This window comes from Ranitomeya variabilis, chromosome 2, assembly GCF_051348905.1.
Source record: "Ranitomeya variabilis isolate aRanVar5 chromosome 2, aRanVar5.hap1, whole genome shotgun sequence".
Classification (NCBI taxonomy): Eukaryota; Metazoa; Chordata; class Amphibia; order Anura; family Dendrobatidae; genus Ranitomeya; species Ranitomeya variabilis.
Window position 1 is genome coordinate 1,004,385,157 of NC_135233.1, and position 60,948 is coordinate 1,004,446,104.

The 60,948-nt window shown below is 43.2% G+C and overlaps 1 protein-coding gene across 1 annotated transcript; it reads left to right on the plus strand.

Moving 5' to 3' along the window:
- The first annotated feature begins 11,783 nt into the window (after positions 1–11,783).
- LOC143808494 (galactose-3-O-sulfotransferase 2-like) lies at positions 11,784–53,566 on the plus strand. The gene is made up of 4 exons (XM_077291221.1): positions 11,784–11,925; positions 14,177–14,284; positions 38,904–39,414; positions 51,827–53,566. The coding sequence occupies exons 1-4, from the start codon at positions 11,897–11,899 to the stop codon at positions 52,664–52,666; spliced, it is 1,488 nt and encodes a 495-aa protein (XP_077147336.1). The 5' UTR covers positions 11,784–11,896; the 3' UTR covers positions 52,667–53,566.
- The last annotated feature ends 7,382 nt before the right edge of the window (positions 53,567–60,948 follow it).

A 60,948-nucleotide genomic window follows, 5' to 3' on the forward strand; every position in this document is an offset into this window, starting at 1 on the left:
ACACATCAATCCTGAGCTTTAAATCCTCAGCTTATATAACCACAGTTCAGCTGAATACTAACATATGTGCCCCGACCATAGTCATTTAATGATATGTACCTGTAGACATGATGAAAGGAGTGTGTGCTCAGCTGCCTCACAAGAACACCTCGACGCCCGTTCCACCGCCTCTGCAGCTTTTCAACTATTCAACCTTTTCCCACATATCATGCTTCAAACATAAAGATATCAAATGTAAATTTTTGGTGAAGAATCAACAACAAGTGGAACACAATTGTGAAGCTGAACGAAATGTACTGGTTATTTTTGTAAATTTTTGTGGAAATTCAAAAACTGAAAAGTGGGGAATGCAATATTATTCGGCCCCTTTAACTTTGTTGCGCTACCTTTTGCTGCGATTACAGCTGCAAGTCGTTTGGGGTTTGTCTCTATCAGTTTTGTACATCGAGAGACTGAAATTCTTGCCCATTTTTCCTTAGCAAACAGCTCGAGCTCAGTGAGGTTTGATGGAGATTGTTTGTGAACAGCAGTTTTCTGCTCTTTCCACAGATTCTCGATTGGATTGAAGTCTGGACTTTGACTTGGCCATTCTAACACCTGGATACGTTTATTTGTGAACCATTCCATTGTACATTTTGCTTTATGTTTGGTACATTGTCTTGTTGGAAGACAAATCTCCATCCCAATCTCAGGTCTTTTGCAGACTCCAACAGGTTTTCTTCAAGAATGGTCCTGTATTTGGCTCCATCCATCTTCCCATCAATTTTAACCATCTGCCCTGTCCCTGCTGAAGAAAAGCAGGCCCAAACCATGATGCTGCCACCACCATGTTTGACAGTGGGGATGGTGTGTTCAGGGTGATGAGCTGTGTTGCATTTACGCCAAACATATTGTTTGGCATTGTTGCCAAAAAGTTCGATTTTGGTTTCATCTGACCAGAGCGCCTTCTTCCACATGTTTGGTGTGTCTCCCAGGTGGCTTGTTGCAAACTTTAAATTACACCTTTTATGGATATCTTTGAGAAATGGCTTTCTTCTTGCCACTCTTCCATAAAGGCCAGATTTGTGCAGTGTACGACTGATTGTTGTCCTATGGATAGACTGTCCCACCTCAACTGTAGATCTCTGCAGTTCATCCAGAGTGATCATGGGCCTCTTGGCTGCATCTCTGATCAGTCTTCTCCTTGTTTGAGATGAAAGTTTAGAGGGACGGCCGGGTCTTGGTAGATTTGCAGTGGTATGATACTCCTTCCATTTCAATATGATCGCTTGCACAGTGCTCCTTGGGATGTTTAAAGTTTTGGAAATCATTTTGTGTCCAAATCCGACTTTAAACTTCTCCACAACAGTATCACGGACCTGCCTGTTGTGTCCCTTGGTCTTCATGATGCTCTCTGTGCTTCAAACAACACCCTGAGACTATCACAGAGCAGGTGCATTTATACGGAGACTTGATTACATACAGGTGGATTATATTTATCATCATTAGGCATTTAGGGCAACATTGGATCATTCAGAGATTCACAATGAACTTCTGGAGTGAGTTTGCTGCACTGAAAGTAAAGGGGCCGAATAATATTGCACGCCCCACTTTTCAGTTTTTGAATTTCCACAAAAATTTAAAATAACCAATAAATTTTGTTCAACTTCACAATTGTGTTCCACTTGTTGTTGATTCTTCACTGAAAATTTACATTTGGTATCTTTATTTTTGAAGAATGATATGTGGGAAAAGGTTGAAAAGTTCCAGGGGGCCGAATACTTTCGTAAGGCACTGTATTTTGACTACATGAATTCATAAAGGATTGCACAAACATTTCCATTGATACTTTAGAAAGAAATTATAATCATATTTGCAAAGTGACTCCTCCTTTTTGTTGGTCAAATCACTGAACAAGCGAACAATCTCTATTAACACAGTTTTTGAGAATTCTTTTGCTTATCTAAATGATTTCATGCCTGATGAATGAGCGTTTTTGGACACATCTTTTAATTGCCCTTCACCCCAAAGCCTATTTTCACCATCCTGACCCATTCCAATTTTTTCAATTCAAACCAGTGATTCTTAGTGATTCTTGGACTCTTTTCTTGAGACATATTGTAATTCATAATATTGGTAAAATGTGTTCAGTAAGACTTATTTGTGAAAATATTAAACATTTTGCAAAATGTTGCAATTTTCAAATTTTTCATATTAATGCCCTCAAACCACAGACTAATGTGACACAAAATAGTTAATGAATAACATTTCCCACATGTCTACTTTATATTAGCACAATTTTTGGAAAATCTATTTTTTTTGTTGGAAGTTAGAAGGGTTAAACATTGATCCACAATTTCTCATTTTTCCAACAAAATTAACAAAACCATTTTTATAAGGACCATATCACATTTGAAGTGACTTCGGGAGGCCTATATGACAGAAAATACACAAAAGTGACACCAATATAAAAACTACATAACTCAAAGTTCTCAAAACCACATTCAAGAAGTTTATTAACCCTTCAGGAGCTTCACTGAAATTATTGCAATGTGAAAGAAAAAATGAACATTTTACTTTTTTTCACAAAAATGTTACTTTAGCCCCAATTTTTTTATTTTTGCAATGTTAACAGGGCAAAATGGACCCCAAACTTTGTTTTGCAATTTATCCTGAGTACATCAATATCTCATATGTGGGGAAAGCAATTGTTTAGGCACAAGGCAGGGCTCGGAAGGGCAGGAGCACCATTTGACTTTTGAACTCAAAATTGGCTGGAATTGAGAGTAGACATCATGTCATGTTTGCAGAGCCGCTGATGTGCGTAAATACTGGAAATCCCTCACAAGTGACCCCATTTTGGAAACTAGACCCTCAAGGAAATTATTTAGATGTGCATGATGATGTGTGATTTGGGGTCAAAAAGTGATGAGCATGCAAATTTGTCTCAGCCACCATAAGATGTATTATTTCCTTGCTGAAAAATATTTTGAAAAAAGTCAATTTTTGTGAGGCCTGTTGTGTTAAATGGATTTCTGAGCTGCCAATGAAATCTGGAATAACAGGTTAAAATTTTTTTTGGGGTGGAGTCCCTATGGGATCTATTGCTGCAGGGGTTGCCTTGGGCCTAGGGCGCCTTGTTGGGGGTCCCTCCTCAATAGATGAGGAGGATAAAGAGAAATAGAGGAAAGTAGGCACTTTCTCACTGCCTGAATCCATGTCGCAGTCTAGGAAAATGTATGCTTCCTCTGGTGAATAGCGTCTTCTTGACGAATGGACCATTTTTATTTTATTCTTCAAAACAATGGGGATTTGTGTGCAAGTGGTGCATTTACATGTGTATTGTGTGGGCAGTGGCGTATCCGGTGGGGCAGCGGGGGCATGTGCCCCGGTTGCAGCCGACAGGGGGGCGCCAGCGGACCGCCTGATGATGCGGCGGTCCAAGGAGGCTCCTCGTCCTGTACTGATCGGTCACATGGTACCGCTCATTACAGTAATGAATATGCGGCTCCACCTCCCATATGGTGGAGCCGCATATTCATTACTGTAACGAGCGGTAACGGTGACCGCTCAGTACAGGAAGAAGCTGCCGGCACCGGGGAAGCAGGGACTGCACAGCGCCAGGAGCAGGTGAGTATAACGGGAAGGGGAGCGCTGCAAGATATTCACCTGCTCCTCATTCCAGCGCCGCTCCGTCTTCAGCAGTGACGCTGAGGTCAGAGGGCGCGGTGACGTAGTTAGTGCGGGCCCTCTGCCTGAACGTCAGTGCTGAAGATGGAGCCGCCGCTGGAACAAGGAGCAGGTGAATATTGAAAGTGCCAGGGGCCTGAGCGACGGAGAGGGGAGTATGTGATTTTTTTTATCACAGCAAAGCATATGGGGCAAGTGTCTGTATGGGGCATCTTATGGGGCCATAACATTTGTGCAGCACTATAATGGGGCAAGTGTCTGTATAGAGCATCTTATGGGGCCATAACATTTGTGCAGCACTATAATGGGGCAAGTGTCTGTATAGAGCTTCTTATGGGGCCATAACGTTTGTGCAGCACTATAATGGGGCAAGTGTCTGTATGGAGCATCTTATGGGGCCATAACATTTGTGCAGCACTATAATGGGGCAAGTGTCTGTATGGAGCATCGAGCATCTTATGGGGCCATAACATTTGTGCAGCACTATAATGGGGCAAGTGTCTGTATGGAGCATCTTATGGGGCCATAACGTTTGTGCAGCACTATAATGGGGCAAGTGTCTGTATGGAGCATCTTATGGGGCCATAACATTTGTGCAGCACTATAATGGGGCAAGTGTCTGTATGGAGCATCTTATGGGGCCATAACGTTTGTGCAGCACTATAATGGGGCAAGAGTCTGTATAGAGCATCTTATGGGGCCATAACGTTTGTGCAGCACTATATGGGGCAAATATCTTTATTGAGCATCTTATGAGGCCATAATCAACGTTTCTGCAGCACTATACGGGGCAAATGTCTCTATGGAGCATCTTATGGGGCCATAATCAACGTTTCTGCAGCACTATATGGCGCAAGTATCTTCATGGAGCATCTTATGGGGCCATAATCAACGTTTCTGCAGCACTCTATTGGGCAAATGTGTCTATGGAGCATCTTATGGGGCCATTATTAACCTTTATGCAGGATTATATGGGGCTCCTAATTCAATATGGATATTCAAAAACACTTAACCTACTGATGTCTCAATTAATTTTACTTTTATTGGTATCTATTTTTACATTATGGGGATTCAGGAATGTACCTTGGCTTGGTCATACAGTTTCAATAGAGTTAAGGTTCAAATGGGGGAGGTTTGGGGGGGGGGCGCCAAACTGATCCTTTCCCAGGGTGCAGCAAAGGCTAGATACACCTCTGTGTGTGGGGCTTGTGTAAAGGGTAATATTTATTCTAAAAAGTAGAGAGAAAAAAAGTAGAGGAAAAAACAGTAGAGAAATAAAGTAAAAAAGAAAAATTTAGAAGAAACACTTAGAAGAAAAAAAATGAAAAGAAGGGACTTTTAATTTTTTCGATATAGGTCTTGTGAAGTGTAGTCGCTGTGTGACATGATATTTTTTTTTTAGAAAAAAAAATTATAGTACTTAGTACAGTGTAGTTTTATAGGTAGGAAGGTAGCCCAATAGGGGAGCGGATGTCTCAAGTAAGTGACGACTGATTTTCTTTTAGAAAAAAAAATAATAGTACAGAGTAGCTTTGTAGGCAGGGAGGTAGCACATTAGGGTATCGTACATCGAATGTGGTGAAGGGGATAATATTGGACTCTGATGGATTATCAACCAGTGTAAATGTAGATTTAAAGAGTCAACTATGATAGAGATTGGCAACATCTCTTAAAGTTAAATTCCCAAAGCACGACCAGCAGAGGAGGAGGAAAGAAGAGACTGGTAAGAAATCTCACCTGCCGCTGGTTGTGTCCATCTTGTAGTTACTCATGTTTGAGTTGCTCTATCAGGGAAATAAGGTTGCTAGATGTGCTACTTTTACCATGTGTTACCAGTTGATGTGGAAATTTGCTCTGCTAGCAAAGATCTGGCATTCACAGAAAAAAAATAAACTGAAAGGAATTTTTTTTACAATAAACAGTACAAGAAAAGGTGATAGAAAAAGCTAATACATAAAAGAAATATGTGCTTGCAGACTCCGTGCAGAGAGCCATGGAATCTCTGTACGTGATCAAGCTAAAATAATACTACATATTAGGCCTCTTTCACACATCCAGATAATTCCGGTACCGGAGAAATCGGTACCGGAGTTATCCGTGTCCGTGTGTCCGTGTGCTCACGTGGCACATCAGTGTGGCACACGTGCGGCATCCGTGTGCCGCCCGTGTGCCGCCTGAGGACCACACGGACCGTGCAGGAGAGACAGCGCTACACTAAGCGCTGTCCCCCCTGTGTGGTGCTGAAGCCGCCATTCATCTCTTCTCCCCTGCAGGAGAGAAGAGATGAAAGATCAAGTTTTTGTTATTTTTTGTGAAAAATAAAGTTTGCATGTGACCCCCGCCTCCCATCCCCAGTGCGCCGCCCGGCCCCTTGCATAGAAATACTCACCCAGCTCCGGCGATGTCTCCTCTCTCCTCTCAGCGCTGGCCCCTTCTCCTGTGTGAGTGGTCACATGGGACTGCTCATTACAGTGAGGAATATGCGCATATTCATCACTGTAATGAGCGGTCCCACGTGACCGCTCACACAGGACAAGGGGCCAGCGCTGAGAGGAGGGAGGAGACATCGCGGGAGCTGGGTGAGTATTTCTATGCAAGGGGCCGGGCAGCGCACTGGGGATGGGAGGCGGGGGTCACATGCAAACTTTATTTTTCACAAAAAAGAGCAAAAAATTGATCATTCATCTCTTCTCTCCTGCGGGGGAGAAGAGATGAATGTAGCCTTCAGCACCACACAGGTGGGACAGCGCTTACTGTAGTGCTGTTTCTCCTGCGGCAGTACGTGCACACGGAGGAGAGTGCACACTGTTCTCCGTATGCACATGTGCAGGATGTATTGCTGTACGTGCTGCCGGAGAAACACGGACATGTCTCCATGTTTTCAACACGGACACACGGTCTGTGAAAACACGGAGACATGTGCATAGACCCATTCATTTGAATGGGTCTACGTGTGTCAGTGTCTCCGGTACGTGAGAAAACTGCCACTACACGTACCGGAGACACTGATGTGTGAAAGAGGCCTTATGAAGAGCCAGTTTTGCATAAATAATTTCCAAGATTTCAAGGATCAATTTCATGCCATAAATGCCAACATGTTGCTCGACATTATTTGTCCTTCAATTACCGACTAGATGTCACTGTGCTAAATGATTGTTTTTCAAAACATCTTTGCAGCTCAACAGAGAAATGTGCAATTCTTTAAACATACAGTATATACCAATTAGGAAGATAATTATTAATTAGGCTAAGCAAAATTGGCAACAGATAATAGCTTTGTTGATTATTTCTTTATCACTATGAGCAAACACTATGAGCCTTCTTCTCTCTGTAAACTGCAATAAATGTAACTGTCGGAGAATCAGCTCTAACAGCTGCTGTGGTGTCCTCTAGCCACAGCAATTGTCTCAAAAGGAACCTGTCACCAGGTTTTCCCCATATAAAGTACAGCCACCACCATAAAGGTCTCCTCTAGAATGCTGTAATAAAATAGTCCCCAATCCCCTCTGCAGATCTCAAAATATGGCTTTAATTATACTAACAGATGGTGCGGTCTGATCCGATGGGTGTCTCTAGTCTTGATCTGGCGCTTCCTCTCTTCTTGTGATCACCATCCTCCTTCCCTGCTTCATATGAATGACGTGTCCTACTTCATACACACAGTGCCCCCCAATCACAGACCTGCACAGGCACACTTCTCTCTGCTCCTATGAAGGAGCACAACACTGTAGTGCGCATGCGCTGGGAAAGGCGCTAATGGCTCATAGGTAAAGCTGCCGCACGCACACTGCAGTAGTTTGCTCTGCCTCAGGGAAGGCAGAGAGAAGTGCGCCTGTGCTGGAGCGTGATTGGGGGACACTCTTTTAGATGACGTAGAAAGTGTCATCCACGTGATGCAGATAAGGAACACCGCTATCCTAGGAAGAGAGGAGACAAGGTCAAGAGCAGAGACACCCATCGTGACTATAAGTAAAGCTCTTTTTTTGGGATCAGTAGAGAGGATTGGGAACTTTTTTACAGCGTTCCGGTATGCTGTAACAGATCCCTTAATGGTGGTGGCTAGGGTTGAGCGACCTTTAGTTTTTTAGGGTCGAGTCGGGTTTTGTGAAACCCGACTGTCTTAAAAGTCGAGTCGAGTGAAATCGGCCAACCACCGTGAAAAGTCGGGTTTCGGCCGAAACACGAAACCCAATGAAGGAAATCCTCCTCCTCCTCCTCCTCCTCCTCCCGTATTGCACATTCCAAATCCCTACTGCGCACAAGCGATAACATGACGATAGGCGTTCACTCCCCTAAGACCTATGTCATCACTCTGCCCACACTCATTCATTGGCTGAAAAAATGGCGCTAAACGTGTCATACGAAACGCGACTTTGGCGCCAAGATCGCGTACCGCATGGCCGACCCCGCACAGGGATCGGGTCGGGTTTCATGAGACGCCGACTTTGCCAAAAGTCGGCGACTTATGAAAATGAACGACCCGTTTCGCTCAACCCTAGTGGTGGCTGTACTTTATAAGGTTCCCTTTAAACTACATAAGGCTTGGTTTGTTTTTTAATTAATTCCACAGCCCCAAAGTTTGTCTAGTAACTTCACCCTACACCTCTTAATAAAAATAACTATTGTGTATTAATAATTCTATTATTTTTGTGATAGATATTAATATGAGACATTTAAGATCAATTGACCTTTATGACTCGTTTGTTTTCAACACTTGTAAGACTAAAAACTAAGCTATTGTAATTAGTAAAATGACATTGGAGATTTTCAGGTACTGAATGTTGCTGTACACAAACCAGGATCCAGCTTACAGGCAGAGGCAGAGGCTTTTGTTGCAAAGCCCCTGCTCTTTTGAACTCCTTACCTGGATCAATCATACCTGTACAAATTTAAACTAAGACTCGAGATGCACACATTTATTATTACCCTTGTGAGCTGTTAAGATACAGAATGGCCCACCTACCCTTTCCCGTTTCAGGTTTAGGGATGTTTTGTAGGTTAAACACTTTATTTGACATTTTTTTCTGTTCTTAAATTGTCAAGCTCCTATAGGATTGTGAATCTTAGGATTTGTCACAGCAGGAGAATGGGAGAACCTTGCAGGAGAAACTTCAACATCATCAAGTGAGGGACCAAAACTATGACATGCCAACTGTGACATGCTGGTGACAGCATTCTGGTGATCTCTTATTGCCAGGCAAGTTTCTCTTCTCCCTCCCTATAGTCATTAAAAATAACAATTGACTTCTAACTTAAGGTAGATCTCTGGCCATCTGCATCAGCAGCTGAACACAGATTTTAGCAGAAAGAAGTACTACTTAGGCTCCTTTGTGGTATCCAAAGGAGACATGCTGATCGTCTCGTGACTCTCAGGACTTTGTTCACTTAGCCAGCTGCTATGTCACATAATATGATTCATGTATCAAAAGGAAGAATTATTAATAGTGATGAGCGAGTATACTCTGTTGCTCGGGTTTTCCCAAGCACGCTCGGGTGGTCTCCGAGTATTTGTTAGTGCTCGGAGATTTAGTTTTTGTTGATGCAGCTGCATGATTTACAGCTACTAGCCAGCCTGAGTACATGTGGGGGTTGCCTGGTTGATAGGGAATTCCCACATGTAATCAAGCTGTCTAGTAGCTGCAAATCATTCAGCTGCAGCAACGAAAACTAAATCTCCGAGCACTCACAAATACTCGGAGACCACCCGAGCAACGAGTATACTCGCTCATCACTAGTTATTAACCCATTCATTCCGTGATCATTTTCAATTTTTGTTTTTTCCTCCCCTTCGTTCAAGAGCCATAATTTTTTATTTTTCCGTTAATATAGTCTTATGAGGGTTTGGTCTTTTTTGCGTGATGAGTTGTAATTTTGAAAATTTCAAATGCTTTGAGATTGAGAAAAAAATGCAATTCCACATTGTTTTTAATGGTTTTTATTTACTATTTGGACTATATGGTAAAACTGACCTGGTTATATTATTCTCCATGTCAGTACGTGTGCACAGATACCAAACATACATTTTATTTCTTTATTTAAATGTTGAAAAACTATTCGGAAATTCGTAAAGCAAAAAAAACTTTTCTTGTGTCGCCATTTTCTGAGGCCCATAACACTTTCAATTTTCAGGAAATGGGGCTGTGTGAGGGCTTATTTTTTGCACCTTGAGTTGACATTTTTACAGATACAATTTTGGGGTAGCTATGATGTTTATATCGCCTCTTATTGCATTTTAATGCAATGTTGCAGCAGCCAAAAGAGCGTAATTCTGGAGTTTCGATTTTTTTTCTCAATAAGCCGTTTACTGATCGGATTAATTTATTTGATATTTTCATAGATCGGACTTTTACAAATGCAGTGATACCAAATATATGTATTTTTATTGTTTTACTGTTTTATGTTTAATGGGGGAAAAAAGAGGGTGATTTGACCTCTAGTGTTTTTTAAAATTTTCTTCCTATTTTAAAAGCATTTTGTTTTTACTTTTCACTGTATTTAAATAGTTCCCTTAGGGGACTTGAAGCTGCAATCGTCTGATCGATTGGGCTATACATCAGCACTGCTATGGATAGTGAAAATCACGATCTCCTATATAAATGCCAGCTAAACGACGGCTTTCAAAGGAGGATCGTAATGACAGTCACGGGGGTCTTCAACAAACCCCCACCTGTGTGACTACAGACTTATGAATCCCCCCAGTGCAAGCATTGTGCACTGTGTGGATTTTCTGGTTCCTGACTAGTGACTGGAGGGTATATATGAGTTATACATACTCCCGGACAGTGGGCGCGACCTCGCTTTCATACACCCACTGCATGGCCTCGTCACTGGACAGAGCACGGCTTTGCTCAATACAAGTATTTGGAAGCAAGGCAGCACCCACTGGCCTCGAATATGTATAGCTCATACATACCTGACTCAGTACATACGCTGGGGGGATTCATAAGTCTGCAGTCACACATAGTGACTGCAGACTTATAGATTTGGACCGGACAATCCCTTTAACGAAGGCTGCTCTCAGTAGCACCAGCATCATGTGGTCTGGCATTGTCATGTTGAAAACGGATCACTGTACTGTCTATAAGTGATAAACCAAAAGGGGGGCATATAATAAACAAGCTCCACCATATGAGACTTAAAGAAAACCGAAGGAAAATGGACAACTGTTCTAGGTAAAAAAAATAATAATTTTTATTCACAAAGTATTATATAAATAAGCAAATGGAATCAAGGCAGAAACAATTAAAAACAGGAGACGACACCACAGTGCCACTTCCGTGCAGGAAATAGATAGCAATTAGTTGAAAAACAGTCTATCTATAAAACTACGCAACTCAATCAGAATAAATATAAATAGTAGTATTTCTATACAGGCAATGTAAGAGATATTGGAGATAATATTTCATGAAAAGTTTTATATATACAGTATATAGTCTCAGTGACATAATGCTAGTCAATATACAACTGCAACCAATAAAACAAATGTAGGAACCTTGATAGTAAGAATTAGCTCAAAAATGCCACTATGTCAAGAATTTAGGATGAAGTGCCTAATGCCATAGTACAAAAAGTAATAATGTATCATAAATGTGGGTGTCCAATAGGCAAATACAGAGTTCAATCATATATAAGCCACACATACAAACATTGCTGCACCAAGACAAAGCAAACACATAGATGTCCAACAGTATAGATCAGAATGGTGAAGTAGATAGACCGACCTGCTGAGGACGTGGGAGAGAGGTACCCCAACGCACGTTTCGCACTCTGCTTCTTTCCTGCACGGACGTGGCACTATGGTGTCACCTCCTGTTTTTACCTGTCTATAAGTGGTTGCTGCTCACTGTTGGCAGGCGTACAATGCCAGGCCTTCATAGTATGGCAGCTACGAATTCATATATATTTATATAATAAGAATTTATGAGCTTCTGTTTATTGACAATTCATCAACAGTGAAATATTCAGTATAGGTGTATATTACATTTCAACTGCTGGTCCATGTAGAGAAGTTACTCATTAATTTTAATATTGACGTCTTGGTTGGTCAGTGATAATGGCATTATGACAAGGTGTAATCTTCTATCTGACAGTAAAAGGGTGGAGTGATCCAAAGGAAGGTACATGGAGATATAAGAATAAAGTTCAAAAGATAATATAAAGGTCACTCAATTTTTCTGAGAGACAACAACAAGCATAAGAGGAACTGAAATTTTCTAAGGATACTGTTATGGCACATAACTGGAAAACAAGACTCAGGTAAATGTATTAAATCCTTATCATCATATGATCACACAGCAGAATCGTTATATGGGTAGCTACAGCATTAATCTGAATGACATTTTCAGAGATCCATGCACTTACTGCAGAAATAACACAACATTTATGGAAAAGCTATACATGAATCTTTAGGATTCACTTCTGGGAAAAATTCTGGGGCTTAAATAGATATCCATATACATGTCTTGGTCATAGAGCCCGCTGTACTGACAAACATCAATAAAACACATAAAACACGTCTTTACCAAGGCAGTTCTCATGATTATAGCTTGGGAGTCAAAGTTTTAAACAAAGTGTGCTAGAAATTTGCTTCAGTTTTTAAAAATGCCCATGGAATAGAATGAGTGAAGAGCTCTGCAGACTGTGCCCACTTGTAGTTCCCCAAAGTCAGTTGGGTGGTTGGAGAGTTGTGACGCGGGGGAAACAAGGGTATTTGGGGTGCCAGCTCTGAGGACTGTACTGTGTGTGATGTTAAGGTGGTGGAGGAAGAGGAGAGGCCACTTGATACAGCCTTCATCTACAAGGCGTACCGCTGTGCGGCTGCCAAAGAAAGGGAGTTGAGTAGCCAGTCCAGTAACAGATGTTGCCAGTGGTCTTTGTATAGGACGAGACGCTGTTTGTTCAGTAGAGCCTTCAGTAACATTACTACCCAACTCACATACACGTTGAACACCAAACCTATTCCCACTTCCACCATGACCTCGCTTTTCCCACTTACATTGGATGTACCCTTCCCCTCTTTTAACCAGCTGTTTCACAACCCTAGGCCCAGACCTGTCAGTCACCTGTCACTAAATTAATAATCAGTATGTATTAGCTGAGGTAGTGTGTCTGGACCTCACTATTAATAGAAAGGATTTAGAATCTGAAATGTGACCACACTATTAGCACAAAAGATTTGGATCCTATCTATCTGAACTAGTATCTGACTACTTGCAGGAGCAGCCTCTGTGCGCTGTTACACTGACAAAATAGTGCAAAAATAACATATCCGTTTTTAACATGGAGAGGGACATATGACTTCAGCAGCCAATGACAGCCCTTGGGTCTGGACATTGTGGATGGCTTCTGCACCGTGATTTATTGCTGAAATCTCCACACATTAAGTTAAAAAAAAATACAGTCCGCCGCTACTCTAATCTCTCCCCACCCCCTCATCAAAAATGTCCCCCCTGCTCATCAAACAGCACCACTATTCTAAACAAAATCCTAACAAAAGGATTAGTAGAAACTTGATCATTTACCAAACTTTGACCGAATTTCTTGTGAAGTCAGAGGTACAGTACACTCACTTCTATTCTTCACTCCTCAGGGCAATTATTTTCCAGTGGACCTCAACAATCAGCTCTGCACAGAGTCCTTGGCCATTTAAATAGTGGGGTAACAAAAGTTCAATGAATTTGTTCAGGATCCCTCTTATTTGGCAAGCTATAGCGCTTACCGAAAAAGCTGCAGAGGGAAACCGGCTTCCTTGATCACGCCGGCTGATCAGCTGATCGGCGCCACAGCTGCATGTGTCACGGCTGTGTGACAGTCACAACACATGCATGGAGAGCCACACAGATAATAGCTAATATGTAATAACACATTGACTGACTATTGATCAGGTCACTATCTCTGCGCAGTCTGTTGGCACACGGACAGCACAATGTCACGACAGCTTTAATTATCCCATAAATAAATATTGGCTAAAGAATTTAGGCATTTAAATGATACTTACAGATGTACCACTTCTCCTTATATCTTACCGGCATTTGCACTATTGTTTCAAAAGTGTAGAGTAAAGTTAAAGGGGTATTCCCAGCTCCAAGATCCTAAGCGACATAGCGAATCAGAAGAACTATACTACATTTCTAAATGGATGTATTTTTGCTAATATAATTAATCTTACACATACTACATATTTGGGTAGGATCTTGGAGATGGGTATACCCCTTTAACAGAGAAGCCTTGTTATAAATGTGGGATAAAAAGGGCTTAATACAAACAAACATTTATAATGCACTTTCCTAACAATGGACTCAGAAAGCGGTCGAAGGAATAAATTAGTTTTGATAATGTCCGATGTAATGGGCAGGCTTGATATTTTTCTTTAGTCTCTTTGATTAATCCAGGTAAGGCATGCCAAAGAGAGGGGTATGTGCAACAAAAGGGTTTGCCTCCAACTGTTGTAAGCTGGATCCTGGGTATGCACACTATGGACATTAATACATTTTGGTTTGTCTTTCAGGTTTGCTCATAGTAACAGTCAGCATCTGAAAATCTTCGGTGTCCTTTTACTAATAACAATAGTATTATTTTTGACCTGGCAAGTGTTGAAAAGCAGCGAGTCAGAAAGGTGAGAGAACAATTGTATATAAAAGTCTAATCTACTATATAATTGTCTAAGGGTCACTTCCGTCTTTCTATCTACCTGTCTTTCTTTCTGTCTGTCACGGATATTCATTGGTCGCGGCCTCTGTCTGTCATGGAATCCAAGTCGCTGATTGGTCTCGCCAGCTGCTTGTCATGGCTGCCGTGGCCAATCAGCGACGGCCACAATCCGATTAGTCCCTCCCTACTCCCCTGCAGTCAGTGCCCGGCGCCCGCTCCATACTCCCCGCAGTCACCGCTCACACAAGGTTAATGCCAGCGGTAATGGTCTGCGTTATGCCGCGGGTAACTCACTCCGTTACCGCCACAATTAACCCTGTGTGACTAAGTTTTTACTATTGATGCTGCCTATGCAGCGTCAATAGTAAAAACATCTAATGTTAAAAATAATTAAAAAAAAAAAAATCATTATATACTCACATTCCGCCGCCTTTCCCGCTCCTCACGACGCTCCGGTGACCACTCCATGCAAGCGGCAGGTTCCGGTGGCAAGGATGGTATGCGAGAAGGACCTGCCATGACGTCACAGTCATGTGACTGCAACATCATCACAGGTCCTGCACGCCTGCGCGAGAAGGACCTGCCATGACATCATGGTCATGTGACCGCGACGTCATCACACCCTGGGACCGGAAGCTGCTGCCTGCACCGCACACAGGCGACAGAACTACAAGGGGCCATTGGAAGGTGAGTATATGTTTATTTTTTATTTTTTAACCTGTGACATACGTGGCTGGGCAATATACTACGTGACTGGCCAATATACTACGTGGCTCTGTGCTGTACACTGTGTTCCAAATTATTATGCAAATTGGATTTAAGTGTCTTAAAGATTTAACTGTTTTGTTTTTCAAATAAACTCGTGGATGGTATTGTGTCTCAGGGCTCAATGAATCACTGAAATCAATCTTAAACACATGTGATAATTAGTTTTCCATGTGATTCTAATTAAAGGAAAACTGCTCAAAAATGATGTTCCACATTATTATGCAGGTCACAGGTTTCAAGCAATATGGGAAATAAAAAGGATCTCTCTGCTGCTGAAAAGCGTTAAATAGTGCAATGCCTTGGACAAGGTATGAACAAATTAAATATTTCACAAAAACTTAAGAGTGATCATCATACTCTGATGAGATTTGTGACTGAAACAGAGCACAGACAGAGTTCATGCAAATAAAAGCATAATGAGGAAGTTTTCTGGCAGACAAATTCATTGGATTAAGAGAGCAGCTGCCAAAATACCATTACAAAGCAGCAAACCGTTATTTGAAGCTGCTGGTGCGTCTGGAGTCCCTCGAACCTCAAGGTGTAGGATCCTTCAAAGGCTTGCTGTGGTGCATAAACCTACTATTCGGCCACTCCTAAACAGTGTTCACAAGCAGAAACGGTTGCAGTGGGCCCTGACATACATGAAGACTAATTTTCAAACAGTCTTGTTTACTGATGAGTGTTGAGCAACTCTGGACGGTCCAGATGGATGGAGTAGTGGATGGTTGGTGGATGGCCACCATGTCCCAACAAGGCTGCGACATCAGCAAGGAGGTGGAGGAGTCATGTTTTGGGTTGGAATCATGGGGAACCAGCTGGTAGGGCCCTTTAAGGTTCCTGAAGGTGTGAAAATGACCTCAGCAAAGTAAATAGAGTTTCTGACTGACAACTTTCTTCCACGGTCTAAAAAGCAGAAACGTGCCTTCAGGAACAAAATCATCTTCATGCATGAAAATGAAGACCTCTGAGTAACTGGCTGCTATGGGCATAAAAGGAGATAAACTCATGGTGTGGCCACCATCTTCCCCTGACCTCAACCCTATAGAGAACCTTTGGAGTATCATCAAACAAAAGATCTATGAGGGTGGGAGGCAGTTCACATCAAAACATCAGATCTGGGAGGCTATTCTGACTTCATGCAAAGAAATACAAGCAGAAACTCTCCATAAACTCACAAGTTAATGGATGCAAGAATTGTGAAGGTGATATCAATGAAGGGCTCCTATGTTAACATGTAACTTGGCCTGTTAGGATGTTTTGGAGTTAAATAGCTTTTTTGTTCAGTGAATGTGACCTCCTAATGCTGCAAATTCCACAAATGAGCATTTTCAGTTCTTTAAAACATATCAAATGTTTAGAAATTCTACTGTGCCTAATAATTTGGAACAGTGCATTTTGAGTTTTTATTCATTTTGGAGATTATACTGTTATCATTGGGAGGTTTCTTCAATAAAATTCGATGTATACTCTAACGGGTGATGGCTTTTATTAGACTGACTGTCATTTGCACTGACCATTTAGGAAAATCCGAGAAAAATGTCATTTGCATAATAATTTGGAACATAGTGTATACTACGTCGCTGTGCAATATATTACGTGGCTTTGTGCTTTATACTACGTCACTGGGCAATATACTACATGGACATGCATATTCTAGAATACCCAATGCGTTAGAATCGGGAATCGGGCTACCATCTAGTGTTAAGAAAAATATATACCACAATGATAACACAACTATTAACACATAATAGTTACCATATGTTTATGAAGAGATATAGGGTGAAGCTATTAGGCAAAAATCTGGGGCAGTGGAATTAATAACTACAAATGTGGAAAAATATTCAATAATTACAAGTAACAGGAAGCACAAGCCTTTACAATGTAAAGTAGCATGTACAACAAATAAAATTAGGATATTAGTGATTGTCCACATTTTCTGCCACGCTGAATGCACTTTGGCAAATCATCAATAGCCACTGCTGGCAGCTCCCTTTGCTATTCCAGACTGATAACATCCTAAGACTATGTTCACACATTGCTTTTTTGCAGCTTTTTTTTCTTCAGCCAAAACCTGATCTCTTGTCAGTAGGGTTGAGCGACTTTTATTTTTATAGGATCGGGTCGGGTTTCACGAAACCCGACTTTCTCAAAAGTCGGGTCGAGTGAAATCGGCCGATCCTATAAAAAAGTCGGGGTCGGGGTCGGCCGAAACACGAAACCCAATGCAGTGCAATGGGATACTATGGTTCCCAGGGTCTGAAGGAGAGGAAACTCCTTCAGGCCCTGGGATCCATATTAATGTGTAAAATAAAGAATAAAAAATAAAAAATATTGATATACTCACCCTCGGACGCGCCCTGGTACTAACCGGCAGCCTTCCTTCCTAAGAATGAGCGTGTGAATGACCTGCGGTGACGTCGCGGCTTGTGATTGGTCGCGTGAGCGGTCACATGGGCGGTCACGCGACCAATCACAAGCCGCAACGTCATCTAAGGCCCTTCACGCGCTCATTCTTAGGAAGGAAGGCTGCCAGAAAGAAGCAGGGCACGTCCGAGGGTGAGTATATTCCTATTAGGTATATACTCACCCTCGGACGCGCCCTGCTTCTTTCCGGCAGCCTTCCTTCCTAAGAATGAGCGCGTGAAGGGCCTTAGATGACGTCGCGGCTTGTGATTGGTCGCGTGACCGCCCATGTGACCGCTCACGCGACCAATCACAAGCCGCGACGTCACCGCAGGTCATTCACGCGCTCATTCTTAGGAAGGAAGGCTGCCAGTTAGTACCAGGGCGCGTCCGAGGGTGAGTATATCAATATTTTTTATTTTGATTCTTTATTTTACACGTAAATATGGATTCCGATACCGATTCCCGATATTGCAAACATATCGGATTCAGAAGATCGCCGACCTCATGGCCGACGCCACACAGGGGTCAAAAGTCGTCGACTTCTGAAAATGGCCGACCCGTTTCGCTCAACCCTACTTGTCAGTAAAAAAAAAAAGCTAGAGACAAAAATCAGGTTTTGCTGGCTTTTTTGCTGATTTTCTTTATGCATTTTTTGCTGCGTTTTTGAAGATCCCAAAGATTAGCTTTGTTTCAACAATTAGTGATGAGCAAACCGAACACTGTAACTGTACCGAATACCTAGTATCCATGCACAAACCCCGAACTCAGACTATATAAAAATGTAATACGATATGGATAAGAAATATGATGAATTTTGAACAAGTTTTTGAGCCTTTTATATCATCTAAATGTACCCAAGAATATGTAATACCCTATGGGTGATCAATATAATACTGATAAATATTTTACCAAGTTTTTGAGGCTTTTATACCAACGAAATGTAATCCATACCACATAATAGTCTATAGATGAGAAATATAATACCGATACATTTTGAACAAGTTTTTTAAGCCTTTTATATCAACGAAATGTACTTAAGAAAATTAAATATCCCATGAGTGAGCAATATGATAAAGATAAATTTGGAGCACGTTCTTTGAGGCTTATATAGCAACTAAATGTACCCAAGAAGATGTAATACCCTATGGGTGAGCAATATAATACTGATACATTTTTTTCCAAGTTTTTTGAGGCTTTTATACCAACGAAATATACTCCATACCATGGAACAGTCTATAGATGAGCAATATAATACCAATAAATTTTGAACAAGTTTTTTGAGCCTTTTGTATCAGCGAAATGTATTTAAGAAAATGTAATATCCCATGAGTGAGCAATATGATAAATATAAATCTGAAATATGTTCTTTGAGGCTTATATAGCAACTGTGTGTACCCAAGAAGATGTAATACCCTATGGTACAGATAAATTTTGATCAAGTTTTGTTAGGGTTTTATACCAAGGAAATGTATTTCAGACCAAGGAATAGTTTATGGGTGATCAATATAATAACGATAACATTTTGAAAACGTTTTTGTAGGGTTATATACCAAAGAAATGTACACAAGAAAAACTTAACCCCTTTACCCCCAAGGGTGGTTTGCATGTTAATAACCAGGCTAATTTTTACAATTCTGACCACTGTCCCTTTATGAGGTTATTACTCTGGAACGCTTCAACGGATCCAAGTGATTCTGACATTGTTTTCTCGTGACATATTGCACTTTAACCCCTCTACCCACAAAGGTGGTTTGCACGTTAATAACCAGGCCAATTTTTACAATTCTGACCACTGTCACTTTATGTAGTTAAAACTCTGGAATGCTTTAACGGATCCTGGTGATTGTGGGAATGTGGGAAAAAATAAACATTTACCTTTTTTTCACAAAAAATTTACTTCAGATCCAATTTTTTTTTATTTTTGCAAGGGTAACCTCAAAAAATGGACCCCAACATTTGGGAGAAAACTACTGTTTGGGTGCACAGCAGAGCTCGGAAGGAAAGGAGCACCATTTGACTTTTTGAATGTAAAATTTCCTGGAATCATTAGCAGTCACCATATTCCATTTGGAGAGCCCCTGATGTGCCTAAACAGTGGAAACCCCCCACAAGTGACCCAATTTGGGAAACTAGACACCTCAAGAAATGTAGTGAGCAGGACCTTGAACCCCCAGGTGCTTCACAAAAGTTTATAAAGTTGTTCTGTGAAAATAATAAAATCACATTTTCCCCACAAAAATGTTATTTTAGCCCCAAATTTTGCATTTTCACAAGAGAAACAAGAGAAATTGCACCATATAATTTGTAGTTCAATTTCTCCTGAGTACGCCGATACTCCATTTGAGGGAGAAAACTACTGTTTGGTCACACTGCAGGGCTCAGAAGGGAAGGAACGTCATTTGACTTTTTGAATGTAAAATTTTCCTAAAATCATTAGCGGATGTCATGTCCCATTTGGAGGCCCCCTGATGTGCCTAAACAGTAGAAACCCCCCATAAGTAACCCATTTTGGAAACTAAACCACACATAGAATGTATTTAGATGTGTGGTGAGCACCTTGAACCTCGAGGTGCTTCACAGAAGTTCATACCGCTGGACCGTGAAAATAATAAAATCACATTTTCCCCACAAAAATGTTATATTAGCCCCAAATTTTGCATTTTCATAAGGGTAACAGGAGAAATTGCACCATACAATTAGTTGTGCAATTTCTCCTGAGTACGCCGATACCACATATGTGCGGGGACTACTACTTTTAAGGCACAGTGCAAAGCTCAGAAGAGAAGAGGCGCCATATTGGAGTTCAGATTTTGCTGGAATGGTTTGAGGGTGCCATGTCACGCTTGGCAGAGCCCCTAAGGTGCAGAACAACAGAAACCCCCTAAATGTCATTTTACAAACTATACTGCTCAATTAATTTATCTAGGGGTCCATTGATCATGTTGACACCACATGTGCCTCACAGAATTTTATACCATTGAGTGGTGAAGAAAGAATAGTTACATTTCTTCCGCTAAAAGTTTTTAATTTTTCTAAAAGCTAATAGGACATTGTTTACAACAAACTGAGATCCATTTTTTCATGAGTGCACCAACACCCTACATGTAATCGGGAAATATTTTTCAGGCACAGTGAAGAGCTCAGAAGGCAAGGAGTACCATATTTTACTGTTATTGTTTGCAGGTGCCATGACCCAATGGAAGAGCCCATGATGTGCCAGAACAGCTAACCCCCCATAAGTGACCCCATTTTACAAACTATACCTCTCAATGAATTCACATAGGGGTGCAGTGATCATATTGATAACACGGGTGTGTCACAGAATTTTATAACAGTGGCAGTGAGGAAAAAATAACTACATTTTTACCACCAAAATATTGTTTTAGCACTAGATTTTACTTTTTCACACAAGAAGTGGGTAAAAATAGCACCATAATTTGTACCACATTTTCTACTGAACGTGGCAATACCCCATATGTGGCTGTACAATACTACTTAGCCATACGGAGAGACTCAGGAGGAACAGAGCGCTATTTGCTTCCTCACGATTTTCCTAGAACAGTTTGAGGACTCCATGTACAGAGCCCCTAATTGCTAGAAGAACAGAATTCCCCCTCAAGTGACGCCATTATGGAAATTATTCCATTTTGGGAATTTATCAACAGGTGTAGTGCCGATTTTGACTCCATGGGTATTTTTCAGAAACAAGCAGCAATGAATGTTGACGAGTGGAAATTGCAAACTGACATTGTAATGACCAATTCACTGTAGTAACCAGTACGTTGCAGTCACCAGTACGTTATGCCCAGCCCTTGCTTCTGGAGACATGCCCCTGTAAGATAGGTGGGCTCTCATCACTACAGAAATGCCAAACATGTGGATGCTATATGTGGTTTAGCTACACTGTGGGACTCAGAAGGGTTGAGGCATTTGGATTTGGGAGCCGAGAATTTGCTGAATTTCTTTTGAAGGGTGAGGAGCCATATCGCTTTTCCAAAGCTTTTCTACTGCAAGTAACGTGGAAGCCCCCTATTTATCCATTAACAGATTACAGACCTGAGTGGGGACTTGCGTTCATTGTGAATTGAGTTGAAGCTTTTTTGGGAGAACATTTTAGATAACATTTGGGATCACATTTATCCTGCGCTCTACACTGAGCACTTATTTTGGGGTTTCCATCTAAATCTCTGAGTGTCATGATTAAGATGAAACCTCCAAGGGATCCATTCACTATAATGAGGCAGCAGAGTTACTCTGGACTCCATCTGGCCTCTGTTCAGTGGTGTCCTTCTTTTCATAAATGCATAAAATTGTGGCTGACAGCAATTCTATGCAATTCTAAAAAGGCCGACACTGCCGGATCACAGGCCATCTGCCTCATTATAGAGAATTTTCTTCCAGTGGTTCCATCTAAATCACGTATTTCAGAGGTTTACACGGAAACCCCGGTGTAAGCGCTCAGCGCAGAGCGTAGGAGAAATATGCGCTGAGCCTTACTGCGATCTTTGGGAGGCAGCATGAAAAAATGAACAGCAGGTGAAGTATTACTTTTATTTATTTTTTATGATGCTCCTCATGCGGTATAAGTGGTTAGGCGAATTTATTCTTCAGGTCGGTGCGATTACAGTGATACCAGATTTATAGCGGGTTTCTACGTTTGGCTGCTGTCACGCACTAAAAGATGCATTTTAATGTAAAAACTAGTTTCTTGCATCACCTTATTTTGAGAGCTGCAATTTTCCATATTTTGGCAGACAGAGTCATGTGATGCCCTGTTTTTTGCGGGACGAGTTGACATTTTTATTGGTACCATTTTCAGACATTTCTATTCTGATTTTTGAGAGGCAGAATGTACATTTTCTTTTTTGGGGGGGTTATGTCATTCCGCGTGTGGTAAAATTGATAAGGCAGTTTTATCACAATTAGTTTTGCATCGTTTTATTCTTAGAGCTATAACATTTTTATTTTTCTGCTGATGGAGCTGTATGATGAGTTTTTTTGCGGGACAAAAAGACATTTTCAGCAGTACCATGTTTATTAATATCCTTAATAATAAATAATAATAATCTTTATATAGCGCTAACATATTCCACAGCGCTTTACAGTTTGCACACATTATCATCGCTGTCCCCGATGGGGCTCACAATCTAATTTCCTTATCAGTATGTCTTTGGAATGTAGGAGGAAACCGGAGAACCCGGAGGAAACCCACGCAAACACGGGGAGAACATACAAACTCTTTGCAGATGTTGTCCTTGGTGGGATTTGAACCCAGGACTCCAGCGCTGCAAAGCTACAGTGCTAACCACTGAGCCACCGTGTTGCCCTTTTTATTTCGTTTTATTCCACTTTTTGTTTGGTGGTATGATTATAAAGCATTGTTTACTGCCTTGTTTTTTATTTATTTTTTATGGTGTTTACTAAAAAGGTTAACTAGTGGGACAGTTTTATAGGTCAGGTCATTCTGGATGCGGTGATGCCAAATATATGTACTTTTTGTTTATTTTTTTCATACAAATACAGCTCTGGTAAAAATTAAGACACCACTGCAAAATGTTGTTTGTCTGATTTTTCTTTTGTATAGGTATATTTTTGAGTAAAATGTAAAGTGTTCTTTTATTCTATAAACTTCTGACAACATGTCTCCAAATTTCCAAGCAATAAATTTAGTATTTTTTTCTGAAAAAGAAAAGTGGTCAAAAATTAAAACAAAAAGTGCTTTGAGACCTCAAATAATGCAAAGAAAACAAGTTAATAATCATATAGAAACAACGATACTAATGTTTTAACTCAGGAAGAGTTCAGAAATCAATATTTTTGTGGAATAACCATGATTTTTAATCACAGCTTTCATGCGGCTTGGCATGCTTTCCACCAGTCTTTCACACTGCTTCTGGTGCAAAAATTGAAGCAGTTCTTCTTTGTCTGATGGCTTGTGACTATCCATCATCCTCTTGATTACATTCCGGAGGTTTTCAATGGGGTTCAGGTCTGGAGATTGGGCTGCCCATGACAGGGTTTTGATGTGGTGGTCTCTTAATTTTTGCCAGAGCTGTATTTATTTATGGGTACAATATTTTAGATTTTTTTTTGGTACAAGGAAGGGACGCAACACCGGGAGAAAAAGTGGTGGCTGGGGACCTAGTACCAAGAGATGGCTGTCTTCAATTATCAGCAGAAATCATCCATGTCTACCAGCCTAAATGGCAACATTCCACTACTACCCTCCGCTACATTTCCCTTGTTTGAGGTGCACTCCTTCCGCATCCATACCCCCTCCAACCTCCAGCTGGCTGACATCTACCGCCCCCCAAAACTAGCCATCTCCACCTTTCTCGACTACTTCACCACCTGATATACAAAAAAAGCAGGCAGCACTCCGTTTTCAGAAAAAATGCAGGACTTTTAATGAACCCACATGTCTCAGCGACGTTTTGGCTCGACTGAGCCTTTCTCAAGCAGTGAGTGTTACATCTTAGTGCATATATATAGGGATATTCTCATCATCCAATTAAGGTGCCATATTATACTTATGTTAACATACATTATTATATAAAGTGCTACTGTGCTTAAGTGTTCATATCAATACTTAGTGATTTATTGTTCTTATCCACAGTTACTTCTGCTTACCCACGAGGAGACATGCTGGTAATGGGGGACATCAGCGTTCTACCTTGCACACTGCGCATATCCCAGTATTTCCTCATACATCACGGCCATGTGAGCGGCTAGGGGCCAATCGGATGCAAAGGGCGGTATTTTGCATCCGGCGCATGCGCTGTAGCGTCTAAAAGCGCCATGTTGTGTGTGGCAACTACACATCAATTCATTATCGCCATCTTGGTTGTGGAACATCCTAATTTTTAGATATTACCACATTATAAAGCTACAGACAGCGGAATTTACACATATATGCGTTTATGCCGCCGATTAGCTTATTATTATATTACTTTAAAGGGAATATTATTTCAATCAGAATAACTCATTCAAGCTCCATATATGCCACACGGACTTTTTTGTGCTTCATCTCGCCTTGACCACCAGAGCAGACCTTATTACAGACCCCCTCCAGTGGTCACACAGTGTCAAGAGGGTGCATTACGCCATTTCTGGCAAAATTGCCTCACCTTATGACCTCTGTATAGCGTTAGCCACATAGTCCCGGCTACCATTTATACCATATCTACACACTCAGACATGTCATTATTCCATTTGAAAAAAATAGTAGCGTTTTATATGCAAAGACGTGGGACTGCTATGGGGGCCAATATGGCCCCCGCGTACGCGAATCTGGTCATGGAAGTCCTGGAGGAGGACCTCATCTATGTGTCTCACCACTTCCGACATGTTTTGGTGTGGTGGAGATACATAGATGATGTCTTCCTCCTGTGGACAGGGTCTCAGAGTGAACTGGAGAATTTTCATGAATATTTGAACACTATTAATGACACCATTAAATTCACATTGGTTATGTCTGAGGAAAGTATTCAGTTTCTTGATGTATTAGCCAGTCTAGATAAGGGAGAATTGAGTACTACACTTTTCGTAAAAAATACGGATAAAAACAATCTACTAGTATTTGATAGTCAACATCCACGGTCTATGATAAGATCCATTCCGCTAAGTCAGATGCTGAGAGTAAGGCGCATTGTTAAAAAGGAAGAAAATCTAGATATGGCGGTAGACTTGATGGTTAAGAAATTCATGAATAGAGGTTACCCTAGAAATCTGCTGGAAATGACTAAGAGGAAGGTATTACAAAAAAGCCGAACTGAACTCATACAGAAGGATATGAGAGAGAAGGATAAAAATAAAAATAGGTGTATTCCATTCGTCACCACATATGGAGAGGAGAGTAAGTTGGTGGCGAATGTAATAACGAAGCATTGGGGGATGTTGGGGAAATGCTTGCCGGATATCAAAGAGTTGAGATTGCCACCTCTATTTTCATACAAAAGGAATAAAAATATAAAAGATTATTTGATCAAATCAGATATAGGCCCCAGCAAGGTGAGTAGACAAATGTTCCTAACAGGTTCTCGTAAAAACGGTTGTTTCCCGTGCCTTAGTTGTGTGAATTGTACACATATGGACAAGGGGGATACCTTTGAGCACCCCGTAACAAGAAAGGAGTATACAATTAAACATTATCTGACATGCAACTCGGACTATGTTATTTATCTTTTAAGTTGTCCCTGCAATCTATGGTATATCGGGGAAACAACCTGTGAATTTAAAGTCAGGATGAACCAGCACCGATATACCATCAGAAAAAAGAGAACTGATCTACCTGTACCAAAGCACTTTATTGATTGTAATCACTCTGAAAGAGATTTAAGATTTAGAATTATAGATAGGGTGCCATTAAATAGGAGAGGTGGTGACAGAGAACAAGTGTTGAAGAAAAGGGAATTAATGTGGATCTACAAATTGAATACACTTAGACCCTCAGGATTGAATGTAGATTTTAAAATGCATGCAATTGTATAAAGAATAGTTTTTCATTCCTTTATAATGTGGTTGAAGGCTCTGATATGTTGTTTTTATAATTTTATAATTTTGAACTGATCTGTTAGGCTGTGTTCCTAATTTTATGTATGTTTTTACCTAGGTCATTCTGCTACCTATGATTGGCTACAAGATTCTGCCCTAGGAGATATGCGAGGATGGGGAGATATTAGGCGCTCTGCTGAAAAATGCTAAAAATGTTTAAAAAAATGTATTTTTTGTTAAAGTCTACGAGCCATGATTATGAAGTTAAGAGAGGCCAATGTATTAATAAAATATAATATTATATATCAACAATTTTTGCTGGTATCACTATATTAAGCTACTATTTTTTTCAAATGGAATAATGACATGCCTGAGTGTGTAGATATGGTATAAATGGTAGCCGGGACTATGTGGCTAACGCTATACAGGGGTCATAAGGTGAGGCAATTTTGCCAGAAATGGCGTAATGCACCCTCTTGACACTGTGTGACCACTGGAGGGGGTCTGTAATAAGGTCTGCTCTGGTGGTCAAGGCGAGATGAAGCACAAAAAAGTCCGTGTGGCATATATGGAGCTTGAATGAGTTATTCCGATTGAAATAATATTCCCTTTAAAGTAATATAATAATAAGCTAATCGGCGGCATAAACGCATATATGTGTAAATTCCGCTGTCTGTAGCTTTATAATGTGGTAATATCTAAAAATTAGGATGTTCCACAACCAAGATGGCGATAATGAATTGATGTGTAGTTGCCACACACAACATGGCGCTTTTAGACGCTACAGCGCATGCGCCGGATGCAAAATACCGCCCTTTGCATCCGATTGGCCCCTAGCCGCTCACATGGCCGTGATGTATGAGGAAATACTGGGATATGCGCAGTGTGCAAGGTAGAACGCTGATGTCCCCCATTACCAGCATGTCTCCTCGTGGGTAAGCAGAAGTAACTGTGGATAAGAACAATAAATCACTAAGTATTGATATGAACACTTAAGCACAGTAGCACTTTATATAATAATGTATGTTAACATAAGTATAATATGGCACCTTAATTGGATGATGAGAATATCCCTATATATATGCACTAAGATGTAACACTCACTGCTTGAGAAAGGCTCAGTCGAGCCGAAACGTCGCTGAGACATGTGGGTTCATTAAAAGTCCTGCATTTTTTCTGAAAACGGAGTGCTGCCTGCTTGTTTTGTATATTGATTGGAAGACGACCGGTGGACGGGTGGTCTATGGGCATTGCACCTGAAGCTAAGTATAAGAAGTTGTGCTGTTCCATTTTTTGGGGTATTACTTCACCACCTGGCTACTTCATTTCCTTTCTGCTAACATGCTCACTATCATCATGGGTGACTTCAACATCCCCATTGACACTTTCACCTCACCTGCCTCTAAACATTTATCACTGACTGCCTCCTTTGGCCTCACTCAATGGTCCTCTGCAGCCACTCAGAAAGATGGCCATACGCTGGACCTTATCTTCACCCACCTCTGTTCCCTTAATAATCTCACTAACTCACCCCTCCCCCTGTCTGACCACAACCTACTGACATTCTCTTCCCTCTCCTCTCCTAGTGCGCGACCCCCACTCCACAAGCTCACTCACTCTTGCAGAAATCTCAAACACCTCAATTTACACTCACTCTCTGAGTCCCTTCTCCCTCTTACAGACATAGCTTCCTTACATGACACAGATGCTGCTGCCACTTTATATAACACCACAATTACAGCAACATTCGATTCGGCCGCCCCCCTCGTGCACAGCAAAACTCGTACAATCAACAGACAACCCTGGCTGACCAGCCTGACTAAATAACTGAGATGGGCTTCTAGGGTTGCTGAGCGGAGATGGAAGAGATCCTGTACTGCCGAGCACTTTATCGCATACAAGCAGTCCCTCGCCAGCTTCAAATCCACGCTCACCGCCGCAAAACAAACTTACTTCTCATCTCTCATATCTTCCCTGTCTCACAACCCTAAGCAGCTGTTCAACACTTTCAATTCTCTACTCTACTGGGGGAGAAAACATGCTATACATCAAAAAAAGAGGGGCTATATGGACTCCTTAAATTGGTGTTGGTGCTGTGTGGTGGCCATTGTTGCTGTGGTTTTGTACTGGTGGCGTGGCGCGGTCTGGAGACACCGGGCCATCTGCCCTGCCAGTGCATTGCCTATGTGACAGTGGCCGCTGCACGGCTCCGCTCCGATTCGTCGTGAAGTGGCAGTGGGCTTCATACAGTCTGATCAGAATGTTACACTAAGAAACTCATGTTCAGTTATATATACATTTTTGCCTGGCGGCTTTAGATCAATGTATGATTTTTGGAGGTATGGTTCATGCTCTTTTTTGGGTTATTTATATTGTGACTAGTGTTGAGCGATACCGTCCGATACTTGAAAGTATCGGTATCGGAAAGTATCGGCCGATACCGGCAAAGTATCGGATCTAATCCGATACCGATACCCGATACCAATACAAGTCAATGGGACTCAAGTATCGGACGGTGTCCCTGATGGTTCCCAGGGTCTGAAGGAGAGGAAACTCTCCTTCAGGCCCTGGGAACCATATTAATGTGTAAAATAAAGAATTAAAATAAAAAATATTGCTATACTCACCTCTCCGAGGGAACCGGCAGCGTTGTTTGCTTAAAATGCGCGCTTTTATTTCCTTCCGTGACGTCACGGCTTGTGATTGGTCGCGTGCCGCCCATGTGGCCGCGACGCGACCAATCACAGCAAGCCGTGATGTAATTTCAGGTCCTGAATGCAGAAATAGGCATCAGGACCTGAAATTACGTCACGGCTTGCTGTGATTGGTCGCGTCACGGTCACATGGGCAGCACGCAACCAATCACAAGCCGTGACGTAATTTTAAAAATGCGCGCGTCTCCTGCCTCCCGTGACGTCACGGCTTGTGATTGGTCGCGTCGCCCATGTGACCGCGACGCGACCAATCACAAGCCGGAACGTAATTTTAAAATCATGAATGCCTAGAATTAGGCATTGAGGACCTGAAAATTACGTCACGGCTTGCTGTGATTGGTCGCGTCTCGGCCACATGGGCGGCACGCGACCAATCACAAGCCGTGACGTCACGGAAGGAAGTAAAAGCGCGCATTTTAAGCAAACAACGCTGCCGGTTCCCTCGGTGAGGTCCAGGCTGCGTCGGAGAGGTGAGTATAGCAATATTTTTTATTTCAATTCTTTCTTTTACACATTAATGTTGTTTCGATACCGATACCCGATACCACAAAAGTATCGGATCTCGGTATCGGAATTCCGATACCCGCAAGTATCGGCCGATACCCGATACTTGCGGTATCGGAATGCTCAACACTAATTGTGACAAAGTAATTGGCAAAGTGCTGGGGGGGACATACGTTTCACTGAAGCTATTAGTTTCAGTGATCTGAAGAAGTTTGTTCCATTACACTATGTGTTGAGAGGGATTAATTGGCTATTTTAAGCACTGGGTTTTTGTGGACAACTATAGAGTAGGTGGGAGGTTGTCCACCTTATCGCCACCCCAGGGTGTGGTCCAGAGAAGTGTTCATGCTAACCTGAACCGTGTGTTTTGCTAACCCTGAGCGGACAGATCCCAACTACCACAAGCACTGTACTTTGTTTTGTTTTCCCCGTTTCTGCCCAAAGGGCCGTGTTTATTTTTACATCCCCATGGTTTATGCTGCTATATATATAAATAAATATACAGTGCCTTGCGAAAGTATTCAGCCCCCTGGAACTTTTCAACCTTTTCCCACATATCATGCTTCAAACATAAAGATACCAAACGTAAATTTTTGGTGTAGAATCAACAACAAGTGGAACACAATTGTGAAGTTGAACGAAATTTATTGCTTATTTTATCTTTTTGTGGAGATTCAAAAACTGAAAAGTGGGGTGTGCAATATTGTTCGGCCCCTTTACTTTCAGTGCAGCAAACTCACTCCAGAAGTTCATTGTGGATCTCTGAATGATCCAATGTTGTCCTAAATGCCTAATGATGATAAATATAATCCGCCTGTGTGTAATCAAGTCTCCGTATAAATGCACCTGCTCTGTGATAGTCTCAGGGTTCTGTTTGAAGCACAGAGAGCATCATGAAGACCAAGGAACACAACAAGCAGGTCCATCATACTGCTGTGGAGAAGTTTAAAGCCGGATTTGGACACAAAATGTTTTCCAAAACTTTAAACATCCCAAGGAGCACTGTGCAAGCGATCATATTGAAATGGAAAGAGTATCATACCACTGCAAATCTACCAAGACCTGGCCGTCCCTCCAGGGGGCCAAATACTTTTGTAAGGTTCTGTGTATGTATATATATATATATATACACTCACTGGCCACTTTATTAGGTACACCTGTCCAACTTCTTGTTAACACTTAATTTCTAATCAGCCAATCACATGGCGGCAACTCAGTGCATTTAGGCATGTAGACATGGTCAAGACAATCTCCTGCAGTTCAAACCGAGCATCAGTATGGGGAAGAAAGGTGATTTGAGTGCCTTTGAACGTGGCATGGTTGTTGGTGCCAGAAGGGCTGGTCTGAGTATTTCAGAAACTGCTGATCTACTGGGATTTTCACGCACAACCATCTCTAGGGTTTACAGAGAATGGTCCGAAAAAGAAAAAAAATCCAGTGAGCGGCAGTTCTGTGGGCGGAAATGCCTTGTTGATGCCAGAGGTCAGAGGAGAATGGGCAGACTGGTTCGAGCTGATAGAAAGGCAACAGTGACTCAAATCGCCACCCGTTACAACCAAGGTAGGCCTAAGAGCATCTCTGAACGCACAGTGCGTCGAACTTTGAGGCAGATGGGCTACAGCAGCAGAAGACCACACCGGGTACCACTCCTTTCAGCTAAGAACAGGAAACTGAGGCTACAATTTGTACAAGCTCATCGAAACTGGACAGTAGAAGATTGGAAAAACGTTGCTTGGTCTGATGAGTCTCGATTTCTGCTGCGACATTCAGATGGTAGGGTCAGAATTTGGCATAAACAACATGAAAGCATGGATCCATCCTGCCTTGTATGGAGCATCTTTGGGATGTGCAGCCGACAAATCTGCGGCAACTGTGTGATGCCATCATGTCAATATGGACCAAAATCTCTGAGGAATGCTTCCAGCACCTTGTTGAATCTATGCCACGAAGAATTGAGGCAGTTCTGAAGGCAAAAGGGGGTCCAACCCGTTACTAGCATGGTGTACCTAATAAAGTGGCCGGTGAGTGTATATATATATATATATATATATATATATATATATATATATATATATATATATATAGCATAAACACTGTTCACTAAATAAGGGGAACACTTAAACAACACAATGTAACTCCAAGTCACTCACACGTTTGTGAAATCAACCTGTCTACCAGGGGCGTAACTACCGCGGTCGCAGGGGTCGCAATTGCGACGGGGCCCGCAGTGCTTAGGGGCCCACCCAGTCCAGCAGACTGGGCGGGCTCCTAAGAACTCTAAGCTACAAAATGGGCCGCCGGCCCTTTAAATAATTCTTCCTTACAGGCCCTGCTGCGCGTGCACTCGCGATCACGGGTGGGACTGCACTTGACCCGCAGCAGAGCCCCTCCACCGCAGAGAGCCGCACACCACTACTATAGCTGCCACTGCTCTGTGCGCACAGGACCTGTGATGAGGTCACAGGAGGGGAGGAGTTGGAGTCACATGATCAAGGGCTTCCGTGTAGTGCAGGACAGTAGTGCAGTGCTGTTTGTCATCATGCTGGAGGAGGGTAAGCTTTTGTGTGAGGTCAGGAGGGGTTTGGGTGGATGTAGCAGAGCAGTGTGTGTATGAGGTGTACGGAGCGGAGCCGGGTGTGTATGAGGTGTACGGAGCAGAGCCGGGTGTGCATGAGGTGTACGGAGCAGAGCCGGGTGTGCATGAGGTGTACGGAGCGGAGCCGGGTGTGTATGAGGTGTACAGAGCAGAGCCGGGTGTGTATGAGGTGTACAGAGCAGAGCCGGGTGTGTATGAGGTGTACGGAGCGGAGCCGGGTGTGTATGAGGTGTACGGAGCAGAGCTGGGTGTGTATGAGGTGTACGGAGCGGAGCCGGGTGTGCATGAGGTGTACGGAGCAGAGCCGGGTGTGCATGAGGTGTACGGAGCGGAGCCGGGTGTGTATGAGGTGTACGGAGCGGAGCCGGGTGTGTACGAGGTGTACGGAGCGGAGCCGTGTGTGTACGAGGTGTACGGAGCAGAGCCGTGTGTGTACGAGGTGTACGGAGCGGAGCCGGGGGTGTACGAGGTGTACGGAGCGGAGCCGGGGGTGTACGAGGTGTACGGAGCGGAGCCGGGGGTGTACGGAGCGGAGCCGGGTGTGTACGAGGTGTACGGAGCGGAGCCGTGTGTGTACGAGGTGTACGGAGCGGAGCCGTGTGTGTACGAGGTGTACGGAGCGGAGCCGTGTGTGTACGAGGTGTATGGAGCGGAGCCGTGTGTGTACGAGGTGTACGGAGCGGAGCCGTGTGTGTACGAGGTGTACGGAGCGGAGCCGTGTGTGTACGAGGTGTACGGAGCGGAGCTGTGTGTGTACGAGGTGTACGGAGCGGAGTCGGGGGTGTACGGAGCGGAGTAGGGTGTGTACGAGGTGTCGCATCTCTGCTTCAGGAAAATGGCCGCCGCGATCTCCATCTGGGCACGCGCGGCATCCTGCGGCCATTTTCCTGAAGCCGTGGCCAGCAGAGCGCCGCTTCTGCGCACGCGCGGCCAAAGGAAGATGGCCGCCCCCACCGATCACCAATGAAATGTCGCACATCACGCTATTTTCACTCCCCTGTGCAGTGGATTCTGGACTTGGGCATGCGCACACCACTACGCCACCAACGGAAAACTAAGCAAGATCTGGGGGAAGACACCACGCCCATCTGACCAGACCAGCCTGATTGACAGGCGAAAACGACTACTTTGGTAACGTATTTCGGCAGCATAGGTGGGGAATCAGGGTCCACAAAATACACTATTGCAATGCACAGCTCAGGCCCTATTTAACAGTATTTTTATCTCATACGGAAAAAACGGGGTGACAGGTTCCCTTTAAGAGAAAGCCAAAATAACCCCGGGACAGAAGGCGAGAGCAGGGGGGAGGTGCGGGACAGAGCCGCTTTAGGCTAGTTTCACACTAGCGTTAACTGCAATACGCCGCAAATGCGTCATTTTGCCGAAAATACGCATCCAGCAAAAGTTCTTGCTGGATACGTTTTTTCGTCATAGACTAACATTAGCGACGCATTTGCGACGCATTGCCAAACGTCGCGTCCGTTTTGCGACGCTTGGGCGTGTGGTAGTGGACCGTCGGGAGAAAAAAACCTTACATGTAACGTTTTTTGCTCCCGACGGTCCACTTTTTCCGACCGCGCATGCGCGGCCGGAACTCCGCCCCCACCTCCCCGCACTTCCCCGCACCTCACAATGGGGCAGCGGATGCGTGGGAAAAATGCATCCGCTGCCCCCGTTGTGCGGCGGAGACCACACTAGCGTCGGGAACGTCGGCCCGACGCACAGCGACGGGTTGTTCCCGACGCTAGTGTGAAACTAGCCTTAGTCAGGAGAAGCTGAGGAGCTGCAGCCGGTTTACATCAGCCACCCCTGTACCAGAGAGGAGATTGTGAGTTGTGTATATGAGCTGGTATCTCTGGTGTGTGTGTGTGTGTGTGTGTGTGTGGTATCTGTAGTGTGTGTGTGATAACTGTAGTATGTGTGTGATAACTGTAGTATGTGTGTGATATCTGTAGTATGATGTGTGTGTGTGTGATATCTGTAGTGTGTGTATGTGTGTGATATCTGTAGTGTGTGTATGTGTGTGTGTGTGTGTGTGTTATCTGTAGTGTGTGTGTGTGTGTGATATCTGTAGTATGATGTGTGTGTGTGTGATATCTGTAGTATGTCTGTGTGTGTGTGTGATATCTGTAGTGTGTGTGTGTGATAACTGTAGTATGTGTGTGATATCTGTAATATGATGTGTGTGTGATATCTGTAGTATGATGTGTGTGTGTGATATCTGTAGTGTGTGTGATATCTGTAGTATGTGTGTGTGTGAGGCAGCGGCGTAACTACTACGGTCGCAGCTGCAAGCGGCTCTGGCAGGTCAGGGGGCCGTGAGTCCCCTTGAGCCTGTCTCCCTTATGCTTGTGTCCCCATGTGCCAGTCTCCCTTGCCCATTAGTCCCTGTGTGTCCCCATGTGCCTGTCTCCCTTGTCCCCTTATGCTTGTGTCCCTTGTCCCCGTGTGCCAGTCTCCCTTGCCCATTAGTCCCTGTGTGTCCCCTTGAGCCTGTCTCCCTTATGCTTGTGTCCCCGTGTGCCAGTCTCCCTTGCCCATTAGTCCCTGTGTGTCCCCATGTGCCTGTCTCCTATGTCCCCTTGTGCTTCTGTCAGTCTCCTTTGTCCCCTTGTGCTTGTGTCAGTCTCCTTTGCCCACTAGTCCCTGTGTGTCAGTCTCCCTTTCCCACTTGTCCCTGTGTGTCCCCTTGTGCTTGTATCCCTTGTCCCCTTGTGTCAGTCTCTTGCTCACTAGTCCCTATGTGTCCCCTTGTGCCTGTCTCCCTTGTCCCCTTGTGCTTGTCCCTTGTCCCCGTGTGTCAGTCTCCATTGCCCACTAGTCCCCTTGTATCAGTCTCCCTTGCCCACTATTCCCCGTGTGTCAGTCTCCCTTGCCCACTAGTCCGTGTCCCCGTGTGCCAGTCTCTCTTGTCCACTAGTCCCCGTGTGTCCTTTGTGTCAGTCTCCCTTGCCCACTTGTGTCAGTCTCCCTTGCCCACTAGACCCCTTGTATCCTTCTCCCCTGCCTCCTAGCCCCCATGTGTCCCCTAGTGCCTGTCTTCCTTGCCCCCTTGTTCCCTCTCCTCTGCCCCCTCGTCACCATTTGCTCGTGTCTTTGTCACTGCCCCTGTATGGAGGGGCTGCATTATACTATGAGGGGGGGGCTGCATTGTATTCTATGGGGCTTACATTGAATTTTATGGCGGGGGGGGCCCCATTTGGAAGTTCGCACCGGGGCCCATAACTTTGTAGTTACGCCACTGCTGTCTACAGTAGTTATGAAGCAACACTGATCATGAATTAATTTCTCCTGCATTGGTGCAAATGGAACAGTTGACAGATTGAAATTATAGGCAATTAGCAACACAACCCCTATAAGGGAGTGGTTCTGCAGGGGATGTCCACAGACCATTTCTCCATTTCTCTGTAATCATCCTATTTGGCTGTTTTGGTCACTTTTGCATTTTGGCATTGATTTCACCCCTAATTATACTGCACAGTAGCATGAGGAGGTGTCTACAACCCACAGACGTTACTCAGGTAGCACAGCTCATCCAGAATGACACATCAATGTGAGCTGTGGCAAGAAGGATAGCTGTGTCTGTCAACACAGTATCCAGAGCATGGAGCAGATACCAGGAGACAGTCCATTGTACCAGGAGATGTGGAGGGGGCCATAGGAGAGCAACACCTCAGCAGCAGGACCACTACATCCTCTATTGTGCAAGGAGGAACAGGAGGAGCAGTGCCAGAGTCCTGCAAAATGACCTTGAACAGGCCACAGACATCCATGTGTCTGCTCAAACTGTCAGGAACAGACTCCTTGAGGGTGGTATCAGGGCCTAACATCCACAAGTGGGTGTTATGCTTACAGATGTAGGAAAGATAAAATAAAATCCAGCTCACCATGATGGCAACTTGAGGGTGTTCGTAGCCCTGAAGCGTCTTGTTAAGATGTGGAAAATGTAAAATGAAGAGACTCCAGTTCTACAAACTGTGATTCTTTATTCACATAAGCAATTCGTAGGACATACACAGTCAGCGATACAAATTCACATTACCAGCATCAACTCGTTTCAGGTGTCTGCGCATGCGCACCCTTAATCATGCAATCTGACTATAATCGGACCATAAGTATAGTTGTCTGCACAAGCCCTAAAGGTGTAAAATGATCTGAAATGAATAATTCTTAATATGACTTTTTACATGACAAAAACCTGTTACATAAACAGAGGTGTAGAGTTTTTATATCCTCTGAATGTATGTATACACAACAGCTTTCTTTTGACTTCTCCTAAACACATACTCCCCATTAATAGTGCCTGAAACCCTCCCTCTTTCTGTGCATGTGTGCTTTTTCACTATACTGCACAGCAATGTTCACAGATACATTAACCCTTAATTTAGTGATGGGTTGGGTGTAAGAAAATATTAGCAGCTGCAATGTTCTCATCCTGTTTGCTAGTATTAGATTACACACCATCATACCTTGCTGAAATAAAGGCTGAAAGGAGTGGGTGCATGTAGGTACCTTGCTCAGCACATGTGCCACACAAAGATAGAGAAGGTCCCGCCCACTGGGGGGGCATTTTTAGCACAGGGATATAGGGGACAGTTGCTTCAACTACCAATGAATCGGCATCACTGGCATGGTCACAGCAGTACATCTAACAAATAAAGCCTCCATCCATATTTAAGTAGTGCGGTAGAGCAGTTCACTCAGCTGTACAATGAGGTAGACAGGGGAACACTGTCTCTGTAAGAACTTCCTTTGGTTTATTAGCTCTTCCATGCTGTCTGTTGTCAGCTCCTGGCTTATGACCGTCTTTACCCAGGACATGCAATTTGTTCACCGCTGCTATACGTGTTTTCCTGGAATGCTTCCCGCATTCAAAACACCACCTGTAGTAGATCGGCTCACTAGGAACTTCCTTTGTACAAGAAGGGTTGTCTCCAGCGACCACAGGAGATATGGCTCTTAAAACTTGACGTTTATTTAGCCATCATGTTAAAAAGCACAGACATGCAGAGATGATCAATCCCAGTGCAGGGAACAAATCCTACGCGGTCTTAATCATGGATAGAACTTCCTTTGGATTACTATATGTGGCATAAACAAAGGTGAAGTAAAAACATACACGGCCCTCTGGGCAAAACAGGAAAACAAAACAAAATGGTAGCACAAATCACAGTCCTTGGGGGATACTCCAGCTCACAGTTACCAAAACACACACGGTTCAGGTTAGTCCCCAGCACAAAACACTTCTCTGGAGTTAGCCTCTCCAGTCACACTGAACAATGACTGCCTCTGGAGGCCGACTATTTAAGTTCCAGACCACACCCTGGGGTTGAAATAAGGTGGAAAACCTCCTGCCCGCTCTATGGTTGTCCACAAATACCCAGCCCTTCAACAAAATGGCTACTTAACTCCTCGCAACACATAATGTGCTGGAAGAAAAACTTCTGGGTCTTACATCACTAAAGCCATTAGCCTCAGCGAAACATATCTCCACTCCAGCACTTTGGCAGTGAATTTGTCACAGTAGTTCTTATATTTAAAGGGGTATTCCATCCTAATACAATATGTAGTAGGTGTAATAATAGTAATATTAGCAAATATCTCCAATTAGAAATTTAGTATAGTCCTTCTGATTCGCTATGACGCTTACCTCATGTGCAGGGCATTGCAGTAGCTTAGGTATCCATGGTTATGACCACTGATATAGTGACAGTTTGTTAGCTGATAGTTGTTGTAACCATGGCAGTAGCTGTCATCTATAAGTAGCTCACCCATTGTTTCTCATTTGGCTAAAATATGAGGAAAGAGTTTACTTTTGACACACTTTTAGCCACTGTGTAATGTTATACTGTAGCTTCAACTCAACTACACTGAAAAGCGTATTTGACTGGATTTATTTTTTTAATAGGACTAACTGGTCAATAAATATCATTGTATACCTGTATTTGGTGAACTGCTTTGATTGGTCCTGCTACATATAACGGTCAAATCAAAGTGTGAATATCGCATTACTACAAATAAAGTAAAACTGTTTTCCAAGACCTATTCAATAGGTCATCAATGTTTGATCATGGAAGTCACATCCAAGACAATCATTAATCGAACCCACATTGACAAACCAGTGAAGGTGTATGCTAAGTATAAGACATTATTGGTTATATCCCAGAAAATGATTTTAATATTCTTCATGCTCTAAATTCTGAAAACAAATCCAAAAGTTTTGATTATAATTTTATAATGATAAAAAAAAATTGAAATTCAAATGCCCCCACATTTGGGGGGAGGGTATTGTTCTCATTGTGAGGAAGAATGAAAATAAGGTGTCCTCCAAGAGGAACAAAATATTGATCTCCAGTCCATCCATTGATGAAAGTTACTCTATGAGTCACAGTCGAACCCTTTAAAGGAACCTGTCACCAGAAACAAAAACGCTGTTCACCAGCAGATATGGGTTAATTACTAACCTGGCCTGGAGCCTGCACAGAGTGAAACGCTGTGGGGAGAAAATTAACTTTATTCAGTCACATTGGCGGCTGAGAATACAGAACGGTAGCTGTAACAACGTCCCTGACCCTGATTGTCAGCCGGCCCCAATATAACGCCAGTGTCAGCCAGGTCCAGGGGCACAGTTACAGCCACACTTCTGTACTCTCAGGGCGGTGACCGAACCAGTGCCACGCCTATTAATAGCGTTTTTTAACATGTCAGGCACTGGCTGTATGATTTCAGCCAGGTATGTTTGACAATGAGACACTGAAACATTTCTGAAAAAGAGCATATTTTAAAAGCCAGAAGGGAGAAACTTCGGTCATTAGAGAATTCTCCCCGCCCACTCCCCTTGAGTGATGGGTCTCTTCTTGAGTACATGTTAAGGGAGAGTCATTGACTGAGGGCAGGGAGAAGCCGAACAGAACCGGACTTTTCTTCTCTATAAGTAAAAGACAACATCAGCAAACCTGATTTTAGAGATCTATCAACTGAGAAGTGTGGATAAAGTTTTAACAGTATGCTTAATTTAAAGTGTAAATGTATCAAAATTATTGATTTATATGACTATTAGTGTTTTAATAATTAGCCTCAAAAGTTATTTTATTCTCATGCAGGTATACTATCCATGAGATTCCTTTCATCTCAAAACTATTACCTTTCAATAATGGAGACGGAGTTACTTATGGACTCGAAAGAAGTGACAACAATTATGTCAGAGAACAAGATATTGCATCTGAACTTTTGCATTATTTGCAGAAAGATCAATTGTCTGAGAGATTAAAAGGGCCGAGGTGGAAGGAAGTGTTAATGGCTTTAAAATCAAGAATAAGAAGTGAGACAGATTTAATTCAGGAATCTGCTCTCAGGAGCGAACAAGACACAAAATCTTGTCAACCCAAGAACAACATCTTCTTCCTAAAAACTCACAAGACGGCCAGCAGCTCAATTATGAATATTCTGTTCCGTTATGGAGAATTTCACAACTTAACCTTTGCCTTCCCTTCTCGCTCTTCTCAATTCTCCTATCCCAGATATTTCAAAGCCGCTTATGTGAATGGATTCTCTGAAAAAACAAAAAATATTTTTCATATTATGTGTCATCATATGCGCTTCAAGTTTACAGAGGTGAGCAATGAATGATTCAATACTAATTTAAAGGAACAAAAATAAGTAGACTTCATTTATTATTTCAACTTTTAGCTCTGGTTGCTTGTTGACTAACAGTGCAAATTTCATTAAAGTGATTGTACGAAGTTGGAAGTTATGCCCTATCCATCTGATAAGGCCCAACTTCCCAATCGCTAGGAATCTTATTGCTGGGACCTTCATCAATTCTAAGAATATGGGCTTTGAAGGTCTTTGTGTGAATAGAGTGGTTGTTGATCATTCTTGCTCCTGCTTCATTTTTTCTTAATCTGACCACTGGAAATAAGGGAGCGCAGCGTTCGGCTGATCTTCAACATTCCCATTAAGAATACATTTAATGGTAGTACAAATGGTTGACCACCATTCCATTCACAAGGTGCTCTTCAGAGCCCAGGTTCCCAGTATTGATGGGCGTTTAAGTGTTCAGACTCCTAGCGATCAGGGCCTTATCCCCTTTTCAAAGGATAGGGGGCAGCTTCCAAACTTGGTACAACCTCTTTAAGCTTGATGTTTCCAGTTTTCTTCAGCTCAATTAGAAGACTTGCTATATACTGAGGGCTAAAATAAAGATTGACATTAACTTATCAAGATTGATAAAGAAAAAAACAACTCTTTTGATGCTGGAGACCTAGATAAAGTCCCAATCTTCTTGAATAGTAGCTTAAAGCTAATTCAAACGAAAACTATATTTCCAATACACATGAACACTCGGCTTGGCCATTACAGTGAACTGTCATGATCTCTGCAGGCAGAGATCATAGCAAGCCTATAGAGGGACAAGCTCTCGGAAGATGGAACTATACTGACCATGAACTAAGCCTGCCGCGGAGGTAACGACCCAAGCTTGGGTTCGTCAAAGACGTCTTGATAATCAGAGAGGAACTCAGGGACTTCAGAGGGAATGGACGACGAAATAGAAACCAAAGGTACGTCCCCATGAATACCCTTACATCCCCAGCTCAACACAGACATAGCTCTCCAGTCCAAGACTGGGTTGTGAGACTGCAACCATGGCAATCCCAGTACCAAATCGTCATGTAAATTATACAGCACCAGGAAACGAATAATCTCCTGGTGATCCGGATTGATACGCATGGTTACTTGTGTCCAGTATTGTGGTTTATTATTAGCCAATGGGGTGGAGTCAATCCCCTTCAGAGGAATAAGAGTCTCCAAAGGCTCTAAATCAAAACCACAACGATTGGCAAAGGACCAATCCATAAGACTCAGAGCGGCGCCAGAGTCAACATAGGCGTCCGTGGCAATGGATGACAAAGAGCAAATCAGGGTTACAGACAAAATAAACTTAGACTGAATGGTGCCAATGGAAACAGACTTATCAAGCTTCTTTGTACGCCTAGAGCATGCCGATATAACATGAGTAGAATCCCCACAATAGAAACACAATCCATTCTTCCGTCTAAAATTCTGTCGCTCGCTCCTGGACAGAATTCTATCACACTGCATACTTTCTGGCGTCTTTTCCATAGACACCGCCAGATGGTGCATCGGTTTGCGCTCCCGCAGACGCCTATCAATCTGAATAGCCATTGTCATGGACTCATTCAGACCTGCAGGCAAAGGGAACCCCACCATAACATCCTTAACGGCATCAGAGAGACCTTCTCTGAAAGTTGCCGCCAAGGCGCACTCATTCCACTGAGTAAGCACAGACCATTTACGGAATCTTTGGCAGAAAACTTCAGCTTCGTCTTGCCCCTGAGATAGTGCCATCAAAGTTTTTTCTGCCTGAAGTTCCAAATGAGGTTCCTCATAAAGCAAGCCCAAGGCCAGAAAAAACGCATCCACATCGCATAACGCAGGATCCCCTGCTGGCAATGAGAAGGCCCAATCTTGAGGGTCACCCCTGAGCAAGGAAATCACAATCCTAACCTGCTGAGCAGGGTCTCCAGCTGAACGAGACTTCAGGGACAAATAAAGCTTACAATTATTTCGGAAATTCTGGAAGCTAGCTCTATTCCCTGTGAAGAACTCCGGCAAAGGAATTCTCGGCTCAGATACCGGAGCATGTACTACAAAATCTTGTAAATTTTGTACTTTCGTGATGAGATTATTCAAACCCGCAGTTACACTCTGGAGATCCATTATTGTCAGGTGCACACAGAGCATACAGAGATTAGGAGGAGAGAGAGAAAAAAGACTGCAGCAAGGCAGACTGGAGGAAAAAAAAAAAAAAAAAAATTCCAGCAGACTTCTTATAACTCTCCTTTCTCAACCTGGGTCTTTAACACTTTAGGGGCCGGTCAAACTGTCATGATCTCTGCAGGCAGAGATCATAGCAAGCCTATAGAGGGACAAGCTCTCGGAAGATGGAACTATACTGACCATGAACTAAGCCTGCCGCGCAACTAGAAATAGCCAGGTAGCATTTCCTATTTATCGCTAGATGCCCAGCTCTGGCCTAAGACCTAAATAGCTAGCAGAGGGAAATATAAGACCTGGCTCACCTCTAGAGAAATATTCCAAAGAAGACAGTAGCCCCCCACATATAATGACGGTGAGTTCAGATGAAACAACAAACGCAGCAGGAAAATAGTCTTAGCAAATTTGAGGTCCGCTTACTAGATAGCAGAAGACAGATAGTATACTTTCATGGTCAGCAGAAAAATACTAACAAAACACCATCCAGAGATTACCTTAAACTCTGGCATTAACTCATAACGCCAGAGTAGCAATCCCTGATCGACGAGAGCTTTCCAGACACAGTAACAAAACTTCAGCTGCGAACTGGAACAAATAGGCAAAACAAAACATGGACAAAAGTCCAACTTATCAGTAGTTGTCTAGAAGCAGGAACAAGCACTGAGAGGCATCAGATAACATTGTTGACCGGCAAGAAACCACCAGAGAAATGAGCTTAAATAGCGACACCCACTACTGATGGAATCAGGTGAAACAGGAAAGAGGATGACAAGTCCAATTCCACAAGCGGCCACCGGGGGAGCCCAGAATCCAAATTCACAACAGTACCCCCCCCTCAAGGAGGGGGCACCGAACCCTCACCAGATCCACCAGGGCGACCAGGATGAGCCCTATGGAAGGCACGAACAAGATCAGAAGCATGAACATCAGATGCATTGACCCAAGAATTATCCTCCTGGCCGTAACCCTTCCAGTTGACCAGATACTGGAGTTTCCGTCTGGAAACACGAGAGTCCAAAATTTTCTCCACAACGTACTCCAACTCACCCTCAACCAACACCGGAGCAGGAGGCTCAACAGAAGGTACAACAGGTACCTCATACCTGCGCAATAACGACCGATGAAAAACGTTATGAATGGAAAAGGACGCAGGGAGGTCCAAACGGAAAGAAACAGGATTAAGAATCTCCAATATTCTATAAGGGCCGATGAACCGAGGTTTAAACTTAGGAGAAGAGACCCTCATAGGGACAAAACGAGAAGACAGCCACACTAAATCTCCAACACAAAGCCGAGAACCAACACGACGATGACGGTTGGCAAAACGCTGAGTCTTCTCCTGTGACAACTTCAAATTGTCCATAACCTGCCCCCAGATGTGATGCAATCTCTCCACCACCGCATCCACTCCAGGACAATCCGAGGATTCCACCTGACCGGAGGAAAATCGAGGGTGAAACCCCGAATTACAGAAAAACGGGGACACCAAGGTGGAAGAACTGGCCCGATTATTGAGGGCGAACTCTGCCAATGGCAAAAAAGCAACCCAATCATCCTGGTCAGCAGAGACAAAACACCTCAGATATGTCTCAAGGGTCTGATTAGTCCGCTCGGTCTGGCCATTAGTCTGAGGGTGAAAAGCAGATGAAAAAGACAAATCTATGCCCATCCTAGCACAGAATGCCCGCCAAAATCTAGACACAAATTGGGTACCTCTGTCAGAAACAATATTCTCAGGAATACCGTGCAATCGGACAACATTCTGAAAAAACAGAGGAACCAACTCAGAAGAAGAAGGCAACTTGGGCAGAGGAACCAAATGGACCATTTTAGAGAAACGGTCACAGACCACCCAGATGACAGACATCTTCTGGGAAACAGGCAGATCTGAAATAAAATCCATCGAGATGTGTGTCCAAGGCCTCTTAGGAATAGGCAAGGGCAACAGCAGTCCGCTAGCCCGAGAACTACAAGACTTGGCCCGAGCACAAACGTCACATGACTGCACAAAGACTCGCACATCTCGTGACAGAGAAGGCCACCAGAAGGATCTTGCCACCAAATCCCTGGTACCAAAAATTCCGGGATGACCTGCCAATGCAGAAGAATGTACCTCAGAGATGACTCTGCTGGTCCAATCATCCGGAACAAACAGTCTATCAGGCGGACAACGATCCGGTCTATCCGCCTGAAACTCTTGCAAGGACCGCCGCAGATCAGGAGAAACGGCCGACAAAATTACTCCCTCCCTAAGGATACCTGTGGGTTCAGAATTACCAGGAGAGTCCGGGTCAAAACTCCTAGAAAGGGCATCTGCCTTAACATTCTTAGAACCCGGTAGGTATGACACCACAAAATTAAAGCGAGAAAAAAATAAAGACCAGCGCGCCTGTCTAGGATTCAGGCGTCTGGCAGTCTCAAGATAAATCAAATTTTTGTGGTCAGTCAATACCACCACCTGATGCCTAGCCCCCTCGAGCCAATGGCGCCACTCCTCAAACGCCCACTTCATGGCCAAAAGCTCCCGATTCCCAACATCATAATTCCGCTCTGCGGGCGAAAATTTGCGAGAAAAGAAGGCACAAGGCCTAATGACGGAGCAGTCGGAACCTTTCTGCGACAACACTGCCCCAGCTCCGATCTCCGAAGCGTCAACCTCAACCTGAAAAGGCAGATTCACATCAGGCTGACGCAACACAGGGGCAGAGGCAAAACGGCGCTTAAGCTCCTGAAAGGCCTCTACAGCATGAGGGGACCAATTAGCAACATCAGCGCCTTGTCTGGTCAAATCAGTCAGTGGTTTAACGACATCCGAAAAACCAGCAATAAATCGGCGGTAAAAGTTGGCAAAGCCCAAAAATCTCTGAAGACCCTTAAGAGAGGAGGGCTGAGTCCAGTCACAAATAGCTTGCACCTTGACGGGATCCATCTCAATGGAAGAGGGAGAAAAAATATACCCCAAAAAGGAAATTTTCTGGACCCCAAAAACGCACTTAGACCCCTTCACACATAAAGAATTAGACCGCAGAACCTGAAAAACTCTCCTGACCTGCTGGACATGAGAGTCCCAGTCATCAGAAAAAATCAGAATATCATCCAGATATATTATCATAAATTTATCCAGAAAATCGCGGAAAATATCATGCATAAAAGACTGGAAAACTGAAGGGGCATTAGAAAGACCAAAAGGCATGACCAAATACTCAAAGTGGCCCTCGGGCGTATTAAATGCGGTCTTCCACTCATCCCCCTGCCTGATCCGCACCAAATTATACGCCCCACGAAGATCAATTTTAGAGAACCACTTAGCACCCTCTATACGAGCAAACAAATCAGTAAGCAATGGCAATGGGTATTGATACTTAACAGTGATCTTATTCAGAAGCCGATAATCAATACATGGTCTCAAAGAGCCGTCTTTTTTTGAGACAAAGAAAAACCCAGCTCCCAAGGGAGAAGAAGATGGACGAATATGTCCCTTTTCCAAAGACTCCTTTATATATTCCCGCATAGCAGCATGTTCCGGCACAGACAAATTAAACAAACGACCCTTTGGATATTTACAACCCGGTATCAAATCTATGGCACAATCGCACTCACGGTGCGGAGGTAACGACCCAAGCTTGGGTTCGTCAAAGACGTCTTGATAATCAGAGAGGAACTCAGGGACTTCAGAGGGAATGGACGACGAAATAGAAACCAAAGGTACGTCCCCATGAATACCCTTACATCCCCAGCTCAACACAGACATAGCTCTCCAGTCCAAGACTGGGTTGTGAGACTGCAACCATGGCAATCCCAGTACCAAATCGTCATGTAAATTATACAGCACCAGGAAACGAATAATCTCCTGGTGATCCGGATTGATACGCATGGTTACTTGTGTCCAGTATTGTGGTTTATTATTAGCCAATGGGGTGGAGTCAATCCCCTTCAGAGGAATAAGAGTCTCCAAAGGCTCTAAATCAAAACCACAACGATTGGCAAAGGACCAATCCATAAGACTCAGAGCGGCGCCAGAGTCAACATAGGCGTCCGTGGCAATGGATGACAAAGAGCAAATCAGGGTTACAGACAAAATAAACTTAGACTGAATGGTGCCAATGGAAACAGACTTATCAAGCTTCTTTGTACGCCTAGAGCATGCCGATATAACATGAGTAGAATCCCCACAATAGAAACACAATCCATTCTTCCGTCTAAAATTCTGTCGCTCGCTCCTGGACAGAATTCTATCACACTGCATACTTTCTGGCGTCTTTTCCATAGACACCGCCAGATGGTGCATCGGTTTGCGCTCCCGCAGACGCCTATCAATCTGAATAGCCATTGTCATGGACTCATTCAGACCTGCAGGCAAAGGGAACCCCACCATAACATCCTTAACGGCATCAGAGAGACCTTCTCTGAAAGTTGCCGCCAAGGCGCACTCATTCCACTGAGTAAGCACAGACCATTTACGGAATCTTTGGCAGAAAACTTCAGCTTCGTCTTGCCCCTGAGATAGTGCCATCAAAGTTTTTTCTGCCTGAAGTTCCAAATGAGGTTCCTCATAAAGCAAGCCCAAGGCCAGAAAAAACGCATCCACATCGCATAACGCAGGATCCCCTGCTGGCAATGAGAAGGCCCAATCTTGAGGGTCACCCCTGAGCAAGGAAATCACAATCCTAACCTGCTGAGCAGGGTCTCCAGCTGAACGAGACTTCAGGGACAAATAAAGCTTACAATTATTTCGGAAATTCTGGAAGCTAGCTCTATTCCCTGTGAAGAACTCCGGCAAAGGAATTCTCGGCTCAGATACCGGAGCATGTACTACAAAATCTTGTAAATTTTGTACTTTCGTGATGAGATTATTCAAACCCGCAGTTACACTCTGGAGATCCATTATTGTCAGGTGCACACAGAGCATACAGAGATTAGGAGGAGAGAGAGAAAAAAGACTGCAGCAAGGCAGACTGGAGGAAAAAAAAAAAAAAAAAAATTCCAGCAGACTTCTTATAACTCTCCTTTCTCAACCTGGGTCTTTAACACTTTAGGGGCCGGTCAAACTGTCATGATCTCTGCAGGCAGAGATCATAGCAAGCCTATAGAGGGACAAGCTCTCGGAAGATGGAACTATACTGACCATGAACTAAGCCTGCCGCGCAACTAGAAATAGCCAGGTAGCATTTCCTATTTATCGCTAGATGCCCAGCTCTGGCCTAAGACCTAAATAGCTAGCAGAGGGAAATATAAGACCTGGCTCACCTCTAGAGAAATATTCCAAAGAAGACAGTAGCCCCCCACATATAATGACGGTGAGTTCAGATGAAACAACAAACGCAGCAGGAAAATAGTCTTAGCAAATTTGAGGTCCGCTTACTAGATAGCAGAAGACAGATAGTATACTTTCATGGTCAGCAGAAAAATACTAACAAAACACCATCCAGAGATTACCTTAAACTCTGGCATTAACTCATAACGCCAGAGTAGCAATCCCTGATCGACGAGAGCTTTCCAGACACAGTAACAAAACTTCAGCTGCGAACTGGAACAAATAGGCAAAACAAAACATGGACAAAAGTCCAACTTATCAGTAGTTGTCTAGAAGCAGGAACAAGCACTGAGAGGCATCAGATAACATTGTTGACCGGCAAGAAACCACCAGAGAAATGAGCTTAAATAGCGACACCCACTACTGATGGAATCAGGTGAAACAGGAAAGAGGATGACAAGTCCAATTCCACAAGCGGCCACCGGGGGAGCCCAGAATCCAAATTCACAACAGTGAACCTGTTGACTGATACTTGTTGCCGAATCCGTGGGCAGCATGTATCAGGCACTGGCTGTATGATGTCAGCCAGGTATGTTTGACTCTGAAATGCTGCATAGTTTCAGAGAAAAATGTAGTTTAAAAACCTGTAGACTAGATGGATAGGTGAATCCTCACTGCTTCACCTCACCTGATGCTCTGGAGTCGGCCGGACTGGACATCTGGCAATTCTGGCAAATTCCAGAAGGGCCTGTCTGGTCATGGGCTGCCTTGTCTGCTACGTTATTAACAGAATTGGTGTTCTCACCATATCCATATTGTTAAGAGTTGTGAAGGAGCACAAAGTTGCTGACTCCATCACTTAATCCATCAGGCCACGGAAATCATGAGAAATATTTGTCATGTAGTAAATCTTCCTTTCCTCCATCCAGGGTAATGTTAGTAATATATTCCATCTGATGCTTGGGGACAGGGACAGCATGGGCCTGTGTGATTTCAAATGCCAGGGCTGAATTTGAGTCCCAGTCCGTACCTGCGAGTGACAGGTCTCTGACTATCCGTGTACCGTGAACCCGCCTGTCCGACTGGGCAACATGTATTAGCTGACAGGTTCACCTTGATATGTTGTAGGCAGCGTTTGCTTAGTCAAAAGTCAAGATCTCACAATAACATGAGGGATCTCAAGTTTTGACACTAAAGCTTCCATGGAGGGTTGTGAGATGTTGCTTAGCATGTTAGTATGGCAGGCTTCCACAGCCCATAATTGTGGACCAGACTTCTTCTGTAGAATAGGGTCTTTCACGAGTTGCTCAAGGCCAGTTTTCTTAATTTTTAATCAGTTACATTTTTACATTTAGTATAGGACTAGCAAGAATGATCTTACATGAAAAGGGCAGTGACCGGCACACTTTAACCTCCTTACAGAGATAATATTTTGACATTATGTGTAGTTGGAATATTTTAGCAGTCATATTTTTTTCAATTTGACTTTAAATGGACAGTATATATTTCTGTATACTTTTAAAAAAGATCACAACAACGCAACAGGGTCTTTGAAAAATGAAAAAGAGTGGATTTATTACCGCCACACAGTGTGCAACATTTCAGCTCAGCTATTAGCCTTTCTGAAGCATGTGATTTGTGGAAAGCTAATTGCTGAGCCAAAAATATTGCACACTATGTGGTGCTAATAAATCCACACTTTTTCAAAGTTGTCTTTTTTTTATATTTTTTGGATTACTGTCAAGGAGGTACACCCTTATGCCAATGTGCAGAGGACATTCTGGTTGATACGAGATGTAGGGGAGTGGGGTCTCCATTATATGGTTGATAATTATGCTTTAAATGTACAGAAATGTCTTTCTTTCTGCCAACAATTAACTCATTGTAAGCAGTAATCATTTTTTAGAGTTACACTAACAGGACCATGTTGTCAGCTATTCCTTATATGCATCCTGTACCAACCCTTTCAGATGAAGTCCTGAGTTACATTATTTTTGCATTCTTGTTTTGAAAATCTTCAGAATGGCCTGAAAAATCAGTCACATTCTGACCTTGCACTTAGCTATATACTCTACTCAACATAGAAATTGCAACACCAATAAGGAAAAGTCATGGAATTATGGAAATCACAGGATGGATAGACATGTATTAACATGTCTATGCTGAAATGTATTAACATGTCTATGCTGTATGTAAATGCTGAAAAAATGGAAACAAAATATCCAAAACATCTTGATTTATTCAGTATCGAGTATGAGCTCCAAATCTAGAAATGCACTTACAGTGGAGAAAACAAGTATTTGATACACTGCTAGTGTTGAGCATTCCGATACTGCAAATATCGGGTATCGGCCGATATTCGCTGTATCGGAATTCCGATACCGAGTTCCGATATTTTTGTGATATCGGAAATCGGAATCGGAAGTTCCCAGTGTATGGTTCCCAGGGTCTGGAGGAGAGGAGACTCTCCTTCAGGCCCTGGGATCCATATTCATGTAAAAAATTAAGAATAAAAATAAAAAATATGGATATACTCACCCCTCCGACAGACCCTGGACCTCAGCGGTGCAGCCGGCAGCCTCCATTCCTAAGAATGCAGTGAGTGTAGGACCTGCGATGACATCGCGGCTTGTGATTGGTCGCGTGAGCGGTCACATGAGCGGTCACGCGACCAATCACAAGCCGCGACGTCATCGAAGGTCCTTCACTCTGCATTCTTAGGAACGGAGGCAGACGCTTGCAGCGGTGACAGCCAGGGGCCGTCCGAGGGTGAGTATATCAATATTTTTAATTTTTATTCTTTATTTTTTACATGAATATGGATCCCAGGGCCTGAAGGAGAGTTTCTTCTCCTTCAGACCCTGGGAACCATCCAGGATCACTTCCGATATTTGTGTCCCATTGACTTGCATTGGTATCGGGTATCGGTATCGGCGATATCCGATATTTTTTGGATATCGTCCGATCCAATCCGATACCGATACTTTCAAATATCGGAAGGTATCGCTCAACACTATACACTGCCAATTTTGCATGTTTCCCACCTACAAAGAATGGAGAGGTCTGTAATTTTTATCGTAAGTACACTTCAACTGTCAGACACAGAATCTTAAAAAAAAATCCAGAAAATCAAATTGTATGATTTTTACATAATCAATTTGCATTTTATTGCATGAAATAAGTATTTGATACAATAGAAAAACAGAACTTAATGTTTGGTACACAAATCTTTGTTTGCAATTACAGAGGTCAGACATTTCCTGTAGCTCTTCACCAAGATTGCTCACACTGCAGCAGGGATTTTGACCCACTCCTCCATACAGATCTTCTCCAGATCGTTCAGGTTTTGGGGCTGTCGCTGGGAAACATTGAGTTTCAGCTCCCTCCAAAGAATTTCTATTGGGTTCAGGTCTGGAGACTGTCTAGGCCACTCCAGGACCTTGAAATGCTTCTTACGGAGCCGCTCCTTAGTTGTGTGTTTTGGGTTATTGTCATGATGGAAGACCCATTCACGACCCATCTTCAATTCTCTTACTGAAGGAAGGAGGTTGTAGGCCAAAATTTCGCCATACAGGAACCCATCCATCCTCCCTTCAATTTGGTGCAGTCGTCCTGTCTCCTTTGCAGAAAAGCACCACCAAAATATGGTTTCCTTTTTTTATCATTTGCAGATCATTAACATGTCTAACGATCCTGTGATTGTGATAATTCCATGACTTTTCCTAGTATTGCAATTTTATAGTTAACGACAATGTGACAAAGTTACTGGTAATGTAATAGAGGGGAGATATGTGTCACTGCGCTTAATGGCGTCAGTGATATGAAACCAGAGTATTTTCCTCCAGCACACTACGTTTTGTAAAGGTTAAGTTATGTTGTGGGCTAGTTTTAGTGGACCTTTATAGAGCAGGTGGGAGGAGGTCCACCGTATCTCCACATGCAGAGTCCTGACAGGACCTGTGTGTTGTCAAGAACATGTGATCAGTCACATGATGGAGGAGTCACATGGTCTTGGGTTTAAATGACTGAGCTCTAGAGGCAGACTTTGGTGAGCAAGACTGGAGAGAGGGTTCTCCAGTGGTTTGTGTCTTCTGGAGGAAAGACTGAATCCGTGTTGCTCCAGGGTGGGATGTTACCCATATAAGTATGGACTGTGTTGCAGTGTTTTGTTTTTCTTTGTTGTTTTTCCTGTGTTAGCTGGAAAGGCTGTATTTATTTTCTCCTCTTGTTGGTTTATAGCCGCATAACAATAAACCAACCGGAGATTTAAAGAGACAGTGTTCTATTTTCTACCTCCGTATAACATCATGTGAGTTGAACTACCACATTAGTATATAATCATCTACAGGAACTGAGCACTTACATCAGACTTCAGTGACTTACTGCTGAGTCCATAATTTCCATTGGTTATTTGCAAATACAGTAGACAGAAAATCAGAACTAATCAGTGATCGTTGTTGCTGTAACCAGAAATTTTATTTGAAATAACCCTATTGATACAAAAAAAAAGACAACAAAATTTAGAAACATTAGAGGTAGCGCAGTCAAAATGTTCATGGATCTTTTTAAGTGAAAATGTATTTTCTGTGCTGTTTATTTTACTAGTTATTTAAGCTTAGGCCTTCCCTTTTCTCACTCCATTTATTATCAGCTGGTATTCCCTCACACCCTTATAGGAAGAACTACAAATGACATCTTGCTCCTTCCTGATTGATAAATTACGGTTTAATGGCTTTGATGACTGTGACTTTTGTGTATCACATTATGGTGCACAAGTTGTGTTATCTATGAACACGTTGCGTGACAGCTGCATAACTTTTTATTTCAGAACACAACCACAACACACATGACTTGTGTTAATTTTCAGGATCCACACTGGTAAAATCCACAGCAAATTGTACAATTTTTGTTTTGGAAATGCTCTGAATATATTTTTACCAAGAATTAATTACCTAATTTATCAATTTTAAACAGGTAGAAAAAGTGATGCCAGAGGCCACGTTCTACTTCACCATCCTGCGCAATCCAATCTCTCAGATGGAATCATCGTTTTCCTACTACAAGGGCTATGGAGATTTCAAAAAGGCTAAAAATCTAGAAGATTTTTTAAACAATTCTAAAATATTTTACACAAATACAGACAGATTGACCAACCTCGCTAAGAATTATATGACTTTTGATCTTGGTTTTGAGCTTAATGGTTCCCCTGAGCAATCAGTATTAGCATGGCACGCAATGGATCACATATTTAATCTGGTGCTGATCACAGAATATTATGATGAGTCTCTTGTTCTCCTGAAGCATGCTCTCTGCTGGTCTTTTTATGATGTCCTGTCTATCCCTCTCAATAGTAGAAGCAACAATAGTAAGAAAACACTAACTTTAGAAACTCAAGAAAAGATAAAATCATGGAATAATTTGGACTGGGAGATGTATGTCTACTTCAATAATTCTTTCTGGAAACGTGTACAGACATTTGGAGTGGAACGTATGGAAGATGAGGTTAAAGAGCTACAGAAAATAAGGACTTTGATGTCTGAGAAATGTCTTGAGGATGAGGTTGAGCCCAAGAAAATAAAGGACAAGTCAATGAAGCCATATCAATCTGGGATGGCCAGGATCCTTGGTTACAACTTAAAGGTTGGACTATCAGAAGATGATGAGCTGCTCTGCAAAAGACTCGTCACTCCAGAACTTCAGTACAATACAATTCTACGAAACATGCAGAGGAATAAGCTCATACCAAGGACAACAACTGCACACATTTTAGGAATCCCAGTGGAGAATGTTACTACGTCAACATTGAAGACATGAGTCATTGACGACATGTAACCTTGTTATAAAAACTGTGACATCTAATGTGTCCATCAAACAACCCTCATTCCACAAGCTCTAACAAATATTCACTTACAACAGTAAAGGTTTGCTTGGAAACACTGACAAAAAATAAGGGACTTGCCATTTTAGTCAATAAAATGCTAGAAAATAAATGCACCTAATTATAATCAAACAGTCCATCTGGTGCTGCTGGTGTCCTATATGCAGGGGGATCAGCTCTTGGTATTTTCTTTGCTTTTACTCCTATACAGGTTCAGAAATAAGAATACAGATATGATCACAGCCTTAAACAATAAAATTTCAACAATATCATCCTTATTGGCCCTTTCTATGACTCCAGAAATATGCAAAATACATAAACTATGGCAGGCTGCACTACAAATCCCTCTCGGTTCGCTGTAGTTTTATGGTGTGCAGAGGTAGTAGTCTCAAATCACCCCATAGCCACATTAGAATATTAAATATGGGTTTCACATCTCTCACACAAGTAGCATAATTACTTGTCAAACCCAAATATTATGAATAAAGCCTACTCAGTATATAAATTAAAGTCAGAAGTGCAGTTTCTTTGCTTTCTCCTATTTTAAAAGGATACTGTCATGTGATTGTAAGGGGGTGCATTATGTCCTTGCATTTTTCTTGCCCGTCCCGGTACCGTATGTTATAATGTTATGTTTTACCTTTGATTACTGCTATTGGGTATGTTTCATAATGTACATATTTATTACTGCTGCTTTGTATAAGAAGATGTTCATTGTTTATCATAGGGAGAGCGTAGTACCCTGTTTGGCCCACTAGATGGGGATATAGTGATGCTCAGAGTGTAAATAGTTAATGTAGGAGGGGCTAGTTGTGGTTAAGCCGAGGAGCATCTGGCATTTTAACGTTTTAAGACAGGAACACAGCCGTTCAGGGCCTGAGGGCCACAGATGGCAGCACAGATTACAGCAGCAAAGATTATAACAGTGCAGATTATAACAGCGCAGATGGTAGTGAGACAGTTAACAGCAGGACAGCAACACAGGTCGCTCATCATGTGGCAGCTTGCTACGTGGACAGATGCCCTTTTGTCTGGTGCAAAGCGGACGGGGGAGTATCTGAGTGTGTTGAAGCTAGACAGAGAGGACACTGTGTTGCCTGAAGGGTCGGGACGACCCGGGTACATGCTGAAGAACGACAGGGAGAGCACAGGGAAAGTGAAGGAGACAAACTGTGTGGAACCTGAAGTGTAGCTGTAATTGATGTGAACTGACTGAGAACAGAAAATAGTAAAGTTATCCGTTTAATGATTGAACTGGACTGTGTCTCTGTTTCTGAACAAGAGTCTGGAGCAAAGCCTCAACCACCTAAAGGAAACTAACGGTGTGAAGAATGGAGCAGTAGGTATGCTGACTGAGAATCGTGAAATGCATCTGACGGGAGACCACGGCATGTTGGAGCCATTTACCTCAACCACGACTATGGCCCTGGTCGATCATCACATGATTAATGTGCTCAAAGCACAAGCAACATGAATCAGAGCCTGCCTGCACGATTGCAGCTAAGCATATGGAGCGCCCCCACCGTCGCAGGGCCGTGGGGTACCCGGTACCAGGCCTCTCTGTCTCGGTTCTGGGATTGTCACGGTGGCTAGACCCGGTCCGTGACCCTGCTAAGGGGCGTCCAGTAAAAGTTGAGAGTGATGATGTGTGGTGCAGGGTGCGATGAATAACGAGGACACAGGGTTGCAGTCTCTTTACCTCTTTACTGAAGGTTTCGAGATACTCAATCCAGAGCACTGTTAACAGGGCTGGCATCCGGAGTTCCCTTAGCAGGTGGGAATCAGTATCTACCTTCTAGCGCCTGTGTATTGTAGTCCTTCCCTGCTGAGCACCCCGGGATAGTCCTCACAACTGTTGTGTCTATCTCTGATGTTCGTTCTCTCCGTCCCCCAGCTGATATGGTTAGGACGCACCCGTATGACGGGGTAGGCCTGGAGTTCTTCCGGGACCCTAGAGTCACCCCTCTCCCATAGCTGCCTCCGTTGTCTGCTTAGGTGTTTAAGTGAGACAGCCAACCTATAATTGGCAGTCCTGCCGTGGTTTGAAGTAATGCTTAGAGTCTCTTACTTTCTCGGCGTTCCGGCCACCGACTTTGCGCCTCAGAAGGATGTTGCCTTGATCTTACAGCATGACTCCTTCTGGTCCTATCACCTCTGCACTGTATTCCCGTTTCTCACTCCTTCACAATACCCCTCGCTTCTTGTCCTTTCCTAGGAGACTGCCGCTGTAAGCACAGGCACGGCTCCGTAACGTTCTTTCCTGTTCACTAGGGCTCTGCCAGGATCCCACCTCTGACAGGTCCTCTCTCGAGCTCTCCCAGCTCCTTTATCCCTGACTTCCTGTCCAACCCCCAGTTTTACCCAAGTGTGAGGAGTGGTCTAATAGATAGAACCCCCCCCTGGTGGCCGGAGTGTGAGGTGTAGTGTGTGTCTGCGATACCTGGTCAGGTGAACTCCTTTAGTGCCATCAGACGTACCATCCCTTAGTGGCAGAGCAACAGTACTGCAACGACCAGGACTCTGGGGCGCTGCACATATTTCAGAGAAAATATACTGCGTGCAGAATTATTAGGCAAGTTGTATTTTAGAGGATTATTTTTATTATTGATCAACAACTATGTTCTCAATCCACCCAAAAGACTCGTAAATATCAAAGCTTAATATTTCCCCATCTCACTTGCTTATTTTCACCAGGTAAGCCAATATAACTGCACAAAATTTAGAAATAAACATTTCTAACATGCAAAAACAAAACCCCAAAAAATTAGTGACCAATATAGCCACCTTTCTTTATGATGACACTCAACAGCCTTCCATCCATAGATTCTGTCAGTTGCTTGATCTGTTTACGATCAACATTGCATGCAGCAGCCACCACAGCCTCCCAGACACTGTTCCGAGAGGTGGACTGTTTTCCCTCCCTGTAGATCTCACATTTTATGAGGGACCACAGGTCTCTATGGGGTTCAGATCAGGTGAACAAGGGGGCCATGTGATTATTTTTTCTTCTTTGAGACCTTTACTGGCCAGCCACGCTGTGGAGTAGTTGGAGGCATCTGATGGAGCATTGTCCTGCATGAAAATTATGTTTTTATTGAACGATACCGACTTCTTCCTGTACCACTGCTTGAAGTTGTCTTCCAGAAACTGGCAGTAGGTCTGGGAGTTGAGCTTCACTCCATCCTCAACTCAAAAAGGTCCCACAAGTTCATCTTTGATGATACCAGCCCATACCAGTACCCCACCTTCACCTTGCTGGCATCTGGGTCGGAGTGGAGCTCTCTGCCCTTTACTGATCCAGCCTCTGGCCCATCCATCTGGCCCATCAAGAGGCACTCTCATTTCATCAGTCCATAAAACTTTTGAAAAGTCAGTCTTAAGATATTTCTTGGCCCAGTCTTAACATTTTATCTTATGTTTCTTGTTCAAAGGTGGTCGTTTTTCAGCCTTCCATACCTTGGCCATGTCCCTGAGTATCGCACACCTTGTGCTTTTTGTTACTCCAGTAACGTTGCAGCTCTGAAATATGGCAAAACTGGTGGCAAATGGCATCTTGGCAGCTTCACGCTTGATTTTCCTCAATTCATGAGCAGTTATTTTGCGCCTTTTTTGCCCAACACGCTTCTTGCGACCCTGTTGGCTATTTGCCATGAAACGCTTGATTGTTTGGTGATCGCGCTTCAAAAGTTTGGCAATTTCAAGACTGCTGCATCCCTCTGCAAGACATCTCACAATTTTGGACTTTTCAGAGCCCGTCAAATCGCTCTTCTGACCCATTTTGCCAAAGGAAAGGAAGTTGCCTAATAATTAAGCACACCTTATATAGGGTTTTGATGTCATTAGACAACACCCCTCCTCATTAGAGATTCACATCACCTGATTTACTTAATTTGTAGTTGGCTCTCAAGCCTGAACACTTGGAGTAGGACAACATGTATAAAAAGTATCATGTGATCAAAATAAAACTTGCCTAATAATTCTGCACGCAGTGTATACTTTGAAGGTCTGACCATAGCCAGAGACAAGGCTAGTGCACTTTTCCATAGACAATAGATCAGGATAATCAGGATGCAGCCGTGCTTATCATGGAATTTGGGAGGACAATCCAGTTTTTGAAGTGTAGGAAAGTATATTTTACTGATAGGATTTTGATTATTTCATGTGCATGACATTTCAATCAATTTCCAGATGTTCGGGAATTGCTATTTTCATAGTACAGTGGGTACGGAAAGTATGCAGACCCCTTTAAATTTTTCACTCTATGTTTCATAGCAGCCATTTGGTAAATTCAAAAAAGTTCATTTTATTCTCATTAATGTACACTCTGCACCCCATCATGACTGAAATTTCAAGTCCTATCAGGTTAATTAAACACAGCTGGCCTCCAATGAAGGAGTAGAACCATCTCAAGGAGGATCACAAGGAAATGGACAGCATGTGACTTAAATATAAGTGTATGAGCAAAGGGTCTGAATACTTATTACCATGTGATATTTCAGTTTTTCTTTTTTAATAAATATGTACAAATTTCTACATTTCTGTTTTTTCAGTCAAGATGGGGTGCAGAGTGTACATTAATGTGACATAAATTAACTTTTTTTAATTTTTGCCAAATGGTTGCAATTAAACAAAGAGTGAAAAATTTAAAGGGGTCTGAATACTTTCTGAACCCACTGTAGCTGTCATTTTAGTGCTATTGTAACCTAATCCAGTGATATTGATGGAATTTGAGTTTATTTCTGAGTTTTCTTTTCTTTTTTTCAGTGCATGTGCAGCGCCCCAGAGTCCTGGTTGCTGCAGTAGTATTATTCCTCCACCTGGGGGAGTGATATTACGTCTGGAGGCAATAAAGGAGATCTCTTGTCCAGGTATCACAAACACACCACACACTTCACACTCCAGCCACCAGGGGGAGCAAAGGGTTCTATCTATTAGGCCACTCCTCACAGTTAGGTAAAACTGGTAGTTGGAGGGAAAGGGAGAGAGAGAGTTCCTGGCTGGAGACTGAGACAGAAAGGTCTCCAGACCGAGCTGGCTAGAGCAAGGTCCAGTCAGATCCAGACTGCAGTCTGAGGAGGACGATGGTCCACGGAGCTGCACCTGCACCCCATGCGGCAGCATCCTAAGAAAGAGACATTGAAAGGAAGCGTGTTTTAGTGAGTGAGAAACGAAGGCATAGCAACAAGTGGATACCAGAGAGGATAGTAGACGAGAGGAGCTGCATCCTTCTGGTGCGCGTTCCGGTAGCCAGAATACCGAGGGAGTAAAGTGTTCTACGCCATTGCTTCAGACACTGGCAGGACAGTCAATTCCAAGTTGGCTGCCCGACCTAAAATACCTAAGAAGACAGTTGGCAACTTGTGGGGGTCGGGGCGTCTCTAGGGTCCCTATAAACAAGCCTCAGGCCATCAGTCATACGGGTTTTGTTCTATCCGACCACGGGGAACAGAGAGAGAAGAGTAATAACAGTGAGAACTTCTTTAGAGCTTAAGCAAGTGAGGACCTACTGTGTTACTGTGCGCATAGGAAGGCTATTGCATTCCACCTGGATAAGGAGACTCTGGATTTGCCTTCAGACCGGCCAGACTCTGCCTATCCCGTGATCTGGTGCCCTGGACTGTGGACACTGAAGCCTTCAGTAAAGCTAAAGAGACTGCAACCTTGTGTCCTCATTCTTTACTGCGCCTCTCACCATTCACCAACTACACTCTGGGAAGCCCTGGGGATACACTTCACCTGTGGGAAGGTATACCATTTAGCTGCCATAACATCACCCCAGCGGACCCCTAAGCAGCGTCGGTCACCCTGACCGAATATCACAGGTGGCGTACCGAGTACCCCACGGCCCTATGGGGGTGCTCCAAATTGACGTCACGAACAGGATCTACTTAAGCCTGAAAATCGGGTCATGTGTACCTAAGAACTGTGCCAGAACTGTGTTTGAACTATGAGTTGCTTAAAGACTGTGTATTGCCGTTTACCGCAAAAAATTCCCGCAAAAAAACGCCACCATTATAGCGCCATGCGGTGTGCAGGAGGAGTGGGGCGTGTCATCATGGGCGTAGCCTGGAAGAACATCGCAAAAGTGGAACCAGCCCCTCACAGATTCTACTACGTCAGAAAAATATGCCCATCAACCAAAGGAATCCACCTCTGTTGTGAATTCTGCTTTTGGGCTCCCTCCGGTGGTTGTAGGTGGTAATGCAGTCCTGGTCAGGTGTATCTGCTGATTGCAGTTCTGACTGGGGTATTTAGGCGTGCAGGATTCATTAGTCCTTGCCAGTTGTCCATGGTTGTTGGGAGGTTTTGGTCCTGGTTTGGTTCCTTCTGCCTTCTGCCAAATCAGCAAAGATAAGTGTCTGGTTTTAGTTTCTGTGGCACACATGCTGTGTGCTTAATAATTCTGTGCTATTCAGTGTTTTTTTTGTCCAGCTTAGATTGTGTCAGTATTTTCTCAGTCTTGTTGGATTCTCTGGAGTGGCAGATATACATTCCATGTCTTTACACTGTGTTCCAAATTATTATGCAAATACTATTTCCTCATATTTTCTCTAAATTACCTATCTGAATTGCAGTCATTGTTATTTTCCAGTCATTTACTATTCTAGTATAATTGCAATGTTTTGGAACAAACTGCCTATGAAAACAGTATCTTTTTAAAAAAAAATAAACACTCAAAATGCATGTTCCAAATTATTATGCACAGCAGAGTTTTCAACCTTTTTTTTTTACTTTGAACAAAAAAATGGTCAATTGTGAAGTTATAAGCATTATCAGCTTATTACAAAATGAAGTCAAACAGTTTTCAAGTGAAAACTTTATTCTAGGTGATGTTACATTTGCACATAGGACCCCTTGTTCGAAAGAAGCTTCTGAACTCTCTCGTCCATTGAATTTGTCAGTTTTTGGATGGTTTCTGCTTCAATTGTTTTGCATGTGGACAGAATACCCTCCCAGAGCTGTTGCTTAGATGTGAACTGCCTCCCGCCATCATAGACACTCCTTTTGATGATGCTCCAGAGGTTCTCAATGGGGTTGAGGTCAGGGGAAGATGGTGGCCACACCATAAGTTTGTCCTCTTTTATGCCCATAGCAGCCAGAGATGCAGATGTGTTTTTTGCAGCATGAGACGGTGCATTATCATGCATGAAAATGATCTTGCTGCAGAAAGCACGGTTCTTTCTCTTGAACTATGGCAGGAAGTGTTGTTTTAGAAACTCCACATAGATTATGGAGTTCAACTTTACCCCTTCAGGGATCATAAAGGGGCCGACAATCTCTCTCCCCATGATTCCAGCCCAAAACATTACTCCACCTCCTCCTTGTTGGCGCCTTAGCCGTGTTTTCATGGGGTGTCCATCAACCAGCCATCCTCCACTCCATCCATCTGGGCCATCGAGCGTTGCACGGCACTCATCGGTGAACAAAACAGTTTGGAAGTCAGTCTTCATGTATCGTTTGGCCCAATGGAGCCATTTCTGCTTGTGTGCAGTGGATAGAGGAGGTCGACAGGATGGCTTACGCACCTCTGAAGGACCCTGCATCTTGTTGTCCTGGGGACGTTGGAGGCACCAGCAGCTTCAAAAGCTTGTCTGCTGCTATGACAAGGCATTTTTGCAGCTGCTCTTTTAACCTTACGCAATTGCCTGTTGGAAAGAGTCCTCAATTTTTCCTTATCAGCACGCACACGTGTGTGCTGGGAATCAGCTACATACTTCTTGATTGTGCAATGATCACCATGAAGTGTCTTGGCAATGTTGATTGTAGTCATGCCTTGACCTAAATACTCCACAATTTGTTGCTTCTCAGCAGCCGACACATCCTTTTTCTTTCCCATTTTGGCAAAAAATGTAGGCTGCTTAATAATGTGGAACAGCCTTCTTAAGTAGTCTTCCCTTATTTTGGACACGCCTGCCAAACTAATTTGCACAGGTATCTGCAATTTCTTTCAGTGATATAAAGAGCCCTGACACACATCACCATCAGTGAGTTTAAATGACAAACAAAAACATGCTAACCTTATCACTCCTAAACTCTTTGTGCATAATAATTTGGAACACAGTGTAACTTTTTGTATTATCTGCTGTGGATATTTTTGGAAGGGTTTTAATACTGACCACTTAGTATTCTGTCCTATCTTTCCCTATTTAGCTAGAGTGGCCTCTTTTGCTGAATCCTGTTTTCTGCCTGCGTGTGTCTTTCCTCTCCTACTCACAGT

What these genes read in the sequence shown, in the direction of transcription:
- LOC143808494 (XM_077291221.1), top strand. Translation starts at nt 11,897, where the DNA reads ATGGCACATAACTGGAAAACAAGACTCAG. An exon ending in AACTGGAAAACAAGACTCAG is followed by an intron (nt 11,926 to 14,176) that starts GTAAATGTATTA and finishes TTTGTCTTTCAG; the next exon opens with GTTTGCTCATAGTAACAGTC. An exon ending in TGCGCTTCAAGTTTACAGAG is followed by an intron (nt 39,415 to 51,826) that starts GTGAGCAATGAA and finishes AATTTTAAACAG; the next exon opens with GTAGAAAAAGTGATGCCAGA.